The following is a 72,089-nucleotide window of genomic DNA, read 5'->3' on the forward strand; positions in this document are numbered from 1 at the left end:
TAACCTCCAGTCAGTTTTATGAAGTCTTTCCACGAAAATCGCTCCGTACTCGCACTTCTGGGCATTTGTAATGTTACTCCTTCCAGTGATTGTTCTGCAAGAGGATACAATAACGGATTTTTCTGCCTGTTTATACACAAAACGTTACATCTGTTTGTGATGAAGGTCTTTTAAAACTCCCTGCACCAATTGCAGATTTTCTGCACGTCTTCCTGCATCTCTACACAGTTTTCTACCTTCGCAACTTTTCTTTTACGAGCACCGTAAACGAAGAGGCACGTGGATCTTCCGACGCCATCCGCTATGTCATTTATAAGGAGGAGGGCCAGACGTAAGAACGAAAGTAGCTTTCGCTCCATGAGTCACTGCCAACCGACATTTCTCAATGAAACTTTAACCGTCCATAGAAGGAACATGTACAGCACAGCACAGCACAAACGGTAACTAAAAGTATTCGAAATGAGAGGAAAAGAGATTACACCTTTATTGAAAGACTATAAATACAGCGAAGTAACCCTGCTGTATGGTGGTCCCCTGAACGTTACAAAAAGAGGGACACGTTTAATCAGGACGCACGACAACGCATGATCTGCAACTTGCTCCCATGTTGGGCACAAAGTCTGTAAGGAGTTTTTGTGGTGGGGTGTTTCATTCCTCTACCAGGGCGGACCACAACGGCAGCATGGCCTCTGGTTCATGTGGTCGTACTGCAGTACGTCTCCCCAACGTATCTCACACGTGCTCGATGAGGTCTCGGTAGTGGGAATTATTGCTAACTGAACCAGTCTATTCTCCGGATATCCTCTCGTTCCGAGAGCTGCTCCACATGCCCTCTTCGATGCGGTCAGGCATCGTCAACCTCAAAAATGGGGTCAGGAGTGGCTGCTCCTTGAAAAGACGGATTTGGGGAAGGAGTAAGTTATAGAACGGGAACACGTTGCTGAACATGTGTTACCGTCCGGGGGGATCACACACCCTGCTAAGAGGCACGTCCAGCCTTTTGTAACGTCCACGCCACATTCACCATTCGTGGCCACCTGAGTGTAGTTATTGCCTTTGACTATAAGTGGCATTTATATTCGCCTCACTGAGTATTCCTTGTTGTTACCTTATGTACTGTAGTGCAGCTATTCTTTCTACGTACGGTCCAAGTTTCACCGAGAAATGATAGTTGTCTGTGACTCAGCGTGCGTAAGTACATAATTATACACACCAGTTTACGTTCTATGAAAACTAAAGGCATAGTAACACAAGCATGGGGTACGCAAAAAGTTCTGTTCGCTACAAATTCGTCTGTATAATCACACAATGAGTCTGATATTCCATAGATTCATTATTTATTCAATACTCTGCCATGCGGAACTGCATAGAACACTTTTCCGGAAGTCATGGAACACGGCATCAAGTTGGGAGGCGGTGTCTACAGCATTTTGGGCCCGTGGACGAAGAGAGCAAGCCGTGTTTCTCACAATCGTAGTTTTCGGTATTCATGCTGATTCCTACAGGGGAGAACTGCCGTCTTCAGGAATATAACACCACGCGATCATAAAATATGGTTCCAAAGTAATTACGTGAGACTGACGTCAGAAAACGACTTGCATTTTCTTCCAGTCACTAGAAATGCTCCGCTTCTCCAGGACCAACGATACAAAGCTGATAGGAAAGGAGAAAGTAGTTTCGTATCCCACTAGGTCTAGTGTCTTATTCTCTGTTGAGTGATTTCAGATGCTTTTCTATCCCACAGTCGCTTATTGTGGTAGGTGTCATTTCGAGACTCGTGTGACGTGTCAAAGGAGGAACTACAGTGCAGTCTTTCTCGGTGAAACAGTTCTGACGAAAAGACTTTTGGTAATACGGCTTTCCCTCTGTCATCCTCCGTTTCGATATCACTATGATCCGGGAGTATCTGGACTGGTGACTTCAATCGCAAGATCAAAACATTTAAAGGTTTTGTGTCAAGTCGGTAGATGGAATCTTATTTTCCAGTTCGTTGAGCGCTTCACGAGTGCCACTCCTTAAGCTGCTTTTGGCTTCGTTCATGTTTTGTTTGTCTCCGAGACTCCGCGGACGTTTAAATTTGCAATGGGGCTCTCTTTGCTTTCGTTGCAGCTTTTTATAATCATTGTCGAACAACGACGTATCTTTTCCATCCCTCGCAACTTTGTTCCACACATATCAGCTGTAAAAGCGTATTGTACAATTCTTTTGAACTTTGTACATTGATGTCAACATTGTCAGTCCTAGATATGTAATTTTTTCGTTGGCCGATTAGCTAATCCGAACTCTTGTCGCTCTTGCTAAGCGGAGATATATTCCTACGTTTCTCGCTATTGCAATATAGAATCCTACTCAACTGTGCTATAACGGCTATATTACCGGAGGTTCCCTTTTCTACTGAGTCGGAAGTTCTCGCCTGTTGCTGACCAGGATGTCTAATATGTTATCTTCCCGAGTCGGTTCCCCGATTAGGGACTCCAGTTTATTTTCGGATAAGTGATGTAGAAAATTTCACATGTTCCCGGGTTCCTACTTTCAGCCTTAATCACTTGAGTCTCCGAGAACAAATCTGCCTCTGTCTGTTGTTACAGAACTCGATTGCAATGAAGAAATTAGCAGCAGACCCACTTTTATGAGTTATTGTGTCGCTTGACAAGGTCACAAACACGCCTAGCCACCTTGTAGTTTTACTAGCTGGACATCTGAGACATATTTCATGCTAGTGAGATCTCATTTTGCCTGAATGGTTGTTAGATCTTGTTCATTATGTTCCTCATCACCCCGTAGGAGTCTTCCTAAGAGGCGTATACAGCATTTATACCCAGATTGTAGTAGTATTCTGTCCTAATTTATGGATTAAATAACTACGAAACTCCTCACAGTAGATGGAAAAGGAACTGTGGTGTCACCGCCAGACACCACACTTGCTAGGTGGTAGCCTTTAAATCGGCCGCGGTCCGTTAGTATACGTCGGACCCACGTGTCGCCACTATCAGTGATTGCAGACCGAGCGCTGCCACACGGCAGGTCTAGAGAGACTTCCTAGCACTCGTCCCAGTGGTACAGCCGACTTTGCTAGCGATGGTTCGCTGACAAATTACGCTCTCATTTGCCGAGACGATAGCTAGCATAGCCTTCAGCTACGTCATTTGCTACGAACTAGCAAGGCGCCATTACCAGTTACTATTGATGCTGTAAAACATGTACCGTCAAGAGCGATGTTCACCATTTATGGATTAAAGTTAAGTATTCCACCAGCTACATCCTTTTTTTCTAGTCTAACTTCCTTGTCCTGTTCCAGACCTCACACTAGCCTGCGTGAGCTAAAACGCGTGCCTTTCGGCTTCCTCCAAACTCCGTGGGTTGGCTCTCCTGCCAATCCACAACAGGAACTGTAAATCCAATAACAACAGATGAACTCAGTAAAGCTTATAAAGTCTAAGATGGAAGAAGGCATGAGAATGTGGTGATATGAACTCTAAATTTCTTCATTAACATTGTATTAACATTTGTCGTATCGCCAACGCAAAAGGATTTGATTAGGTAACTCCAAAAAAAAAAAAAAAATACCTCAAGTCGTTTTACCCAAAGGCCTTCCACAAAATTAGTTAGAACGATCTTGTGTATGACAAAACATGTATTAAAATTATTGTGCAGTGATGAAAGTTGAACTAATACATTGATTTAGACAAGGAAGGCCTCGGTCGCCAAATTATTCTACTTTCCTTATCATAAACAAATTCCATATATTTCTTGTCAACACATTTTAATGTATATAACTCTACCACAGACTCAGTACTATTTGTGGACTGTCGAGAGGTCCTACAACGTCGGTTGTATGCGCTTGAGAAAGTACTCCAATCCTTATCATAACACCACAGTCGTCTAACGTCTCTAGAGACGTGTGTTAATATGCTTCCCCACATTAAAGCGCTGATAAGACATAGCGCTGTGTCGCCTGTTAAGTGCCGGCGTCAGTGCGCTCGTGGGACATCAAATCACTGTTCGGTGGAAAATTACGCTGCTACGGTTTCAGTCACAAACGTCTAGGGAGCCCCTAAAGACTCGAGCACTCGTGGCATTGCATGTGGCGATCCGTGAGGCTGAGTCAGCACGTCAACGACTAGCTTCACCCCAAGCCACTTTCTGTCACAGCATTGAAGAAGACCTTAAGTCAATGCTAAATGCTCACCACCACGTAGGCAGAAGATTTTCACGTGCAACACAATAGTGACAATTCGCAATGAAAACATGCCTACTAACGGGAATGAGATCCACTGAATTCCATACTAAGCACTTCGGTGGAGACCAGATAGCTGTGCTGCAGAAATAGTGGCCACCTATTCGACAGGAAGAGAACACTTCGGTTCAACTCCACACGGCTCTAAACAGCTGAAACAGCTACCACTTCACAAATGGCTGAATTGGCAGTATCAAGATGAAAGAGTGGTCACGAAGATTATCCTTACGGCATCAACTCGGGAGAATGTCTCGTAGCAATGTAGCAACGCGGAACACCTGAAGAGGAATGTGCGATGCTACTATATAGGCAGCTTTGACCAGTGACGAAATTGTAATGCCTTAGTGTGACGTCACCTATTGTAGCACATTTCGAACTTATTTGCTCTACACTATTGTTCGATTTCATATTTGTGCTCGTTCCGGAATAAATTACATGTCAACCTTTGAAGCGTCTCTGGAACAATAGTATTTTGTAGTAGAAATAAAAATGGGATCCGCTGTAAACCTTTCTTTGAGATACCGATTCGTTCTCTCTCTGTCATACCATTAATCTAAGACTGAGTACCTCATTCGTAACTGATATTATCTTTCACGACATAATACACAGTGCTGACAAGGGACAGTGGACATCTATACGAACATATTCAGCAGGCAGTGTTACCGTGTGCAAAATATAAGAATGGGCAGTCGTTTGACAGAGCTGTCCTTCACTGTCAGGTGATTCATGTGAAGTGCTTTCGGGCGTGATAATGGCTCCACGACGGGAATTAACAAACTCTGAATGGGTAATGGCAGTTCGGAAATCGAGAGGGAATTGAATACTTTAAGACCCAAAGGGTCGAGAGCGGGTCGAGAATACCAAATTTTGGGTATTACTTCCTACCATCTGTAGCCATTCATGGATTTCATTCCTATCGCTGACACTGCGCCTTGCCACCGGGCTACAATTGTTAACGATTGGTTTGCAGAAAATTCGGGATAATTCGAGTGCACGATTTGGCCACCTAGATCGCCCGACATGTACTCCATCGAACATTTGTGGGGCATAATCGAGAGGCCAGTTTACGCACAAAATCCTACTTCAGCAACACTTTGGCAAATATCGACGGCGGTAGAGACGGCAGGGGACATCCGACGACTTGCTGAGCCCATTCCACATCGAGTTGTTGCACGACCCCGTGCAAAAGCATGTCAGGCACGGTGTTAGGAGGCTTTCGTCACCTCAGTGTACAATTCGCGTAATGAAAACTTCCTCTTCATTAAGAGTTCAAAATATTGCCAGAAATGTGATTTAGCGTTCATTACCAAGTGTGACACACAGGCGTCTAGCTCATTTCAGCGCTGTTCGATAAAATTACAATCCCCACTTTAAACTATTAAACGTCTCACTCACTTTGTGAATACTCGAAATAGCGTCACATATTCAGTGAGATTGTTACAAAAATTAAAGCAACAAAGATTTCAGCTGTGTGGAAGTTACCAAGAAGTGCTACAATATAAACACGTGATCATAGTTTTATCTATCATAGGGAATCCAGTAACCAACCAGGTGTCCGAAACACGCTTCAGCATCCGACAGCAAAGTTTTATACGCCAGCACTAACTTCCTATACAGATATTGAGACAGAATAATCTACGTTATGCTGATTGTAATCACATATCTCCTGCTACAAGACGAATAAGGAGTGACACCAAGCCGCTGGATCATACCTGTTATCACTGATGCGTCCCGTGTCCCCAAAGCTGGAGCTAACACTTCTTGCGAAGCTCACAAGCTCGGAATGAGATTTTAACAGCGTCTGTTGTGCTGTAAGAAACTCTCTAACACTTCACAACAGAATATCAATAGTTTCTTTGCGGTTTAAGTAAGCGCACGATTTCGTAACGACACTACGATAGCCTCGGCAGAAATCGCAATGATGCTAGGCAACGGCTCAGGCCCTTCTCCACCGACCGTGCATTGTTGCGAACGTTCCCAGGGATCGTCACTGAACAAAAACGGCCTGAATTACACAGAGAATTCCGCAGTGTTTTATCGGACATGTTATGCGGGCATTTTGTATACACTGTTGTTTAGAAAGGTAACACATATAAGAACCTAAATACAATTATGCATGGATGCCGTGACGCTGGTCCTTAAATTATGAGCTATAGAAAGACCTCGCGTCGTTAAAGGGTATATGTATATGGATTAAAATGAGTTAAAAGTGAATAAAGAAATTATTGAACTAACATGCTACAGGAAATATATAAATTTACTCTCGTACAGAACAGAGAGGCGAAAGTTAATACAAGTTCGAGTGGCTTAAAAATGTCCGTACCGAAGTATACAACTATCACCACCACACCTTAGCGAAAGATGTTGACAATTACCCGAGAAAATTATGGACAAACCCAAAGTCGCTATGTGTGTCTTATGCTTCTATCCAGTCTCTCGTTCACCAGTCTAGTGCGACAGCAAAAGATAGCAGAAGCATAGCCAAATCTTACATTTCGCGTTTAAGAAACCCTTCACGCGCGAGAATCGTGCAAACATCCCGTAGTTCGACCACTGCACAGACTCACGTATGGAGGACACAGTAATATGCATCCCTTTCGTAGACAAGCAGGACAAAACTGAAAATAATTAGTTTGCCGTGTCCGGATGGAATACCGATTAGGTATTACGAACAGTAGTCTTTGGTATTGCCCTCAATTAGCTTGTATTTATAGCGAATCTGTACCCAGTGCCGGGTCAAGGAACGGAAAAAATCGTTGCACAAAGGCAAAAGAACCGACCAGAAAAATTACAGACCAATTGCCTTAATATCGTTTTTTTACAGAGTTCTTGAACTTATTCTCAATTCTAATACAGTAAATTCCGTTGAGAACGAAAGTCTTCTGTCCACGAATCGTATTGTTTTGGAAATCATCTCTCGTGCGAGACTCAGCTTGCCCTTTTCTCATATGACACCCCTCGAACCATGCATGACGAGCAACACGCACATTCCATATTCCTAGTTATCTGAAAAGCATCTGACACAATGCCCCACGGCAGATTCTTAAGGGCGGTACAAGCATACAGATGACGTTACCTAAAGTAACAGAACCCAGTACGTTGTCTTCGACGGGGAGTATTCATCAGAGTGAAGGGCACCGTCAGATGTCCCCTGGAAGTGTGATAGCACAGCTGTTGTTTTCGATATACTTAAGTGATCTGGTGGAGAGAGTAAGCACAGTCTGCGACTGGTTGCTGAAGATGCTGTGATGTAAGGGTAGGTGGCGTCGTTGAGCGACTGTGCGTGTATACAGTATGAGTGAGACAAAATTTCTAGTTGTTATGGTGAATGGTTAGTAGGTGTCAATAAAGAAAAATGTCAGTTAATACATATCAGTAGGGAAAACATATCCATATTATTCGAATACAGTGATGCTAGTGTACTACTTGGCACAGTAACGTCGACTCAATATGAAGGCCTAACATTGCAGAGCGATATAAAATGGAATGGGCACGTGAGGGTGATAGTAGGAAAGACGTAGGGTCGACGGGTGTGTCGACAGGGGGCGGCAGTTTCAAACGTAGCGCCGGCCGCTCGCTCCATGTGACATCACTCGGTTCCGTAACCTCTAGTTGCTGTCCAGCTTGCCTCCTGCATATGCACCACTCCAGTCCTCTCTGGAAGGCTCCGCACGCTGCCGTTACATCTATATAAGTAGAATAGCGATCCTACACAGGCAGTCATTGATTTCAACTCCTGATGTCGATGTCCCAGGAAAATCGAGTGTCTTTTTCGAAATGACGCGGATTGTAAACCGAGTAGATTTTGTAGAAGCATGCTACATGGAAAGACTCCGAGATCACATCTTATGAAGCTCATTGTGGCTCGAAAAATATGTAAGCCACAATAATCTCACCAAAGTCACTCAAAGGTTCTCCACGTGCCTTGTGTAAACTAGCTGTTATTAGTAGATCAAAGGACTGCTGTTGATATGTAAAGTCAAGTTCAACGCCCTCCTTAGGATATGGCTGTCGAATTTCTCTGTCTTCTGCATTATTAATGGTGTGTATTACTATTACACTCTGCATGTGATTGGTAATAAACGGTCTGCGACAATTTTCACTTCTCTGAATTGTGGTGTGAGTAAAATATATCACGGCGTACTTCAACAAAACACAAATTCTGTTTGTGCATTTATTGCAGGAATGCACGTCTTTTTTTCCTGTGGTCTGGTTACAACAATGGACACATAAAAGTCGGTTGAGAAAGCGTTGATCCCAGATTTTTAATTATCTTAATAAAGTTGAAACATAACATTGAAAATCACATTTTCTATACTTGAGGTGTTTCCTACCTCAATTAAAGAAATCAAAATTATTGTTGTACACCCCGTAGAATAATCTTAAGTACTTTGCTCATTCCTGGAGGACGAGAATCCTTTTTCAAGGTTGAAACTGTTTCTTTTAATGTAACGGGACCTTGGGATGTAAAAGGACCATACCCATCAAGCAAGAGTTGCTAGGGTGCTGATATAAACAGATCTGAGCTTACGGTGCCTCTAGCGCCGACTGCCATTGTTCTCTGTACACCAACATATTCGTATGCAGTGATGTCTGGGATGTTCGGCCTGGAATCTCATCAGCCTGACAGTCACCCGCCATACGGCCCGACAACCCGGAGTGCTGCTCTGGGACGCCATTTCATTTCACAGCAGGATCCCTGTAGTTGTCATGCGCGGCAGCACAGCGGTACGATGTCGATATTCAAGCCCCAAGTCGTTGCTCTTCATTGGGAAGCATCCAGACCTACATTTCAGCAAAATAATGTCCGTCCTATTACTGCGAGACTTTCTGCTACTTGTCGTCGTGGTTTCCAAACCCCTGCCTCGCCTCCAAGGTGGATCTCTCCAGAATTGAGAACGTTTGGGTAATTATGGACAGTGGTCTCAACCAGTCCGGGATTCTGACGAAATAACTCTCCAGTTGCTCAGAATTAGGCAACTTACTCCTCAGAAGGACATCCAACAACTCTGTCATCAATGCCAAGTTGCTTGCGTAATGGCCAGAGGTGGATGAAAACCTTATAGACTTCTCCATTTGTGAATGTCTATCTGTTGAATAAATCCCTCAATTTTTCTGGAACTATAATTATTAGTTTCTCTGTACATGTACATTACTTCTTCCGATTTCCGTCCTATTCAGATAATTACTTTCGTGATGCGTCGGTTTTCTTTCTTTCTTTCTCTTTTATTTTATTTTAACTGTTTTTTTCTTTTTTTTTTGGGGGGGGGGGGGTTTGGAATGTATAAAATGTGTTAAATAAGGACATAACAGGTGGTTAGCCGTAAACTTGTTTAAGCAATAAGACCTGCTTTTGCCTGAAGTGAAATCAACGGAATCCATCCTTCCCAACCTGACGCCGGTGTCTCTCACTACCTCAGTCGTTTATACCTGACGTGCTATGGCCGTATGTTTATACATACCTCGAACAAGTTAGCCTAATAGTGTATAAGATTATAGGAAACCATTTGGTCTCTTCATGCTTTTCGTATTTCGGAAGCGGCAGTCTGCGTTCGAATAGTAATGGCGGCTGTTTTGGAGACGTACCGTGTGGCGTCCAGATCGTCTTCCCCCTCCGATGGCTCGAGGGCGCCAAAGACACTGTGGTCTAGAGAACTGACCAGTTTGGCACATTAGATCTTTTTTGGTACGTAACTACGGTTAAAAAATTGTCTCAAAAACCGTATGACCATGACAAAGCTTCTCTGGATGTGGAAGCCACCATTTCTGGTGGAATTTCCTCGTTTTGTCTGAGAGTTCCCTTTGCTGTAACTTTTTCCTGCAATAATTCTTCAAGCAAAAGAACATTTATGAAATATTATGTATTCTAATATTGTTGTGTTTCCTCTCAGTGTCGCTCGTTTGTCACTGGTTTGTTTTGTCTGATCAGGCTCCCAAAAATTGATTTGTTTCCTCCGACACGATACTCCACCTGTTTGTTCTTGTTACTAGCAATGCACCTTCCTTCTATATTAGTACAATATACAACATCCTCTAAAGTTCTTTGTGAGATGAAATTGTTCCGTACTTTCTTTGAGTGGCAGTTGAACTACATGTAATTGGTTCAGGTGGAATTTTCATGGTACTGTATACTCGAATTCTGCTGCATGATGGCAGTGTTTTACTCCACTGAGTTCCATCAGGACCAATAAATAAACCAGCATTTCTGTAGTCTGTCTTCACTTGGAACGATAGAAAACGTGGATTCATTTTTCTTGGGACCGTCATCTTCCTGATCCAAAAGAGCTTTATGTTCAAGTGCTTCAGCAGCTCATGATTGAAATTCTAATCTTATGTATCTATGATGATGTTATTTTGCTTCTGTCACATAATATTGAATTCATGCTGTAAATAAAGGATAAAAGTACCTTGCACAATTATTCTGTTCATGACACTAAACTTACGGTCATCTCAAGTAATATTGGAAAGTGAGAAGCCTTTTCAGGTGCTAGGAAAGACTTAACATTAAGAACCATCACTCAGATAGGTTCTTTTATAGTATGTAGGCCACCAGGAACTGCAGTTGATGAAAGAATCAACATCCACTCGACCAATGGAATGTTTTATTTGTTCAACAACGTCATACACTGTATAGTAACTTTCCTCCGTCCACCAACATGTATCAGACTAGTCCCTGTGTGGAGTAAAATTGCGAGACCCGAGTTATCGTGCTAACAGGTTTGCTTTTTGCTGTGAACAATACACAGATCCACACAGTACCAAAACTGTCAAGAAAAGAAAACGTATAAATTATGGACTAGCTGACTCTTTGCAGTAAGCGATTCATGCGTCTCAAATAGCCACACAGACCAAGCCCCTTCACCTATGGTTTTTGGACTTGCTAGCGCCACACGAATTAGCTTTCAGCGATGCTCTGTCAGAAGCGCCGATGTAGGAGCCTCTCCCCTCCAATTTTCAGACATGCACTTTCCATGAAATGCGTGTAGTGTATTGTGCAAGCGTAGAGTATGATGGATTTTTGAAGCCCCATTCCCATGTCTACACCAAGGACGAGAGGTACAAGGCATAATGATGTTTTAACATAGTGGTTATCAAACAATGTTGATGTGTAGAAGGTTATGAGTTCAAATCTTAACAGGTCCTTCAAATTTAAAAAGGAAAGGAAGGCAGAACCTGGAAATTGGGTTCGATTCCCGCCTGTACTAAGTTTCTTTTCATTTTATTTTATTCCTGACACTCTTAAAATTTTAATCATAAAATTTAAAGTTAGAGCTGTTTAGTCATTGTATGCATGTCGTATGTAGGTGACTCTCTATACAGGGTGAACGTTAATAAAACTGGCAAACTGCAGGGACGGATTGCTGACTGGAAATGGAAGAAAAAATGTCCTACGAACGTGTGTCTAGAAATAGATAGTGTGCGTGCAAAGACAAAAACTCGTCCCGGAACAAGGCACAGAGCTGCATCGCAAAGACGTCACAACAGATGTTCAAAGTGGACTACATGGGATGCAGTGCACGCATTCACAGGTCGCATCACGGATTGCCGCATTTTTTCACACATTCTGGCTTCTCTCCAACTAGCGTCACAGGCATTGTGAACAGACTGTTGAAAGGTCTGCACATCAGGAACTGGTTCAGCATACACAACGCTTTTCAGATGCCCTGAGAGGTAAAAATCCAGGGGATTTAAGTCTTGTGCTCTAGCCGGCCATGCTACAGGGCCTCCATCTCCTAGCCAATGTCCGGAGAAGATGAGGTGTTGGTGAAACGTAAATCGGAAGTAGGGTGGTGCTCTGACATGCAGAAAACAAATAACTTGTCGTATTGCCAAAGGCACATTTCCAAGTATCCCAGGCAGAGTATTCCGAAGGAGGTCCAGGTACGTTGTTCCGTCGAGGCGTCGCGGAGTTCTAGTCTGCGCAATTGTGTGATCGTCAGGATCCCTGCCCACACACTGATGCTGAACCGACGCTGATGAGACGCCTCAACAATTCCTCAAGGATTATCTGTAGCCCACAGATGACGATGATGTAGTTTGAGGATGCGAGTTCTAGTAAAGTTTGCTTAGTCATTAAAGTGGACTGATGAGAGAAGTTCCATAATTGTAATGTTCTGATGTAAGAAGCATCGACAAAATCCTTCCCATAGAGGAAAATCCGCTGTAGATAATCCTAGCCCTCGTTGCAGGTTATAGGGTTAGCAGCAGTTGTCATGCAAGACGACAACAATCGCGCTTTGACTACACCATGTTGATGGGCCACTTGCCTGGAGCTTGTACTACGGTTCGTCTCAATACCATGTAGAACCTGGTGCTCAAAATACGATGTACTCAAGCCCTCCCGCTGCCCACCTGCATGTTCGTCTATCTGAAAGGACATAAAATCACATAAAGGCCGAAAAATGTTGTGATGTAGTTGGTGCCCAGTTATGGTATTTATTTTGGTATGGCTCCCAGTGTGGGGCGATCTCATTGGTAATTTTCATGTTATGATGTCATGCACTAAATTCTTTTCTCACTACAATAGAGATACAGAATATATAACTACGCAGCTTTTGGGATTCAGCTATATTCTCTCTCATCACTTTTCCTGATCATTCACTTTTGCGCAGCTGCAATTTCAGATTTCTCTTAGCTTCCGGACTCACTGTAATTTGAAGTATAAATTGGTATTGGAAACAATCACACAACTAACAAGTGTCGTTTCTAGGTATCTGCAAACAAAACAAACTTAGCATCTGACAAAATAACACACGAGAGGTCACAAATATACACGAGAAAAAGCATCAGACCCAAGATGGAAACTTGAACTCCACATTAATTAATTCCCAATCACACGAAGACTGACTGCTTACTTCACAGGTATTTTGCAACGGTGTTCTCTGTTTCCTGTTAGCCAGGTAAGACTCCAACCGTTTTGTAGCACTGGCAGTGACACTATAATATTCTAATGTACTTAGAGGAGTCTGTGATCACACAGTCAGAGACATTTGACAGATCACAGAGAATGCCAGTAGCCTCTAATTTCCTATCTAATGAATTCAGTATGTTCTCACTGTACGCGTAAATAGGCTTTTGTATATGGAACCCTTAAGGAACCCAAACTTGACTTGCATAATATATTATTTGCAGTCAGATGCTTAACAAGACGCTTGAACACAACAACACAACCTTTTCAAGAGGCTTAACTTCAGCCTTTTTTAGCGTCTGGAAATGTTCCACATATAAGAGATTGATTACACAGGTAACTTAAGATAGGACTCAATTCACATAAATGCCGTGATTAATTTTGTTGACATGTCATCATAACCACTAGAATAATTTGATTTTAGGGATTTTGTGATAGTTGCTACTTCTTTGGGAGAAGTGAGTGTCATTTACATTTTACTGAAGTTATTTGTGGAGACTGTTCTTAGATATTACCATTGCACTGTATTCTGATTCTGATAAACCCAAGCTGTCAGTCACAGAAACAAAATACTTGTTTTAGAGGTTTGCAAACCAACATGCACTTGTTGCCAATGTCTCATTCAATTTTGGAGCTATCTGTTCCTATTTCCTTCTGCTCTCACCTGACGCAGTCTTCGCTGTATCCCATATAGTTTTTATTTTGTTACCTGACGTAACTTTCTTTTTCTCATAATAAAGCTGCTTAGACTTCTGGATTACTTTCTTCATTATTTTGCAGTAGTCGTTGTAATGTATATCATTGCTAGCATCAGAACTGTTCCTACATAGTTGACACGGTTTTCTTTTTGTCACGCTTGATACTTTTATTCCTTGCGTAATCCGTGGCTAATTTTTAGACTTCTGTTTAATTTGAGTTACCTTTAGGGGAAAACAATTTTCATTTGAGAAAATAGTTTTCAATATGTATCCAGTTCTTGTCTTTGAGTAGTCTCCTAAAAGTCTCATTTTTTAATTGATTTATTCCCCTCCTGTACCCGGATTTAATAGATTTTATATCCTCACAAGTTTCAAAGTTTACCATAAGACGATCCATATTAGGAACAGACGAATGACAGTGTTACTGACTGTAATAATTGCTCACTAACAGAGCTTTTGAACTGAATGTGGCCTCTGACAACCCGTCGATCAGGACACATACAATTATTGTCAAGAGAGCTCTTTCTCTCATCTATATATTCTGCACCAGATTGAAAAATTCTCCTATCACAGCACAAAAAGGACGGACGTGTCCTGGGCAGAGTTAGGGATGTTAAAGAAGGGAACTACTTTTTCGACTTATATGGCAAATTTAATGACATTTAAATCAAAATATCTAGACATATTCTCACTTTTTTATTTGCTAATGTTAATATCCATGTCATGTAATATAATGCATTGTGTCACGTAAAATAACATGATGAATGATGTTGAAAGGGTCCTGTAGCCACCTTTCATTGCCAACTCTCGTAGTGGTCAAGACGGCAAAGAGGTTTCCGCTACTTGTGAGAAATCCACCTGCGTTAGGTTGGTGGCGGAAATGGCATCCTGGGGTTTTCCGCTCCACGCGGAGCGTGGAAGAGGCTGGAGAAGCGGGAGGCAGTCTGCCGCCGGTACGGGAAGCGTACACAGCTGTGCTCCAGTCGAAGAAGGGTGAGTCGGACTGACCGCGTGGCGCGTTGTCACATAGAGAGGGGAGCTTTTAGCTTTTGGTCTCGAATTTCGTCTTATAAAGATTTATTTGCTGGGTTGCAGCAGGGAATACAAGGCTTTTGTAGACTTTCAGTTTGATTCCCAATGCAGTCTTGACTTTGATCCGTGAGAGGAACGCAGCACAAAGGAGTAGCATATGTTGAAGTGCCCTCGGTTCAGTGTGAATGTTTATGTGCCTACAACTGTGTGTGTATGCTTCTAATCTTTTCCGGACCTTGGTAATTTTTGTGTATTTGTGAATTTTCTTTGTCTCATGTGATTAAAATTTGGCCACGGTCCATAGAAATTGTCTCCGCGGACTGAGTGGGCACGCGAGTCTGTTATGAAACGTGTAGTATTTCACAAGCAATTGTACATAGTTAGCATGCAATAGCAGTCTATAGACGCACTACATCAATGTTTTAAGGAATAAATAATTTTGCCTTCAATCTTATCTTGTGTACCGATGTTACGTCGCCGTTACCTTCGCCATTTTGCCTTGTAGTTTTCCTTGCTGGCCCACCTATAGCGTTTCCACGTAGACAGGTGTAGTGATTAGTGTCCCTTTTTTTTATCTGAAACAAATGCTCTGGAATAGATCGTGTTTTCACGAATCTTGCTGCAGGCTGCACTTATGCATGGTGTTCACGCCCTATTTACTTTACTCAATATTTGATTCACGGGAAGAATGCCTGGATCATATTAATAACTACATCCCATTCTTTATCAATGACTTTACAATGAATGTTCTTTTGTGAGTTTTTCTTATTAATAAATTAAGTAATTTTCCGACTCAGTGCTACCTCTTCTTTGTCGTGTGGCTAGAGTTGGTGGCGACCCTATCTTTTATATTGATTTCAGTGTCAAATAGCATTTTCTTATTCAAAGTGCGCGTGGCTCTTTTTGTGGTGTCACTGCCGGACACCACACTTGCTAGGTGGTAGCTTAAATCGGCCGCGGTCCATTAGTACATGTCGGACCCGCGTGTCGCCACTGTGTGATCGCAGACCGAGCGCCACCACACGGTAGGTCTCGAGAGACGTACGAGAACTCGTCCCAGTTGTACGACGACGTTGCTAGCGACTATACGGACGAAGCCTTTGCTCTCATTTGCCGAGAGACAGAATAGCCTTCAGCTTAGTCCATGTCTACGACCTAGCAAGGCGCCATTAGCCTTAGATAGCTTGTATCTAAAGAGTCGCACTTGTATCGCCACAATCTCCAGATGTCTCATCAAGAACGATGTATACAAAGGAAGGATTAAAAGTTAAGTAGTCCAGAAGATATGTACTTTTCTTTATAGCATTCATTAAGTCTCCTGTTTCAGACCTCACTCCATCCTTCGTGAGTTAGAGCGTGCATCTTGGCCGCCTATTTCAATTAGTGTGCGTAGTGTTGGCAAGTCTGCCGACACAACAATTTTGGCGACGCGGATCAATCAGGATCTTATTCTTGCTTTGCTTAACTTACTTGTGTCATGGCTTCGCCAGATGTACTGTACGAATTTTATCGCTTGCAGAATCAGCAGACGCAGGCGTTATTGGATGGCCTTGGACAGCTCGTCCAGGGTCAACGTGCGCTGCACCCTGATGCGGCCGCCGCCGCTTCCTCGCTACCGCAGCCAACACACGCGGTTGCACCTCCGTTTCGTAGCTTTGACGCAGCCTACGAGACCTGGCCGGAATGGTCCCGACAATTCGGCTTCCATCTAGCCGCCTACAGAATTCAAGGCAGCCGTTTTTGCTTTCTTGTGTCGGTGTGTCCACCTACCATGTGATAGTGAAATTGTTTCCCCGACGCGACGTAGCAACTCTGTCCTACGAAGAAACTTTGTCTGCTTTAGATGCCTATTTCAAGGAAACAGTTAATGTGGTTGCAAAAAGGTATACGTTCTTTCGTACCAAACGTACGGCCGGTCAGACTAATAGGGAGTGGGTTGCAACATTGCAAGGACTTACTAGGGATTGTGATTTTGCATGTGAATGTGGACTTCCGTATTCAGATACTATGGTGCGTGATGCAATAGCACAGAACGTTTCTGATGTTCGCATACGGGAACAGATTTTGAAACTAGTTAATCCCTCCCTTCAACAAGTGATAGACATATTGCATAGGCAAGACACACTTGACTTTTCTCAGGAATCCTTTGAAACTTCGCCAGCAGTGTGTCACATTGACCGGCCCGCCGGGCGCGCAGCACGGGACGCTAAACGGCCCTTGCGCACGTCAGCGCAGCTGCAGCCTAGCTCGCAAACACGTGTGCCGCGTAAGCATGCCAATGCAGTTCTGAAATCATGCCCGCGGTGTGCCACTAGACATTCGCGTGACAATTGCCCGTCACGCCAAGATATTTGCTTTTACTGTCATAAGAAAGGACGTGTTCAAAGTGTTTGCCAGAAAAAGCTAAGATCAGACAATCAAAACAATTCCAGGCCCTTTGCTTCGCGCCGGAATCGAACCAGGGACAATCAGGCTCGTGAACCTTCGCCCATGGACATTCATGTCCTTAATTCCACCCCGTCCAGTGCCACTTTATCTAACAGTGACTGTGTTCATCCCACAAAAAGTGTGCGTCGACGTCACCGGAAATCCCGTACAGTCGCAAGTGCTTCTGTACCTGTATCCGTTCAAATTGCACAAAACAGTCGCTCTTGTCGTCAGCAGGACAATAAACTTTTTGTAGACTTAGACTTTGGAGGCAAAGTGATACCATTCCAGCTCGATACCGGAGCTGCAGTTGCATTGCTCAATCGAGACACGTACAACCGACTGGGCAAACCTCCGTTGCGTGCCGCAAATGTTCAGCTCAATAGTTATTTAGGACAGCGGATACCTCTGTTAGGACAGTGCAGCTTTCTTGCCACATACAAGGGACAAACAAAACTTGTGTCATTTTACGTTCTTCGTTCTTCTATGGCAGTGAACTTGTTTGGGTCAGATTTATTTCAATTGTTTAACATGTCTGTAGTAAATCAGGTCCTCTCAGTGAATCAGACTGTGCCTTCCGCCAGTGTTTCTAGTCTGTGTGAAGAATTTGCCGACATTTTTACACCGGGCCTTGGTTGCGATAAGAACTATGCAGCACATTTGGAACTGAAAGAAAACGCGCAACCGAAATTTTTCAGAGCGCGCAATGTTCCCCACGCATTGCGTGATGAGGTCGCAAGAACATTACACGGTTTAGAATCTCAAGGTGTAATTGAACGTGTGCAGGCTTCTCTCTGGGCCTCACCCTTAGTAATTTTGCCAAAACCTTCTGGAAAATTGAGACTTTGTGTGGACTTCAAGGCAACTGTGAATCCACAACTTGTGACTGCAACTTTTCCTTTGCCCCGCCCGGAAGATCTTTTTGATAAACTGTGCCCGGGTAAATACTTTTCGAAATTGGACCTAGCAGATGCGTACTTGCAAATACCAGTGGACGAAGAATCCCAGCGCGTCTTGGTGGTTAACACGCATCTTGGATTGTACCGATTCAAAAGACTGCCATTCGGGTGTGCATCCGCCCCTGCATTGTTTCAGCAATATTTACAAACTGTTTGTGCGTCGGTCCCTACTGCTGCGAACTATCTGGACGATAGTGTGATCTTCGGAAAGACAGAAGCCGAACATTTAGAAAATCTACGAACATTATTTCAGGTCTTGCGACAAAATGGTCTTCGATTGAGGGAGGACAAATGTGTGTTTTTTGCTCGTGACTTACCGTATCTGGGACATGTCTTAAATGCACAAGGCATACATCCGAGTCCAGATCACCTCCGTGCCAAACAGGAGTTACCTCCGCCACAGAACTTGAAACAGCTCCAGAGTGTGTTGGGAAAAATTAATTACTATGCCAGGTTTGTGCCGCGCGCTTCTTCCATTTCAGCTCCGCTTCATCGCTTATGCCGTAAAGGTGTTCCGTTCGTCTGGACGACGGAATGCCAACGCGCCTTTCGCCGGTTGTTTTCAAATACTTGCCTTACGCCATTCGATCCCCAGAAACCCCTTTTGTTGATGGTCGATGCATCGGAATTCGGGATCGGTGCTGTGCTTGCGCACAAAGATGGATCGCATGATCGTCCTATTGCCTTTGCTTCAAAATTGCTCTCGTCTGCGCAACGCAATTATTCCCAGATAGAGAAAGAAGCTTTAGCTCTCGTGTTTGGTGTTACTAAGTTCCATGATTTCTTGTATGGTCATCACTTTACCATCATCACAGACCACAAACCTTTGACATCGCTTTTTCATCCGAACAAGCCTGTACCTCCACGTACAGCGCAGAAATTCATTCGCTGGTCTATTTTCCTCTCGCAGTACCGCTATGATATCTTGTATCGGTCCACTGCTAAGCACGGAAACGCTGATGCGTTGTCCCGTTTGCCTGTTGCTGAGGATAAAGCATTCGATTCTTCCGAACTTGCTTGCATGTTCAATGATTCGGAAACCGATGACGTGGTCGATTCGTTTCCGATTGATTTTCGTCGTGTCGCTACAGCCACAGCTGCTGACCCTGTCCTTGCTACTGTTTTGCGTTTTGTTGCTACGCAATGGCCCTTGTCCAAGTCACGGATCGAGGATCCGTTGGTTCGCCGATTTTTTGCTCACAAGGAGAGACTTTTTGTACGACGTGGTGTTTTGTTGTTGCGTTCTGATAATGATCAGTCCAGAGTCGTGGTCCCAAGGACATTGGGGTATAATGCGTACGAAACAACTTGCTCGTCAGCACTGTACTTGGTTCAGAATCGATGCTGCGATTACGAATATGTGCTCTTCTTGCGTGGCGTGTGCCGCACAAAAATCCGCCCCGCCGCAGAAATTCTTTGCATGGCCGAAAGCCACTTCCCCTTGGCAACGCTTGCACATCGATTTTGCTGGTCCATTCTGGAATTCTCGATGGTTGGTTGTGGTGGATTCCTTCAGTAATTTTCCTTTTGTTGTCCGGATGTCTTCCACGACGTCATCTGCCACCATCCAAGCGTTGTCCGCTATTTTTTGCATTGAAGGTCTTCCCCAGACTATGGTTTCCGACAATGGCCCACAATTCATGTCCGCCGAATTTCAGTCATTCTGCAAGGCCAATGGTATTCAACACCTGACATCCGCGCCGTTTTCGCCTCAGTCAAACGGTGCCGCTGAACGGTTGGTCCGGACTTTCAAGTCACAGATGTTGAAGTTGAAAGAGTCGCATTCTAGGGAGGACGCATTGTTGCTCTTTTTGTCTTCGTATCGCTCTCAGCCCCGAGATGGTCGCTCGCCGGCTGAGTTGCTCCATGGTCGTCCTCATCAAACCTTAATGTCTCTGCTGCATCCGCCGCATCAGGTTCCAGTGCAGCGGCAGACTACTGCTTTTGCTCCTGGCGACGTTGTTTTCTATCGCAACTATCGCGGTTCACGGCGTTGGCTCACAGGGCGCATTCTTCGCTGCCTCAGCCGCGCGATGTATTTGGTTTTGGGGACCTCTGGTGAGCTGCGTCGGCATCTCAATCAGCTGCGCCTCTGTCGTCGCCTAGGTTCTGCCGCTCCCCGTCTGCTTTCAGCGGGCCGGCCGCGGTGGTCTCGCGGTTCTAGGCGCGCAGTCCGGAACCGTGGGACTGCTACGGTCGCAGGTTCGAATCCTGCCTCGGGCATGGATGTGTGTGATGTCCTTAGGTTAGTTAGGTTTAAGTAGTTCTAAGTTCTAGGGGACTGATAACCACAGCAGTTGAGTCCCATAGTGCTCAGAGCCATTTGAACCATTTGCTTTCAGCGTCGGTGCCGTCCGGTCAGCGCCCTGGGGACCCATCTACTGTCTCGCCTCATCCCCAGGTGTTACCGACGCTGCCATCCATTTTGCCTCATGGCGACGCGCCGCCGCCGCCGCCTGTGCTCCCGCCGCCACCGCTCGCAGTGGACGCGTCGCTGCAGCCGCCACGCGCCTCCCTGGGTCACGCGCCGCCGCTCGCTTCCCGTGACCGGCTGTCCTCCACCATGGAACTCATGCCCGCTCCGGACCAGATGTCGTCTTCGCCCGTCGGGTGCCCCGACCACATGGAGGTCGACCCTTCGGCCCCTCCTGGCTCTCTACGGGCGCATACACCGCATGTTGACGTGCACCCTGGACTAGGTTTTCAGGCGTTTCCTAGCTCCCCTCGGACCGAATGGCCGGGTGCGGGTGGCACGGCCTCGCCTGTTGTTAGGCTCCCCACCTCATCAGATACGTCAACATGGGGTCCTCCCCACGGCGGGCGGAAGCCTTATAACACGACCGTTCGCCGATTTGCGGGGGAGGAATGTGGTGTCACTGCCAGACACCACACTTGCTAGGTGGTAGCTTAAATCGGCCGCGGTCCATTAGTACATGTCGGACCCGCGTGTCGCCACTGTGTGATCGCAGACCGAGCGCCACCACACGGCAGGTCTCGAGAGACGTACGAGAACTCGTCCCAGTTGTACGACGACGTTGCTAGCGACTATACGGACGAAGCCTTTGCTCTCATTTGCCGAGAGACAGAATAGCCTTCAGCTTAGTCCATGTCTACGACCTAGCAAGGCGCCATTAGCCTTAGATAGCTTGTATCTAAAGAGTCGCACTTGTATCGCCACAATCTCCAGATGTCTCATCAAGAACGATGTATACAAAGGAAGGATTAAAAGTTAAGTAGTCCAGAAGTTACGTATTTTCTTTATAGCATTCATTAAGTCTCCTGTTTCAGACCTCACTCCATCCTTCGTGAGTTAGAGCGTGCATCTTGGCCGCCTCTTTCAATTAGTGTGCGTAGTGTTGGCAAGTCTGCCGACACAACAATTTTAGCTACCAGGATACATTCAAAGGGCGCTTCATGCTTCTTGCACATAGCGTCCTTTTATTCACACTACTTACACATGGCTTACCCTGCTCACGGATTTCGGTAAACCAGAGATCTTCTGATGCGCAGTGAGGATTAGTTATTTTCGCTTGGATGTGCTAATTGGTATATTGTCTTTCTGTGATACAGAATTTACGTGAATTTATGATATAGGTGTGCATTTTCTTACATGTTTTACCTTGTATATGTATTACTGTATAGATATTGTGATTTAGTATTCAATTGTGTTACAAGTGTGGGTTGACTCTTGTCCTGTGGCGTGTATCGGTGTCATATAGTAAATCTTGGGTGCTTTGTGGGGACTGTGAGTCCATTAGGAGACTTTGGCATTATTCTTGTTGTATTTTGGAGCACGGAGTAACTATCCTTACGATGGAGACGCGTAGCTGTTCAGGGAGCCGCGATCGGAAAAACCTGCCAGACAATAACCCTGAACAAGGACGAGGTCAAAACGTCGAGTCCGACCAGGAACGAAACGCGGAAAACGCAAGTACAAGTGTTGTCCATCCTGAGCCCGCCGTAGTGATTTCGAATCATTTGATAGATGCAAATTCATTACAGGCTATGCTACGACAATTACTAGACAGTAATAGGAGACATATCGAGGAAGTGAATAAAAAACAAGCAGAAGAAAATAGGAGGCATATCGAGGAAGCGAATAAAAGATTGACTAGTGAAATAGTACAGGGTGTTGGGGAGAAACTGGCTATCATTGACCAACGCATCTCCGCCTTAGAAGAGGGGCACCAAGTCATTAGCAAGCAGGTGATGGAGCAACAAAAAAGGTTCGCTGGGAATATACGTATACTAGCAGAACAATGCCAGAGTGACCATGCGGCTCTTGTGTCCCGAATAGAGGACACTGCGGCTAAGTGCCCGGTCCACCTTAGCGCGCAGGTAGAAACCCTCAGCCAGGCGATAATAGCTCTCGAGCGAGAGCAAGGGCTTACGCAAACAAAACAAGACACGGCCCACCGAGAGATGCGAGAAGAAATAGCCAGGATCTCAGACGCAGTGGCACGTAAGTCTGACAATAATAGGGAAACGATTACCTCGTCATCAGCGGATGCAGACGAAATACGGTTGATAACGAAATGTCCGCGTGGACAGCGTGAAATAAAAATACAATAAAGAGGGGTTACCGAGGGAATATGTGAGCGCATGGCCCGTTTAGAACTTCACCTAAAAGGGTTAAAGGCCCATGAAGTTGAAAGAAATGAACGAAAGGTCCATTATTCCGACGATGATTCCGGGAACGATGGCGAATTTGATCATCGTCATGATCACGGATCTCGTACCAGGTGGGGACGGCGCGGATCCCCTCAGGAACGTTCGCCAAGGGAAACTCACGAATTTGACTTTAAACATTTTCTGACCGTGAGGAAGTTTGAAGTCTTCCGTAACTCGGCTACGGGGATTCACCCGCGGGCCTGGTTACAGCAGTTCGAGTTCTCCCTCCCTCCTACGTGGCCCAGTGCGCACAAAATAGAGTATATGTGCGGCTACATCGAAGGTGAGCCAGCGGCGCGGATGAGGTCAATTGCACGCAATTGCTACACTGTTGGGGAGTTTCGTCAACACTTCCTGTCGATATATTGGTCAGTGGCAGCGCAAAGTCGTGTAAAACACGGACTCATTATGCTACCAGAGTTAAACAGTTCAAAATTCTCCAGCCCTGTGCAGATGTTCGAGCACATGCTGCAGGCGAATAAACATCTTGACGATCCTTATGGACCTGCGGAAATTATTCGTATTTGCCTGGGAAAGTTTCCAATGCAGTTGCGGCACGTTATCCTTGCAGGACGATGTAAGAATGACGTAGAGAGTTTTCGCAATCTTCTTTTAGAGCTTCAGTGTGATGCGAATGGCACCACGCAGAATTACGGTCAGAGCGCCTACGAGCAGCGGCCACGCAAGCGAAGCCGCAGCCGTAGAGACAGGTGGCAATACAGACGTAATGGGTCGCCTGAGAGTTACAGAGCGCGCGAGCGTTGGCAGCGTCGCGACTCCTCACGGAACGCGGGCAGAACAAACGATGCCAATGGTCATCATTCGCCGAGAGGAAATCAAAGACACCCCAGGGAGTTTAGAAGATATGGTAATGAGCAGATTTAGGCGCAATTATAGCGGACCTAGGAACGGTAGTCGTGATCGACCACAGAATAATTATCGAACAAGCAACAACAGGGGTGCCGTAAACAGTACGGGTGGTCCGCCAGTGGGTGTTGAAATTCGTCCCGCAAACCCGCGGCACAATCCGACAAATGCCTCTAATCAAAGGGATCAATGACTAGCGGCTGGCTCGGTTGGCGTCAAACTTAATGAGGACCGGTGCTATTGATGATACTGATGTGCATATGAAAAAGGAAGACGTTATTGTGGAAGATTTGTTGAGGGAGGGCCACAGTATTGGTGTGCCCGCGGTAAACCCAGTCGCTTCTGTTTCGTAAAATTACAGTGTATATTTTCCAATGTTTTGATTCACTCTAGTGTGATTAAAATTAAAGTGTATATTTTCTATGAATTGTAAAGGGTCCCCCAATATATGTGTAGTCATTTCTTCTCCGCAGCAGAAAAGAGTAGTGTTGTGCAGCTTTATAACGCCGGAATGTGAATGATTATGAAGTTCATATGAAGCGTTTCCTATTACAGTAAGATGGCTTTCGTTTTTTGATGACTAAAAAAGGTATCGGGTGTGTTGGCGTGGCGAGTCTATGGTCGTAAGGTAATTCTTGATGATAAATTACAGTTTTAGTGTTCTTATTCCTCTTAGGTGAGCATGATTCAGTGAGATTTTTCAAATGTACTGCGATGTTAATGAAGCAACTTGGTGACTTGTAGGTGAAGGACTTGTGTATGAAGGGAGATTAATAGTGTTTGATTTTCAGAGTTGCCATCTTATAAGATATTTGGAAAGTGTAACTTGCCGTCACATACTACTAGGCACGGTTGAGGACACCAGGGTGTGAAACCCCAGAAGATGTATATGGAAACAGCTTATAAATTCAAGCAGCTTGATATTTAATAGAGAATCAATGCGACTACCTCCAAGCTAAAATAACATGACGGTAGGTGAGGACCCCTGGGGACATGTGGTGAGTAAGTGTGTAATCATTATGAGTATCTTATGATAGCAGTAAGTTGGGTACTCATGGCCCTGGACAATGGATTTCTTTTGACAGTATTTTTTTATGTACTTATAGGACGAAGTGTTTATGTGTTTGCTAATAGGATAGGATGATTTTTATTTTCATTTTTATGCCCACTGACATTTTGCATTAGTCTGATGAATAGATGTTGAAACATTTACCATTCCAGATGTGACTTGGATGAACCTTCTGTGTCTCATTAATCATAACTTTTATTATGCAATGTCCATAGAAAAGAAGTCTCGGAAATTTTTCACAGATCAGCAAACATGTTCTGCAAACCTTGGAGGAGCAGTCAATGAACAACGATATGGGTATTGGTGTTGAAAGGAATATTTTGTTTATATGTGGGAATTGTAGTCGGGCTATATGGTGATGGTGACTAGTACGAGCTGTGTAGATTGTGTGTGAGAGCGTAGTTAGGAGCAGGTAGAGTTTTGTGTCTGTAGCTAGCAGCGGCGCCAAATCCTATCCAAATCCTGACCAAACCTTGTACAAGATCTACCCTGAATGATTGACAGCAGATGTAATGCTGGAACTATATTTTATAAAAAGGATTTTTTGTTTGTTTGAATATTGGTTATTTAATTTTCTTCATTGTTTTTTTTTATTAGTAATGTTAAGAAAACCCTTTTTGTCAAGTTAATTTTGGGCACTATTCCATGTATTGATCAGGAGTGAGAAACTCCGAAGATTTTGTGGTAATCTGTACACATGATATTTTGTAACGATCCCTGTGAGCACAGTTCTTAAGTGGGTGCAAGGCCACCTAGGGAGCCTCCGCATCAGAAAGCACAGGGCTTGGTCCACCTGGAATCAACGGCGAAGCAGTGATGCGGCGAGCGGTCACAGCTGTTTCCCCGTCAGAGGGGAGGGGATGCTGGTCTTCCCCCAGGCGCAGGCTCACACCGGAGCCCGCAGGCGTGTCACCACGGCAGCGCCAGCTGATGGCCGGCGTTCCACCCCATGCGCTAGTCATCTGACAAGCGAAAGGGAAAGTATGACGCATACCAGGCGAGGCCGCCGATCCCTGAGCGCCGCTAGTCCAGACGGCTGCTGCGGTGAGGTAACGCCCACTGCCCGGAGGGACGCGGGTCCCACCACTGACGCATCAGCTGAGACGGTGCAAAGAGGTGATAAGCGGGTCTCAAGCCCGACACCCGCACGAGTTTACGTCGACCTCGATGCGACGCAGAAGAGCGCGTGTCTCCCCATTGACACGACAGGAGACGGGGGCGTGTGTCGGTAAAACACATTTCTCCACAACACACGGACGACGACCGCCAAGCCGCCTTCTCGATGATGAGGCAGGGCCCACAAGTGGCGATGTCCTGCAAATCTGCAAATCTGCAACGCCGAACCAACCCACAGTATGGAAGCAGAGGGTGGAAACGGGCACGAGGCAACGTCGCGGGGTGCTGTCTAGGATGAACAACCTGGGTTACAACGGACGTTACAATCAACGCCGCTGCGAACTCCCCAGTTCAGTGTTGTGGTCCCCTAGTAGCTTATCCTCCAAGTCGCCTTTAGAAGAGACGCCCACCCCAGCACCTGAAGAGAATACCCAGTGAAACAACCATGTGGCGAAACTGAAAAATGACAGCGTGTCAACGAGTTGATTTCTGGATGTGTTTTTGTACTCATGTCTTATTTTCCATAGGTGATTATTTACCAGCTGTCATACCATTGGGTTCATTAATGATTTTGTATCACTGTATTTGTTGTGAATATTGTATTTTGCACTTTCACTTGCATGTTTTTATATATGTCAGCACCAGATGATACTGCTTTGGTTCGTGATAATGATTTTGCATCATTGTATTTGTTTATATATTTATATATATTATGTACCTGTTCACCTATGTCTCTATGTTAACTTTTGATAGTTGGTTAAAGCAATTTTAAAATAATATCTCATGGTTGTGGTCGTAGTAGGTCAGATGACATGATGTTAGCGTAGTATATCACGCTTAATTTAATTTGTTCTGTTTGCTTTGCGGACCGCATGAGGTCACAATTATTGACTAAGGTCAGATAAAGCTCACTTGGATATAAGAGATTAATCAACTCCTTTGTGCTGCTGTTTACTGTTGCAATTGTTACTCGTTAGGGTATGTTTGTTTCGAAGACTGTTAGCGAATCTCCAAGCATGGCGAGAAAATTCGCGGCACAGTCTTCTCCGGGACGTTTGGGGTGATGAAAGGGTCCTGTAGCCACCTTTCATTGCCAACTCTCGTAGTGGTCAAGTCGGCAAAGAGGTTTCCGCTACTTGTGAGAAATCCACCTGCGTTAGGTTGGTGGCGGAAATGGCATCCTGGGGTTTTCCGCTCCACGCGGAGCGTGGAAGAGGCTGGAGAAGCGGGAGGCAGTCTGCCGCCGGTACGGGAAGCGTCCACAGCTGTGCTCCAGTCGAAGAAGGGTGAGTCGGACTGACCGCGTGGCGCGTTGTCACATAGAGAGGGGAGCTTTTAGCTTTTAGTCTCGAATTTCGTCTTATAAAGATTTATTTGCTGGGTTGCAGCAGGGAATGCAAGGCTTTTGTAGACTTTCAGTTTGATTCCCAATGCAGTCTTGACTTTGATCCGTGAGAGGAACGCAGCACAAAGGAGTAGCATATGTTGAAGTGCCCTCGGTTCAGTGTGAATGTTTATGTGCCTACAACTGTGTGTGTATGCTTCTAATCTTTTCCGGATCTTGGTAATTTTTGTGTATTTGTGAATTTTCTTTGTCTCATGTGATTAAAATTTGGCCGCGGTCCATAGAAATTGTCTCCGCGGACCGAGTGGGCACGCGAGTCTGTTATGAAACGTGTAGAATTTCACAAGCAATTGTACATAGTTAGCATGCAACAGCAGTCTATAGATGCACTACATCAATGTTTTAAGGAATAAATAATTTTGCCTTCAATCTTATCTTGTGTACCGATGTTACGTCGCCGTTACCTTCGCCATTTTGCCTTGTAGTTTTCCTTGTTGGCCCACCTATAGCGTTTCCATGTGCACAGGTGTAGTGTGAAACACGTATGTTGTGCGGCAGCGATGCTGAGACATTGTAGAATCTCTGACCAGAGCAGTTGCGCTCGACTCGCAGTAGCGAGCAGTCAGTAGTCTGCAGTAGTCAGTCTGCAGTAGTGCTTGGAGTCGGTTGCTAGCAGTAGCGGACAGCAGTCGGCGGGCGTCGGCACCGCAATGGTCGAGATTCAGGACGAGGTATAATTTATTTAAATAAATAATCATGCAGCTTTGCGCTTATCAGATAATGTAACGAACACTCATTGTAATTTAACTTTCAAAAATCGCCCCCAATAATAACTTTGATTTCAAAAAGCAATTTTACATAAAACTTTCATTTTTATTGAAGTAACTATTTCGTTCCACTTCCCTTAAACAAAAGTTTCAGTTCTCAATTAGATTACAAAAAAAAAAGGAAATATTATTATTCGCAATGCAGTTGCTCCAAGCGGTGCGCAACAACAAGAGCAGAATTTTGACATGCAGTTTCACTAAGGTAAGAAATTTATTCTCGTTTCGCACAGGGCAAACACCGACTTTTCGGTTGAATTGAGTTTAGGTTATCATTACAGTTTCATTACCATGGGATTAGCGTTCATTATTTAATGGGAACTTGTACTTGAGTCAGATTGCTAAATTTTGTTTAATTGTCTTGGTCATTAATATTTTTCCTCCATTTCCATTAAGTAATGTCTTTCAAAATTTTTGTGGGGAGGTTACAAGTGATTAGTGTCCCTTTTTTTTATCTGAAACAAATGCTCTGGAATAGATCGTGTTTTCACGAATCTTGCTGCAGGCTGCACTTACGCATGGTGTTCACGCCCTATTTACTTTACTCAATATTTGATTCACGGGAAGAATGCCTGGATCATATTAATAACTACATCCCATTCTTTATCAATGACTTTACAATGAATGTTCTTTTGTGAGTTTTTCTTATTAATAAATTAAGTAATTTTCCGACTCAGTGCTACCTCTTCTTTGTCGTGTGGCTAGAGTTGGTGGCGACCCTATCTTTTATATTGATTTCAGTGTCAAATAGCATTTTCTTATTCAACGTGCGCGTGGCTCTTTTAGCTATCAGGATACATTCAAAGGGCGCTTCATGCTTCTTGCACATAGCGTCCTTTTATTCTCCCTACTTACAATGTTGTATCGTATAACATGACGCATGCCATCATGTCATCCATCATGGCGTCATGTCTTACAGTTGTAACTAGGTTCAAATGGTTCAAATGGCTCTGAGCACTATGGGACTCAACTGCTGAGGTCATTAGTCCCCTAGAACTTAGAACTAGTTAAACCTAACTAACCTAAGGACATCACAAACATCCATGCCCGAGGCAGGATTCGAACCTGCGACCGTAGCGGTCTTGCGGTTCCAGACTGCAGCGCCTTTAACCGCACGGCCACTTCGGCCGGCAGTTGTAACTAGGTAACCTCTTTTGATGCTAGTCAACTGTCAGGATGAGCATTTCTACGAAGGGCATTTGATTCTAAAGTATTATTCCGACTCAAAACAACTCCTACTGAATGATCACTTGCGTCGCAGGATAAAATAAATTCTTTATTATAATCTGGGTGGGCTAATACTGAACTATGTGTTAACTTATCTTTAAGGGTTTGAAATGCTGATTCACAATCTTCAGACCAATGAAATTTTGCTCCCTTTTTCAACAATTGGGTTAAGGTTCAGGCAATTTCTGCAAAATTTTGAACATATTTTCGGTAATACGATGCGAGACCAATGAAACTTCGTACTTCCTTAATGCATTGTGGTGTTACCTGCCGAAATTAATCGAGGATCTGCTTTAATTCCTTTTTCACTAATGACATGCCCTAGGTCTGTAACCTCTGTCAATGTAAAACTGTATGTTTCCAAATTTAATGTTAATTAGCTTTTCTAAGATCTTGGAAAAACGTTACACATACGCACAGCATGTTCATTATTGTCTTCTACACCTTCTTGTAATTGTACGCCGTGAATATAGAAAATCAATGATGTACATCCTAATGACTTCACTGTGCCTCCTCCTACCCCACTCAATCTATACCTTGGAGGGTCACATTTCTTTTCTCCAATGCATTCATTACTCACTATCGATACGTTTGCGCCTGTATCCACCAGTATCCTTGCCCCTTTATCCTGTATGGTCGCAGATAACTAGCATTCCGCCTTCACATTCGCCTTAATGGCATGAAATTTTATTGGGAACATTTGGCGGCGGCTCCGACATTCCCGTTTGAGTTTAACTGATTTCTACTTCCAAAAACTTTCTTAGACCTGCATTCCTTGAATGTGTGACCTATTCTTTGACAATTAGTGCATTGAGGTTGTCTGCAGTTTTTTGCTATATGTTTCTGTCGATCGCACCTAAAACATCGTACTCCTGCTGAAAATGCATTTCGCGTCTCTTTGTATCTGGTGGAAACGTCTATTTCTTCGAAATCCGTCGCCACAGATACAGCTTCCACTAAATTTTTAGGAAACTCTGCCCTGACACGACGGGACGTTTCAGGAGGTAACCCACGTAAAAATGTATGCAGAACTCTATCTTCTGCCTCTTGTAAAATAACTTTATTTGCTTCATCGCTAGTTGTGAACTGATAGGTGTTAACAATAACTGTTCTAATCCTATCTACAAAGCTTTCTGACAACTCGTTTTGCCTCTGAGTGATAGTGTTTAATTTTTCCCTATAAAATCTACAGCTGTTCTGTTTTTGAAAACGTTTAAGTAATCCTTTCTACAATTCCACAAATGTTGGAGCATTCCGTAATTCTTCATGGTACAATACGTGTGCTTTAGCCTCTCCTATCAATCTTAACTTTGTCATTTGTAAGAGCTGTTCATCTGACCATGATCCTAACTTTGCAGTTGCTACTATATCATCAAAAAAGGCTGTTACGTCCTCGCCAGCTTTACCTGAAAATGGAGTTACCAAGGCTGCTGCTGAGCAATCTAGGGTGGGAGGGATTGAACCGGTTTGCCTAACCTCACACAACTGTTTAAATAATACATTATTATCATTTTTAAGCTGTGCTAGTTGACTAGCTAAGCTCTGAATAGCTTCCTGAGTAGAAACCGTTTGTGGTGCTGACTCTGACTTTGTACGATTTCGTGTCATCATTTTGCAAACTATTAGTTACACAATCCTACTACACTGAATGAAAAGATGTTTAAATATTTTCGACGAACTCTAACAATTATGAGAGGAAATACACTTCTAAATTAAGAAAATATTACGACTGCTATGCAAACCTCTATCTTTTCACACATTAAACAATACTAACTGTGGACCTTTAGTGACTGTCATTCACACCTCATATTGAGCCAAGGGTTTTTTCTCTGACACCAAATGTAGCTCTTCTGACACTAATTGTAACTGGGTTTTCTCTTATGATGCTAGTCAATTGTCCGCATGAGCATTACTGCAATAGGCATTTGATTCTAAAGCATCATGTCAGGTTTAAACACACTAAATAATTACTTTTTCTCTCTTAACAACATGTGGGCAGGGTGGGTTCTTCCTTGGCTCGGGTATGAGGTAGAATGAAACAGCATTATTACGTGAGATAACTTTTATTGAAAGTTTTGTACAACTGTTTCCTTACTGGATGTTCTAGCTGGGAGAGCGGCAGCTGTGTCGTTTGCGTAACCTTGCTGCGTGAGCGGCGGCGTCTGATTACGCCTGGCGGTGTGTATCTCGCATCGCTGTTTCGCCCAGTTGACTGGAGACGCGCCTCGTGCGGTGGCCCGTTTAATTATTGAGAACGAAGTCGTGAATCGGATGGTGATACCTCGAATGTGGCGTCCCAGTGTTTCCCTTCTCTATGCGGCCGCGTGTGTCTGTGTTGTGCGTCGGCCAGCGGAGAGGCGCGGCGGGGGAAGGAAAGTGTCCCGGACTCGAACAACGGACTCCAGCTTGCCAGTCTTCGGCTGTCAGACCTTCATCAGCAGCTCACAGGTGCCTGCTGATGTGAGGCCGTCTCCTTCCCGTCCTCACGAGTCTCCCGGGTACGTAAAAATCAATACCTTTTAACTTCTGTCTTCTGGAGGCGAGACTGCGGCTTGCTATTCCATCACAGCGGCGGACTTGGTGCTTCTGTGTAGGATGTAGTCTCTTCCTGCATGACGGTCTTCAGCTCCAAAACTGAACTGAAAACTACTACTCGTCTTGGGCCCACTGCGTCACGCGTATTTATTCACTTCAGTTCACTGGAGGTGAACGACTTCACGGTCATTGCCTCTTCTGTCGCATTGAAAAGCTTCTCGAAGAATCTTCTTAACGTCGGTCATTGGCTCTTGGAATGTAGGCGAGGGCCTTTGATCACACGTGACAACTGAGAAACACGTGAGCCGGTCGGGCGATACCCTGACGGCTGAATCGACAGCGTCAACTTATGTGGGGAGAGCGGCTTCTCTTGAACGTGCTGACTTCATGGTCATTTGCTCTTCTGTCACTGCTGCTCTGACCGCTGTTTGACAGTGTGTAATTCTTCTAAACTAAAGTAAGTTTTTCATTTATTGGCTGATTTCTACTTCACTTCACACTGATTTTACTAATTTATTCACCTATCTTAAGTACCACTCAATAATACAACAGGCACCATGCCGACTTCTGACCACTGAGTAACGACTCAAACGGTCTGTGTTTGGAACCTCACCTGAGAGTTCAGTAGTAGGTTTAGTTGCACCACTGCAGTTTTCCTGTAACCCTTGGACGTTCACATTGACTCTGAATCACAGAAATTGCATCGGGATTGAATACAACAGGCTCCATGCCTACATTTCTCCAGGTGAGTAACGTTTCAAATGGTCTGTGTTTGGAACCTTTCCTGGGAGTTCAGTAGTTGTTTTCGATGCACAAATGCAGCTTTACTGCAATTCTTTGACCATCACATTGACGATGAAACACACAAATAGCAACAGAACTGAATACAACAGCCATCATGCCGACTTCGGTCCGAGTGCGTAACGCTTCGAAAAGACTGGGCTTGGACCCGTTCCTGGGAGTTGAGTATTAGTTTCTGATGCACCCTTGCAGATCTACTGTAAACCGTGGACCTTCACATTGACTCTAAACACAGAAATTTCATCGGTATTGAATACAACAGGCACCATGCCGACTTCTGTCCAGGGGAGTAATGCTTCAAACGGTCTGTAACTGGAAGCTCTCCCGGGATTTCAGTAGTAGTTTTCGATGCATCACTGCAGGTTAACTGTAACCCTTGGCCCTCACATTGGCACTGAAACTTAGAAATTGCATCGGGATCGAATACAACATGCACCGTGCCGACTTCTGTCCAAGTGAGTAACGCTTCAAACGGTCTGTGAGTTGAACCTTTCCTAGGAGTTCAGTAGTAGTTTCCGATGCACTAATGCAGGTTTACTGTAATCCTTGTACCTCTACGATGACGATGAAACACATAAACTGCATCGGGATTGAATGCAACATTCACCACGCCAACTTCTGTCCAGGTGAGTAACGCTTTAAACGGTCTGGGTTTGGACACTTTAATGGGTGTTCAGTAGTAGCTTTCCATACACCACTGCAGGTTTTCTGTAACCCTTCAACCTTCACATTGACGAAGAAACTCAGAAATTGCATCGGGATTGAATAGTACAGGATCGTTGCTGACTTCTGTCCATGTGACTAACGCTTCATTCGGTCTGTGTTTGGAACCTCTTCTGGGTGTTCAGTAGTAGTTTCAAATTCACGTATGTATTTTTACCGTAATTCTTGTACCTTCACATTTACGATTAAACACAGATATAGCAACGGGATTGAATACAACAGACACCATGCCGACTACGGCCCGAGGCAGTAACGCTTCGAAAGGACTGGTCTGGATCCTCTCGTAGGAGTTCAGTAGTAGATTGCGATGCATCGTTGCAGGTCTACTGTAAACATTGGACCTTCACATTGAAGATGGAACACAGACATTGCAGCGGAATTGAATACAACATGTACCATGCCGACTTCTGTCCAGGGGAGTAACGCTTCAAACGGTCTGTTCATGGAATCTTTAGTGGGAGGTCAGTAGTAGTTTCCGATTCACTAATGCAGGTTTACTGTAATCCTTGCACCTTCACATCGACGATGAAACACAGGAATAGCAACTGGATTGAGTGCAATAGGCACCATGCCGACTTCTGTCTAGAGGAGTAACGCTTCAAAGGGTCTGTGCTTGAAAACTTTCCTGGGAGTTCAGTAGTAGTTTTCGCTGCACTAATGTAGGTCTACTGAAATCCCTGGTCTTTCACATTCACGATGAAACACAGAATTTGTATCTGAATTGAATACAACATATACCATGTCAACTTCTGTCCAGGTGAATAAAGCTTCTAAAGATCAGTGTTTTGAATCTTTCCTGGGAGTTCAGTAGTACTTTCCGATACACTACTGCAGGTTTTCTGTAGCCATTGGACCTTCACTTTGACGATGAAACACAGAAATTGCATCGGTATTGAATACAAGAGGCACCATGCCGTCTTCTGTCCAGGCGAGTAACGCTTGAAACGGTCTGTGTGTGGAACATTTCCTGGGAGTTCAGTAGTAATTTTGGATGCACCACTGCAGGTTTACTGTAAACCTTGGAGTTTCACATTAACGATTAAAGGCAGAAATTGCATCGGGATTGAATACAACAGGCACCATGCCGAGTTCTGTCCAGGTGAGTAACGCTTCAAACCGTCTGTGTTTGGAACCTTTCCTGGAAGTCCATTAGTAGATTCCGATTTACTAATACAGCATTACTGTAATCATTGTATCTTCACATTGACATTGAAACACAGAAATAGCAACGGAGTTGAATACAACAGCTACCAGCCGAATTATAGCCAGGCAAGAAACGCTTCAACCGGTTTGTGTTTGGATTCTTGTCTGGGAGTTCAGTAGTAGTTTTCGATGCACCAGTGCAGGTTTACTGTAACAAGTGGAGCTTTAAGTTGACGATGAAACACAGAAATTGCGTCGGGATTGAATCCAACAGGCGCCATTCCGACTACTGTCCAGCTGAGTAACGCTGCAAACGGCCTGTGTTTGGAATCTTTCCTGGGAGTGCAGTAGTAGTTTTCGACGCACCACTGCAGGTTTACTGTAACCCTTGGACCTTCACATTGACGATGAAACACAGAAATTGAATCCGGTTTGAATTCTACAGGCACCATGCCGACTTCTGTTCAGGTGAGTAACGCGTCAAGCGAGCTGTGTTTGGAACCTTTTCTGGGAGTTTAGTAGTAGTTTTCCATGCACCACTGCAGTTTTACTGTAACCCTTGGATGTTCACATTGATTATGAAACTCAGAAATTGCATCGGGATTGAATACAACAATCACCATGGCGACTTATGTCCAGGTGAGAAGCACTTCAAACGGTCTGTTTTTCAAACTTTCCTGGAAAATTTCGATTCACTAATGCAGGTTTACTGTAACCCTGGGGCCTTCACATTGACGATGAAACACAGAAATAGCAACGGGTTTGAATACAACAGTTACCGTACCAAATTCGTTCCGAGTGTGTAACGCTTCGAAAGGACTGGGATTGGAACCTATGCTAGGAGTTCAACAGTAGTTTCCGATGCACCCTTGCATGTCTACTGTATACCTTGGACCTTTACATTGAGTATGAAGCATAGAGATTGTATCGAAATTGAATACAACAGGTATCATGCCGGCTTCTGTCCAGGTAAGAAATGCCTCAAACGGTCTGAGTGTGGAACATGTCCAGGGGGTTCAGTAGTAGTTTTCGATGCACCACTGCAGGTTTACTGTAACCCTTTGACCTTCACATTGACGATGAAACAAGGAAATTGCGTCGGGATCGAATACAACAGGCCCCATGGCGACTTCTGTCCAGGTGAGTAACGCTTCAAACGGTCTGTTCATGGAATCTTTAGTGGGAGGTCAGTAGTAGTTTCCGATTCACTAATGCAGGTTTACTGTAATCCTTGCACCTTCACATCGACGATGAAACACAGGAATAGCAACTGGATTGAGTGCAATAGGCACCATGCCGACTTCTGTCTAGAGGAGTAACGCTTCAAAGGTTCTGTGCTTGAAAACTTTCCTGGGAGTTCGGTAGTAGTTTTCGATGCACTAATGTAGGTCTACTGTAACCCCTGGTCTTTCACATTCACGATGAAACACAGAATTTGCATCTGAATTGAATACAACATATACCATGTCAACTTCTGTCCAGGTGAATAAAGCTTCTAAAGATCAGTGTTTTGAATCTTTCCTGGGAGTTCAGTAGTACTTTCCGATACACTACTGCAGGTTTTCTGTAGCCCTTGGACCTTCACTTTGACGATGAAACACAGAAATTGCATCGGTATTGAATACAAGAGGCACCATGCCGTCTTCTGTCCAGGTGAGTAACGCTTGAAACGGTCTGTGTGTGGAACATTTCCTGGGAGTTCAGTAGTAATTTTGGATGCACCACTGCAGGTTTACTGTAAACCTTGGAGTTTCACATTAACGATTAAAGGCAGAAATTGCATCGGGATTGAATACAACAGGCACCATGCCGAGTTCTGTCCAGGTGAGTAACGCTTCAAACCGTCTGTGTTTGGAACCTTTCCTGGAAGTCCATTAGTAGATTCCGATTCACTAATACAGCATTACTGTAATCAATGTATCTTCACATTGACATTGAAACACAGAAATAGCAACGGAGTTGAATACAACAGCCACCAGCCGAATTATAGCCAGGCAAGAAACGCTTCAACCGGTTTGTGTTTGGATTCTTGTCTGGGAGTTCAGTAGTAGTTTTCGAAGCACCACTGCAGTTTTCCTGTAACCCTTGGACGTTCACATTGACTCTGAATCACAGAAATTGCATCGGGATTGAATACAACAGGCTCCATGCCTACATTTGTCCAGGTGAGTAACGTTTCAAATGGTCTCTGTTTGGAACCTTTCCTGGGAGTTCAGTAGTTGTTTTCGATGCACAAATGCAGGTTTACTGCAATTCTTTGACCTTCACATTGACGATGAAACACATAAATAACAACAGAACTGAATACAACAGGCATCATGCCGACTTCGGTCCGAGTGCGTAACGCTTCGAAAAGACTGGGCTTGGACCCGTTCCTGGGAGTTGAGTATTAGTTTCTGATGCACCCTTGCAGATCTACTGTAAACCGTGGACCTTCACATTGACTCTAAACACAGAAATTTCTTCGGTATTGAATACAACAGGCACCATGCCGACTTCTGTCCAGGGGAGTAATGCTTCAAACGGTCTGTAACTGGAAACTCTCCTGGGATTTCAGTAGTAGTTTTCGATGCATCACTGCAGGTTAACTGTAACCCTTGGCCCTCACATTGGCACTGAAACTTAGAAATTGCATCGGGATCGAATACAACATGCACCGTGCCGACTTCTGTCCAAGTGAGTAACGCTTCAAACGGTCTGTGAGTTGAACCTTTCCTAGGAGTTCAGTAGTAGTTTCCGAAGCACTAATGCAGGTTTACTGTAATCCTTGTACCTCTACGATGACGATGAAACACATAAATTGCATCGGGATTGAATGCAACATTCACCACGCCAACTTCTGTCCAGGTGAGTAACGCTTTAAACGGTCTGAGTTTGGACACTTTAATGGGTGTTCAGTAGTAGCTTTCCATACACCACTGCAGGTTTTCTGTAACCCTTCAACCTTCACATTGACGAAGAAACTCAGAAATTGCATCGGGATTGAATAGTACAGGATCGTTGCTGACTTCTGTCCATGTGACTAACGCTTCATTCGGTCTGTGTTTGGAACCTCTTCTGCGTGTTCAGTAGTAGTTTCAAATTCACGTATGTATTTTTACCGTAATTCTTGTACCTTCACATTTACGATTAAACACAGATATAGCAACGGGATTGAATACAACAGACACCATGCCGACTACGGCCCGAGGCAGTAACGCTTCGAATGGACTGGTCTGGATCCTCTCGTAGGAGTTCAGTAGTAGATTGCGATGCATCGTTGCAGGTCTACTGTAAACATTGGACCTTCACATTGAAGATGGAACACAGACATTGCAGCGGAATTGAATACAACATGTACCATGCCGACTTCTGTCCAGGGGAGTAACGCTTCAAAGGGTCTGTGCTTGAAAACTTTCCTGGGAGTTCAGTAGTAGTTTTCGCTGCACTAATGTAGGTCTACTGTAACCCCTGGTCTTTCACATTCACGATGAAACACAGAATTTGCATCTGAATTGAATACAACATATACCATGTCAACTTCTGTCCAGGTGAATAAAGCTTCTAAAGATCAGTGTTTTGAATCTTTCCTGGGAGTTCAGTAGTACTTTCCGATACACTACTGCAGGTTTTCTGTAGCCCTTGGACCTTCACTTTGACGATGAAACACAGAAATTGCATCGGTATTGAATACAAGAGGCACCATGCCGTCTTCTGTCCAGGTGATTAACGCTTCAAACGGTCTGTGTGTGGAACATTTCCTGGGAGTTCAGTAGTAATTTTGGATGCACCACTGCAGGTTTACTGTAAACCTTGGAGTTTCACATTAACGATTAAAGGCAGAAATTGCATCGGGACTGAATACAACAGGCACCATGCCGAGTTCTGTCCAGGTGAGTAACGATTCAAACCGTCTGTGTTTGGAACCTTTCCTGGAAGTCCATTAGTAGATTCCGATTCACTTATACAGCATTACTGTAATCATTGTATCTTCACATTGACATTGAAACACAGAAATAGCAACGGAGTTCAATACAACAGCCACCAGCCGAATTATAGCCAGGCAAGAAACGCTTCAACCGGTTTGTGTTTGGATTCTTGTCTGGGAGTTCAGTAGTAGTTTTCTATGCACCAGTGCAGGTTTACTGTAACAAGTGGAGCTTGACGTTGACGATGAAACACAGAAATTGCGTCGGGATTGAATCCAACAGGCGCCATTCCGACTACCGTCCAGGTGAGTAACGCTGCAAACAGTCTGTGTTTGGAATCTTTCCTGGGAGTTCAGTAGTAGTTTTCGACGCACCACTGCAGGTTTACTGTAACCCTTGGACCTTCACATTGACGATGAAACACAGTAATTGAATCCGGTTTGAATTCTACAGGCACCATGCCGACTTCTGTCCAGGTGAGTAACGCGTCAAACGGTCTGTGTTTGGAACCTTTCCTGGGAGTTTAGTAGTAGCTTTCCATGCACCACTGCAGTTTTACTGTGACCCTTGGACGTTCACATTGATTATGAAACACAGAAATTGCATCGGGATTGAATGCAACAATCACCATGGCGACTTATGTCCAGGTGAGAAACACTTCAAACGGTCTGTTTTTCAAACTTTCCTGGAAAATTTCGATTCACTAATGCAGGTTTACTGTAACCCTGGGGCCTTCACATTGACGATGAAACACAGAAATAGCAACTGGTTTGAATACAACAGTTACCGTACCAAATTCGGTCCGAGTGTGTAACGCTTCGAAAGGACTGGGATTGGAACCTATCCTAGGAGTTCAACAGTAGTTTCCGATGCACCCTTGCATGTCTACTATATACCTTGGACCTTTACATTGAGGATGAAGCAAAGAGATTGTATCGAAATTGAATACAACAGGTAACATGCCGGCTTCTATCCAGGTAAGAAATGCCTCAAACCGTCTGAATGTGGAACATGTCCAGGGGGTTCAGTAGTAGTTTTCGATGCGCCACTGCAGGTTTACTGTAACCCTTGGACCTTCACATTGACGATGAAATATAGAAATTGCATAGGGAATGAACACTACAGGCACCATGTCAACTTCTGACAAGTGAGCAACGATTCAAACGGTATGTGTTTGAAACTTTCCTGGGAGATCAGTAGTAGTTTTCGATGCACCACTGTAGGTTAACTGTAATCCTTGGACCTTCATATTGACGATGAAAGGCAGAAATAGCAACGTGATTGAATGCAACAGACACCCTGCCGACATCGGTCCGAGTGATTAACGCTACGAAAGGACTGGGCTTGGAGCCTCTCCTAGGAGTTAAGTAGAAGTTTCCGATGCACCCGTGCAGGTCTACTGTAACCCATGGACCTTCACATTGACGATGCAACACAGATATTGCATCGTATTTGAATAAAACAGGCACCATGCCGGCTTCCGTCCAGGTGAGTAACGCTACATCGGTCTGTGTTTGGACCCCTTCCTGGGAGTTCTGTAGTACTTTCCGATGCCCTAATGCAGGTTTACTGTAATCCTTGGACGGAACACAGAATGTGCATCTGAACTGAATACAACAGGCACTATGCAGACTTCTGTCCATCTGAGAAACGCTTCTAACCGTCTGTGCTTGAAACCATTCCTAGGAGTTAAACAGGAGTTTCTAATACACCACTGCAATATTACTGTAACAATTTCACCTACACATTGACGATGAGATCACAGAAATAGCATCGTGATTCAATACAACAGTCACCGAATCGACTTCTGCCCAGGCGAGTAACGCTTTAAACAGTCTGTGTTCCGAACATCTTATGGGAGTCCTGTAGTAATTTCTGATGACCACTGCAGGTTTACTGTGACATTTAGAACCTCACATTGACGATGAAACACAGAAATTGTATCGGAATTGAATACAACAGGTACCATGCCGACTTCTCTCCAAGTGAGTAACGCTCCACACGGTCTGTGTTTGGAACCTTTCCTGAGAGTTGAGTAGTAGTCTTCGATGCACCACTGCAGGCGTAATGTAACCCTTGGACCTTTACATTGACGATGAAAATCAGAAATTTCATCGGGACTGAAAACAACAGGCACCATGCCGTCTAATGTCCAGGTTAGTAACGATTCAAACGGACTGTACTTGGAACCTTTCCTTGGAATCCAATAGTTGTTTTTATGGTCCACCGCACGTTTACTTTAACGCTTATACCTTCACATTCGCGATGAATCAAAGAAATTGCATCGGGATGTATTACAACAGGCAGCATGCTGACTTCTGTCCACAAGAGAAACGCATCAAAATGTCTGGGGCTGGAACCGTTTCTGTTAGTCCAGTAGTAGTTTCCGATGCAACACTGCAGTTTTACTGCAACAATTGGACCTACACATTGACGATGAAAGTCAGAAATTGCATCGGGATTGACTACAACAGGCATCATGCCGAGTTCTGTCTAGTCGAGTAACGCTTCAAACGGTCTGTGTTTGGGACCCTTTATGGGAGTCCAGTAATTGTTTCCGATGATGCACCACTGCAGGATTTCTGTAACCCCTCCAGCTTCAAATTGACGATGAAACACCGAATTTGCATCGGAGTTGATTACAACAGGCTCCATGCCGACGTATGTCCTAGGGACTATCGCTACAAACGGTCTGTGCTTGGAACCTTTATTGGGAGTCCAGTTAGTTGCATGAACCTCTCCTTGTGTTAAACGATCAATGTGAGGCTCTGAGGGTTCAACTAACTGGAAGTGGTGCGTCGGTAAAACGTTTCGTGACTCCCAGGAGGATTTCTATACATTGGCCATAGGCTTGTTACTCGCTCATGGAGTAGTCGGCAGGGTTGCATTTGTATTGAATAGCGACGACTTTTCTGTGTTAAATCGTCCATTTGAGGGTGAGAGGGTTACAGGAAACTGGCAGTTTGCATCGGAATGAAGGTACATGAATCCCAGGAGAAATTCCGTACATTGACCATAGGCGCGTTACTCGTTTGGACAGAAGTCGGCATCCCTGTTTTTGTTATTTAATAGCGACGCCATTTCTTTCTTAATTCGTCAATTAGAGGGTGCGAGGTTCATAGTAAATTGGTAGTGGTTATTCATAAAGAAGCAACATGACTCTCAGGAGATGTTCCGTACGTAGTCCGTAGCCGAGCTATTCGCTCGTGGAGTAGTCAGAATTGATGCTTTAGTATTGGAAAGCTTTTTTTGTGTTAAGGTATAAATGTGACGGAGCGAGGCGTACAGTTAACTGGCAGTGGTGCATCGGTAAAAAGCTAGATGACTCTCAGGAGAAGTTCAATACGTTGGCCGTAGTCTTGTTACTCGCTCGTGGAAAAGTCAGCAGCAAAGCTTTTTTATCGAATAGCGACGCAGTTTCAGTGTTAAATCGTCAATTTGAGGGTGCAAGGGATACATCAAATTGGCAGTGGTGAATCATAAAAAAGTTACATGAATCCCCGGACAAGTTCCGTAAGTTGACCGTTGCGCCATTACTCGCTCAGGGAGAAGTAGGCTGGGATGCTTTTGTAGTGAATAGCGATGCAGTTTCTGTGTTGAATCGTCAATTTTAGTGTGCGAGGGCTACAGTAATCTGGCATTTTGCATCTGATTGGAGCTACATGACTCCCAGGAGAAGTAACATACCCTGGCCGTAGGCTCGTTACTCGCTCATGGAGAAGCCTGCAGCGATACATTTGTATGAAATAACGACGCAATTTCTGTGTTAATCCGTCAATGCGATGGTGTGAAACTTGCCGTAAACTGGCAGTTTGCATCGAAATGAAGCTGCATGACTCCCAGGAGAAGTTCTATACATTGGCCATAGGCTCGTTACTCGCTCATGGAGTAGTCGGCAGGGTCGCATTTTGATTGAATAGCGACGACTTTTCTGTGTTAAATCGTCAATTTGAGGGTGAGAGGGTTACAGCAAACTGGCATTTTGCATCGGAATGAAGATAAATGACAGCCCGAAGAGGTTCCATACATTGGCTGTAGGCTAGTTACTCGCTCGTGGAGAAGTCGGCAGCGATGCTTTTGTACTGAATAGCAAAGTAGTTTCTCTGTTAAATCGTCAAATTCACAGTGCCAGGATTACAGTAATCTGGCAGTTAGCATCGGATGAAGCTACATGAATCCCAGGAGAAATTCCATACGTTGACCGTAGGCGCATTACTCGCTCGGAGATAAGTCACCATCGATGTTTTCCTTATTTAATAGCGACGCCATGTCTGTCTTAAGTCGTCAATTAGAGGGTGCGAGGGTTACAGTAAATTGTAAGTGGTTAATCGGAAAGAATCTACATGACTCTCAGGAGATGTTCCATGCGTTGACCGTAATCTCGTTACTTGCTAGTTGGGAAGTCGGTAGTGATGCTTTTGTATTAAATAGCGACACAATTCCTGTGTTAAATCTACAGTTGGATGGTGCGAGGGTTACAGCAAACTAACAGTGGTGCATGGGTAAAAAGTTACATGAATTCCAGGAGAAGTTCCATACGTTAGCCATAAGCTTTTTACTCGCTCGTGGAGAAGTCGGCAGCGATGCTTTTGTATCACATAGCGACGCAGTTTCTGTGATAAATCGTCATTTTGAGGGTGCAATGGATACACCAAACTGGCAGTGGTGCATGGGAGGTAAGTTACATGAATCCCAGGAGAAGTTCCATACGTTGAGCGTAGGCTCATTACTCGCTCATGGAAAAGTTGGTTGGGATGCTTTAGGATTGAATAACGAAGCATTTTCTGTGTTAATCGGTCAATGTGAGGGATGCCATAAACTGGCAGTTTTCATCGGAATGAAGCTACATGAATCTCAGGAGCTGTTCCACACGTTGGCCGTAGACTTGTTACTAGCTAGTTGGGAAGTCGGCAGTGATTATTTTGTATTAAATAACGACGCAATTTGAGGGTGAGAGGGTTACAGCAAACTAACAGTGGTGCATCGCAAGAAAGTGCATGAATTCCAGGAAGAGTTCCATACGTTCGCCGTAGGGTCGCTACTCGCTCGTGGAGAAGTCGGCAGTGATGCAACGACGCAGTTTCTCTGTTAAATCACCATTTTCAGCGTGCGAGGGCTACAGCAAACGGGCAGTGGTCCATCGGAGAAAAGTTCTATACACTGGCCGTAGGCACGTAATTCGCTCGTGGAGTAGTCGGCAGGGATGCTTTTGTCTTGAATAGTGACCCATTTTCTGTGTTAAGTCGTCAATTCGAAGGTGTGAGTGTTACCCAAACTGGAAGTGGTGCGCCAGAAAAAATCCACATGAATTCCAGGAGACGTTCCATACGTTGGCCGTAGGATCATTCCTCCCTCGTAGAGAAGTCGGCAGCAATGCGTTCGCATCGAATATCGGAGCAATTTTTGTGTTAAATCGTTAATGAGAGGGTGTGAGATTTAAAGTAAACTGGCTGTTTGCATCAGATTGAAGCCACATGAGTCCCAGGATAAATTAAAGGAGTTAACCGTAGGCGCGGTACTCGCTTGGAGAGAAGTCGGCATCGATGTTTTTGTTATTGAAGAGCGACAACAATTCTGCCTTTAATCGCCAATCTGAGGGTTACAGTAAACTGGCAGTTCGCATCGGAATTAAGCTACATGACTCCCAGGAGAAGTTCCATACGTTGGCCATAGGCTAGTTACTCGCTCGTGGAGTACTCGGTAGCAATGATTTTGTATTGAATAGCGACGCAGTTTCTGTGTTAAATCGTCAATTTGAGAGTGCGAGGGTTACAGAAATCTGGCAGTTTGCATCGGAATGATCCTACATGACCCCCAGGAAAAGTTCCATACGTTTACCACAGACACGATACTCGCTCTGAGGGAAGTAGGCATCGATGTTTTTGTTATTGAATAGCGACAACATTTCTGTCTGACATCGTCAATTTGAAGGTGCGAGGGTTACAGAAAATTGGAAGTGGTTAATCGGAAATAAGCTACATGACTCTCAGAAGACGTTCCATACGTTGTCTGTGGCCACGTTACTCGCTCGGGGAGTAGTCAGCATCGATGCTTTAGTATTGAAAAGCGACGCAGTTACGTATTAAGTACAGTAAACTGGCAGTGGTGCATCGGAAAAAAAGCTACATGAATCCCAGGAAAAGCTCCATACGTTGCCCGTATTCTCGTTACTCGCTCGTCGAGAAGTCGGGAGCAATGTTTTTGTATTAAATAGCGACGCAATTTCTGTGTTAATTCTTCAATTTGAGGGTGCGCTAAAGGAGAAGTGGGCAGGAATGCTTTTGTATTGAATAGCGACGCAATTTCTGTGTTAAATTGTCTCACCCTCAAGTCGGCAATGTGGGGGTGCGAGGGTTACAGTGAATTGGCGATGATGCTTCGGAAATAAGCTACATGTCTTCCAGGAGAGGTTCCATACGTTGACTGTAAACACGTTACTCACTCGGGGAGAAGTAGGCATGGATCCTTCAGTACAGAATAGCGAGTCAATTTCTGTGTCAAACCGTCAATTAGAATGTGCAAGGCATACAGTAAATTCGAAGTGGTTATTCGGAAAAAACTACATGACTCAAAGCAGGAGTTCCATACGTTTAACTCGTTCGCATTACTCACTCAGGGAGAAGTCGGCATGGATCCTTAGGTATTGAATACCGAATCAATTTCTGTGTTAAAATCGTCACTGTGATGGTCCAAAGGTTACAGTAAACTGGCAGTGGTGTATAGGAAAAGAGCTACTTGAGTCCTAGGATAAGTTCCATACGTTGACCATAGGCGCGCTAATCACTCCGGGACAGGTCGACCTGGATCTTTAAATATTGAATAGCGACTCAATTTCTGTGTTAAGTTGTCTATTTGAGGGTGCGAGGGATTCAGTAAACTGGCAGTGATGCATCGGAAAAAAGCTAAATGACTCCGAGGAGAGTTCCAAACGTTTACCTCAGACATATTACTCACTCCTTGCGAAGCAGACATGGATTCTTAACTATTGAATAGCGATCCAATTACAATGTTAAATCGCCAATATGAGGGTGACAGAGATACAGTAAACTGGATGTGGTGCATCGCAATAAAGCTACATGACTCCCATTAGAAGTTTCATACGTTGAGCGCATTCGCGTTACTCGCTTGGCTAGAAGTCGGCATCGATCCTTTAGTACTGAATAGCGACGCAATTTATGTTTCAAATCATCAATGTGAGGGTGCGAGAGTTACAGGAATGTGACATTGGTGCACCGGAAAAAACCTACATGACTCCCAGGAGAAATTCCATACATTGGACGTAGGCGAAATCCTCTCTCGGCGATAATTCGGCATGGATCCCTTAGTATTGAATAGCAACGCTATTTCAGTGTAAAATCGTTAATGTAGGGGTGCGAGGGTTGCAGGTACCTGACAGTAGAGCATCATAAAAAAAAAAAGCTACATGCCTCCCAGGAGGAGTTCCATACGTTGACCTTAGGCGCGCTATTCGCTCGGGGAGAAGTCGTTATGTATCCTTTAGTATTGAAGAGCGACGCAATTTATGTGTTAAATAGTCAATGTGATGGTGGGTGTGATACAGTAAACTGGAAGTGGTGCAACGAAAAGAAAGCTAAATGACTCTCAGGATGTGTTTCAAAACTTGAAAGTAAGCGCGTTACTCGCTCGGAATGAAGTCAGCATCGATCCTTCAGTTTTGAAGTGTGACGCAATTTCTGCGTCCTATCGTAAATGTGAGGGTAATACTGTTATAGTAAACTGGCACTGATGCATCCGAAAATATCTACATGACTCCCAGGAGGTAGTATGTAAGTTGACAGTTGGCGCATTACTCGCTCCGCTTGAAGTCGCATGGAGCATTTAGTATTGAATAGCGACGCAATTTCTGTATTAATCGTCACTGTGCGGGTGCGAGGGTTACAGTAACCTGTCCGCGGTTCATCGGAATGAAGCTACAGGATTCCCAGGGAAGTACCATACAGTTACCTTAGGCGCGTTATTCGCTCGGGAAGAAGTAGCATGGAACATTCGGTACTAATTAGTTAGGAAATTGCAGTGTTAAATAGTCAGTGTGAGGGTGCAACGGTTACTGTAAAATGGTAGTGCTGCATCGGAAAAAAGCTTCATGACTCCCAGGAAGTTTCCATACGTTGACAGTAGCCGCATTACTCGCTCCGTGAGAAGTCGGCATGGATCTATCAATACTGAAAAGCGACGCAACTTCTGTGTTAAATCGTCAATATGACGTCCGGGGGTTACAATAAACTGGCAGTGGTGCATCGGAGAAAAGCTACATGTCTCTCAGGACAACTTCCATACGTTGACCGTAGGCGTGTTACTCACTCGGGGAGAAGTCAGGATGGATCCTTTAGTATTGAAAAGCGACGGAATTTCTGTGTAAAATCGTCAAATTGAGGGTGCGAGGGTTACAATAAACTGGCAGTGTAGGATCGGAAAAATCTACATGACCCTCAAGAGAAGTTCCATACGTTGACGGTAGTCACTTTGCTCGCTTGCGGAGTAGTTGGCATGGATTCTTTAGTATTGAATTGCGACGCTATTTCTGTGTTAAATCGTCAATGTGATCGTGCAATGGAAGTGGACATGCCCCCTAATCTTCTTTCCTCCTGTCACTGTCCATCTCCTCTGTCCCCTCTCATTGTCTGTCCCCTACTCCTTCCCCCTACCTGACCTTGTATCCCCCTTCTCATCTTGTCCCCCCTCACTCTACATGTCTTCCTGCCTCCCCTCTACTTCCCACTTCCTGAAACTGGCAATTGTTCATCGGAATAAAACTATATGACTCCCTGGAGATGTTCCACCCGTTGACCGTGGGCCCGTTACTCGCTCGGGGATAAGTCGGTATGGATCATTTAGTGTTGAATAGTGACGCAATTTGTGTGTTAAATCGTCAATGTGACTGTGTATTAAGTACAGTAAACTGGCAGTGCTGCATCGGAGAAAGCTTCATGACTCCCAGGAGGTGTTCCATATGTTGACCGTAGGAGCGTTACTCGCTATGTGAGGATCCATGAGTATCGAATAGCAACGCAATTTCTGTGTTAAATCGTCCATCTGAGGGTGGTAGGGTTACAGTAAACTGGCAGTGGTGCATCGGAAAAAGCTACATGACTACCAGGGGGCGTTCCATACGTTGACCGTATTCACGCTACTCCCTCAGGGAGATGTCGGCATGTATCCTCTAGTATTGAATAGCAACGCCATTTCTGTGTTAAATCGTCAACGTGAGAGTCGCGCGGGTTACAGTAACCTGTCATTGGTGCGTTGGAAAAAAGCTATATGACTCCCAGGATGTGTTCCATATGTTGATCGTAGGCACGTTACTCGCTCGATGTGGTGACGGGATGGATCCTCTAGTGATATGTGTGATGTGTCGGCAGCTGGGCCAACACCTTGTAGATAGAGGTGGCTTAAAAGGCACGCTAGACTAACGCAGACGGGCGTGAAGTACTGGAACAGGATACGTAATTAATGCTATGAAGAAAAGTACGTAGCTGGTATAATACTTATCTTTAATCAATCATTGTGGTACATCGCACAAAGGAGACTTTAATTACAATCACTGTAAGGCTAATGGCGCCTTGCTAGTTCGTAGCCATTAACTTAGCTGAAGGCTATTCTGTCTCTCGGCTAATGAGAGAGAAAGGCTTCGTACGTCTAGTCGCTAGCTCTGTCGTCCATACAACTGGGCTGAGTTCGAGTCAGTCTCTCGACACCTGCCTTGTGGTGGCGCTAGGTTTGCGATCACACAGTGGCGACATGCGGGTCCGACATGTACTACAGGACCGCGGCCGATTTAAGCTACCACCTAGCACGTGTGGTGTCTGGCTGTGACACCACATTCCTCCCCCGCAAATCGGCGAACGGTCGTGAGATAAGGCTTCCGCCCGCCGTGGGGAGGACCCCATGTTGACGTATGCGATGAGGTGGGGAGCCTAACAACAGGCGAGGCTGTGCCACCCGCACCCGGCCATTCGGTCCGAGGGGAGCTAGGAAACGCCTGAAAACCTAGTCCAGGGTGCACGTCAACATGTGGTGTATGCGCCCGTAAAGAGACAGGAGGGGCCGAAGGGTCGACCTCCATGTGGTCGGAGAATCCGACGCGCGATGACGACATCTGGTCCGGAGCGGGCAAGAGTTCCATGGCGGAGGACAGCTGGTCACGGGAAGCGATCGGCGGCGCGTGACCCAGGGAGGCGCGTGGCGGCTGCAGCGAAGCGTCCACTGTGGGCGGCGCCGGAGGCGGCTGCGGCGAAGCGGCGGCTGCGGCGGCGGCGCGACGCCATGAGGCAAAATGGAAGGCAGCGTTGGTAACACCTGGGGATGAGGCGAGCCAGTAGATGGGTCCCCAGGGTGCTGACCTGACGGCTCCGTCGCTGAAAGCAGACGGGGAGCGGCAGAACCCGGGCGACGACAGAGGCGCAGCTGATTGAGATGCCGACGCACCTCACCAGAGGCCCCCAAAACCAAATACATCGCGCGGCCGAGGCAGCGAAGAATGCGCCCTGCGAGCCAACGCCGTGAACCGCGATAGGTGCGATAGAAGACAACGTCGCCAGGAGCAAAAGCAGGAGTCTGCCGCTGCACAGGAACCTGATGCGGCGGATGCAGCAAAGACATCAAGGTTCGATGAGAACGACCATGGAGCAACTCAGCCGGCGAGCGACCATCGCGGGGCTGAGAGCGATACGAGGACAAAAAGAGCAATAATGCGTCCTCCCGAGAATGCGACTCTTTCAATTTCAACATCTGTGACTTGAAAGTCCGGACCAATCGTTCCACGGCACCGTTTGACTGAGGCGAAAACGGCGCGGACGTCAGATGTTGAATACCATTGGCCTTGCAGAAGGACTGAAATTCTGCGGACATGAATTGTGGGCCATTGTCGGAAACAATAGTCTGCGGAAGACCTTCAATGCAAAAGATAGCAGACAAGGCTTGGATTGTGGCAGAAGACGTCGTGGAAGACATCCGGACAACAAAAGGAAAATTACTGAAAGCATCGACCACAACCAACCAACGAGCATTCCAGAATGGACCAGCAAAATAGATGTGCAAGCGTTGCCAAGTGGAAGTGGCTTTCGGCCATGCAAAGAATTTCCGCGGCGGTGCGGATTGCTGTTCGGCACACGCCACGCAAGAGGAGCACATATTCGTAATCGCAGCATCGATTCCGAACCAAGTACAGTGCTGACGAGCAAGTTGTTTCGTACGCACTATACCCCAATGTCCGTGGTGAAGAAGCCGTAAGACAGAGGACTGTAACGAACGTGGGACCACGACTCGGGACTGATCATTATCAGAACGCAACAACAAAACACCACGTCGTACAAAAAGTCTCTCCTTGTGAGCAAAAAATCGGCGAACCAGCGGATCCTCGATCCGTGACTTGGACAAGGGCCATTGCGTAGCAACAAAACGCAAAACGGGAGCAAGGACAGGGTCAGCAGCCGTGGCTGTAGCGACACGACGAAAATCAATCGGAAACGATGCGACCACGTCATCGGTTTCCGCATCAATGAACATGCAAGCAAGTTCGGAAGAATCGAATGCTTTATCCACAGCAACAGGCAAACGGGACAACGCATCAGCGTTTCCGTGCTGAGCAGTGGACCGATACAAGATATCGTAGCGGTACTGCGAGAGGAAAAGAGACCAGCGAATGAATTTCTGCGCCGTACGCGAAGGTACCGGCTTGTTCGGATGAAAAAGCGATGTCAAAGGTTTGTGGTCCGTGATGATGGTAAAGTGACGACCATACAAGAAATCGTGAAACTTAGTAACACCAAACACGAGAGCTAAAGCCTCTTTCTCTATCTGTGAAGAATTTCTTTCCGCAGATGAGAGCAATTTTGACGCAAAGGCAATAGGGCGATCATGCGATCCATCTTTGTGCGCAAGCACAGCACCGATCCCGAAATCCGATGCATCTACCATCAACAAAAGGGGTTTCTGGGGATCGAACGGCGTAAGGCAAGTATGTGAAAGCAACGCCGATTTCAACTGGCGAAAGGCGCGTTCGCATTCCGTCGTCCAGACGAATGGAACACCGTTACGGCGTAAGCGATGAAGCGGAGCTGAAATGGAAGAGGCATGGGGAACATATTTATGGTAGTAATTAATTTTCCCCAACACACTTTGCAGCTGTTTCAAGTTCTGCGGTGACGGCAAATCCTGTATGGCACGGAGGTGCTCTGGACTCGGATGTATTCCTTGGACATTGAGGACATGGCCCAGGTAGGGTAAATCCCGAGCAAAAAACACACATTTGTCCTTCCTCAAGCGAAGACCATTTTGTCGCAAGACCTGAAATAATGTTCGGAGATTTTGCAAATGTTCGGCTTCTGTCTTTCCGGAGATCACAATATCGTCCAGATAGTTCGCAGCAGTAGGGACCGACGCACAAATACTTTGTAAATATTGCTGAAACAATGCAGGGGCGCATGCACACCCGAAAGGCAGTCTTTTGAAGCGATACAAGCCAAGATGCGTGTTTACCACCAAGACGCGCTGGGATTCTTCGTCCACAGGTATTTGCAAGTACGCATCTGCTAGGTCCAACTTTGAAAAATATTTTCCCGGGCACAGTTTGTCAAAAAGATCTTCCGGGCGGGGCAAAGGAAAAGTAGCAGTTACTAGTTGTGGATTCACAGTTGCCTTGAAGTCCACACAAAGTCTCAATTTTCCGGAAGGTTTTGGCAAAATTACTAAGGGTGAGGCCCAGAGAGAAGCCTGCACACGTTCAATTACACCTTGAGATTCTAAATCGTTTAATGTTCTTGCGACCTCATCACGCAATGCGTGGGGAACATTGCGCGCTCTGAAAAACTTCGGTTGCGCGTTTGCTTTCAGTTCCAAATGTGCTTCATAGTTCTTAGCGCAACCAAGGCCCGGTGCAAAAATGTCCGCAAATTCTTCACATAGACTAGAAACACTGGCGGAAGGCACAGTCTGAATCACTGAGAGGACCTGATTTACTATAGACAAGTTAAACAACTGAAATAAATCTAAACCAAACAAGTTCACTGCAGTAGAAGAACGAAGAACGTAAAATGACACAAGTTTTGTTTGTCCCTTGTATGTTGCAAGAAGGCTGCACCGTCCTAACACTGGTATTTTCTGGCCTGAGTAACTATTGAGCTGAACATTTGCGGCACGCAACGGAGGTTTGCCCAGTTGGTTGTACGTGTCGTGATTGAGCAATGAAACTGCAGCTCCGGTATCGAGCTGGAATGGTATCACTTTGCCTGCAAAGTCTAAGTCGACAAAAAGTTTATTGTCCTGCTGACGACAAAAGCGACTGTGTTGTGCAACTGGAACAGACACTGGTACAGAATCACGTGCGACGTGACGGGACTTCCGTCGACGTCGACGCACACTTTTTGTGGAATGAACACTGTCACCGGACGGGGTTGAATGAACTACATGAATATCCATGGGCGAAGGTTCACGAGCCTGAGTTTCCTTGGTTCGATTCCGGCGCGAAGCAAAGGGCCTGGAATTGGTGTGAGTGTCTGATCTGAGCTTTTTCTGGCAAACACTTTGGACATGTCCTTTCTTATGACAGTAAAAGCAAATAGCTTGGCGTGACGGGCAATTTTCACGCGAATGTCGAGTTGCACACCGCGGGCATGATTTCACTGCATTAGCTTGCTTACGCGGCGCACGTGTTTGCGAGCTAGGCTGCCGCTGCGCCGACGGGCGCGAGGGCCGCTGAGCGTCCCGTACAGCGGGCCCGGCGGGCCGGTTAATGGGACACACTGCCGGCGAAGTTGCAAATGAGTCCTGAGCAAAATCAAGTGTGTCGCAATCCACTCCCTATTAGTCTGACCGGCCATACGTTTTGTACAAAAGAGCGTATACCTTTTTGCAACGACATTGACTGTTTCCTTGAAATAGGCATCTAAAGCAGACAAAAGTTCTTCGTAGGACAGAGTTGCTACGTCGCGCCGGGGAAACAACTTCACTATCACACGGTAGGTGGACACACCAACACAAGAAAGCAAAAACGGCTGCCGCTCATTACCTTGAATTCTGTAGGCGGCGAGGTGGAAGGCGAATTGACGGGACCACTCTTTCCAGGACTCGTGGGTTGCATCAAAGGGTCTGAATTGAGGTGCAACAGCATGTTGTGGCTGCGGTAGCGATGAAGCGGCGGCGGCCGCATCGGTGTGCAGCGCACGTTGACCCTGGACGAGCTGTCCAAGAGCATCCAATAACGCCTGCGTCTGCTGATTCTGCAAGCGATAAAATTCGGACAGTACATCTGGAGATTGTGGCGAAGCCATGACACAAAGAAATTAGGGCAAAGTAAAACACAAGATCCTTTGTAGACTCGTCGCCATGTGATGTGTCAGCAGCTGGGCCAACACCTTGTAGATAGAGGTGGCTTAAAAGGCACGCTAGACTAACGCAGATGGGCGTGAAGTACTGGAACAGGATACGTAATTAATGCTATGAAGAAAAGTACGTAGCTGGTATAATACTTATCTTTAATCAATCATTGTGGTACATCGCACAAAGGAGACTTTAATTACAATCACTGTAAGGCTAATGGCGCCTTGCTAGTTCGTAGCCATTAACTTAGCTGAAGGCTATTCTGTCTCTCGGCTAATGAGAGAGAAAGGCTTCGTACGTCTAGTCGCTAGCTCTGTCGTCCGTACAACTGGGCTGAGTTCGAGTCAGTCTCTCGAGACCTGCCTTGTGGTGGCGCTAGGTTTGCGATCACACAGTGGCGACACGCGGGTCCGACATGTACTACAGGACCGCGGCCGATTTAAGCTACCACCTAGCACGTGTGGTGTCTGGCTGTGACACCACAATGTGAAGTTCCTGCGAAACTTGACTACATGATCTGCATGGACTTGTTTGTGGGGGACATAGTCAACTTGCTTTTAAGGGACACAACGACCCATTGCATGGCACTTCAGAAAGCTGCCAATTTCCGGAAGCTACCTTGGCCATTCTTTAATCCTCTTGGTGTCTGGTGCCACATTCTTGGAAACAGAATGAATCGGCCTTTTCACCATAACAATGGATTAAACTCCACGTACCAAAGCACGATATGTCCCTTCTCCTCAAATGACACCATTTTCACTTCGACGAACAATGACGAAAGAATGACAAAGCTCCCAACGCTGAAAAAATCAGGCAGAAACCTAATGTCATTATGCACACAAATAATAGACGTGAATCAAAGAATGATACATTATTTATATCAACAATGAATCGGTTATCGAGGAGCTTGTAGATATTGCGCTGACCCCACAATGCTCCTCTACAGATGGCCATCTTGTGCACTTTGGATCCAGTTGTCAGAACCCGTAGCTGGTAAAGGTCTTTCTGTAGTTGATACTCCCATCGCTTTCTGGGTCTTCCGGTTGCACGGATACCATCAAGTCTTCCAATAAGTACTGCTTTTGCCCATTAGGTGTCTGATCTCCTAGGAATGTGGCCTGCCTAGATTATTCTCCACGCTTTCAGTTTTTCAGCGATGTTCGGTTGCCTCATCAGCTAATACAATTCTTGGTTTTTTTCTGTGTCTCCACGAGCTCTCATCCTGGACAGGCCCAAAGTTACTTCTCATAATTTTTCTTTCGAAGACCACCCAGATTCCTTCAATCTTCTTTGTGTTTCTGTCCCGTAGAACAATACTGGCACTATCATGGCATTGTATGCTTTAAGTTTGGTCTTAATTGACAGATTCTTGGATGACATTATCTGCTTTAGACTGAAATAAGTTTTAGACCCATTCACAGTATGTTGGTTTATTTCCTGTTTTAAGTTATTTTGCCTCTCGAACCACGTACCAAGGTATTTAAAATTTTCCACTTTTAGCAAATTTCCATATTGCTACCTGTAATAGAATGTCATTAGGGGTTTCTCTTGATACCTCCATTACCTCAGTCCTTTCTACATTAATCCATAACCCGATCTTACTTGCATTTTACGATAGGTCCTCTACAGTTTCTGCCATTTCTTCCCCTGATTCTGCTAGAAGTGCGATGTCGTCTGTATTACCCAAAAAATCTGTCCTACCATTCGGCATCACCCATTTGTTTTGCCTTTTCATTTCTTGGATTACTTTCTCTAGGACCAGATTAAATAAAAGTGGTGAAATAACATCACCTTGTCTCACACCCGTTCTGATACGGAATTCCTTGGACAGCTCCCCTTGGTGTTTGTTCAAATGTTCAAATGTGTGTGAAATCTTATGGGACTTAACTGCTAAGATCATCAGTCCCTAAGCTTACACACTACTTAACCTAAATTATCCTAAGGATGAACACACACATCCATGCCCGAGGGAAGACTCGAACCTCCACCGGGAGCATCCGCACAGTCCATGAGTGCAGGGCCTTAGACCGCTCGGCTAATCCCGCGCGGCCTTAGGTGTTTGACTTTTGTCTCCGCTGTGCATACCTTGACTATATTTATTAACTTCATTCGTATATGAAGCTCTCTCAGGATGTTGTACATACTTAATCTGTGGATACTGTCATAAGCCTTTGAGAAATCCTCGAACGTCACCGGAAACTGATGGTTGAATTCCCAGAGCTTTGACCAGATTTGCCTCATGGTGAAAATTTGATCGATGGTCGATCGTCCTTTATCGACACCTGCCTGGTACTCTCCCACAATATCTTTTGCAAATGGCTTCAGTTTTTCAAGTATTATTAAAGATAGCACTTTATAAGGTACACTTACGAGAGAAACGCCTCTGTTATTTCTATTACTGTTCTTTTTATGCTGTGGGATAGTTACGCCTGGTTTTCATTCTTCTGGGATTTCCTCTTGTTCCCATGCTTTTTTTTTAGATTGTATAGCTCTTTTTAAAGTGCTTCTCCTCCTGCCTTTAACATATCTGCCGTTATCCTGTATTCTCCTGGTGCGTTGTTATTCTTTTGTTTCCTCATTGCTCTTTCTACATCTTGTTGAGTCACTTGAATGACTGCGGTTTCTCCTTCACTCTCTGTATTATTCTAGTGCGGAAAGACACTCTCTGGATCTTCAGCATTTAATAACTCTTCAAAATATTCTTTCCTTGTCTGTTAACACATTTCATTCTTATCATTAATAATTAAAGCTTCGTTTCCGTGACCGTTCCTCATATGTTTCAAAATCTGAAACATTTTCCTGCTGTCTGATATTGTATTTGCCTTTTCGATTTCATCAATCACATTGTTCATGAACTTTCTTTTTCTATTCTCAGAATTCTATTTGTTCATCTTCTTACGGTCTTGAGTGCTTCCTGTTATTCCGCACATTGTCTGTCCAGCATGGGCACCTCCCTCGCTCTCTTTCTGGCCTCCACACCTTGTTCACAAGTCTCATTGAACAATTTATTCTTAGTTGTTACCTTTTTCGTTTTGTAGCACAGCTGTACCAGTAATTAGGATATGATACTTCTCGTGCCTCTCATCTGCTAGCAGGTGATCTATCTGATTGACGGTGCTGCCATCTCGGGAAATCCAGGTGGCTTTGTGGATCTGTTTGTGGGGGAAAGATGTTGAGCTCACCACAAGATTCTGACTTAACGCAAAACTGGTTAACAACAGGCCATTTTCATTTGCTTTTGCATGTAAACTCTCTTTTCCAGCTGTTGGTCTATACATTTCTTCTCGTCCCACTTTGGCATTAATGTCTTCCAGAAGAATCTTAAGATTTATGTTGCTATTGCTCTCCACTGTTCTTTCCAATTCTTCACATAATTCACTCTTCTCCTCTTCGTCAAATGGGTTCAAATGGCTCTGAGCACTATGGGACTCAACTGCTGTGGTCATCAGTCCCCTAGAACTTAGAACTACTTAAACCTAACTAACCTAAGGACATCACACACATCCATGCCCGAGGCAGGATTCGAACCTGCGACCGTAGCAGTCGCACGGTTCCTGACTGCGCGCCTAGAACCGCGAGACCACCGCGGCCGGCTCCTCTTCGTCATTTACGTTTGTTGATGCATATGGAATTACAAGGGTGAGATCGCCACACCTATGTCTATTAGTTGGACATGACATCCTACTGCTGACTGCATTGAAGTGCCTCAGTAAACGTATCCTCAGCTAACTCACCACAAATCCCATTCCATGTTCATGCTTTCCATTTTCTTCACGACCACCATAAAATATTCCTTATTTATTCTAACCTAATATCCCTTCCCGAAGCCAACTTGTTTCTTGTAATGCAGTAACGTCCATTTTATACTCTTGTAGTTAACAGCTCTTAGTCTATACAAACTTTAAATATTCCACTTGCCACCTCGTAAACGAGTGTACCTACCCATTTTCGACTTATGGTGTTCCATCTTATTCCAAAGCACATTTGTGAGCTTTTTTGTGGGGGTAAAATGTCCCCTGGCTGCGTTACGGGCGATGTGCATGGTTAGCTGAGTAGTGGGGCTGCCACTGTTCTGCCCTGAGCTGGCAGGATTTCTTTTCAGGGTTTACTCCCTTAGGAGAGCTGGCTTCACTCCGCCTGCAGATCCTTCCCTGCCTTCTTCGTTGCAGATAGAAAAGAAATATGAAAGACATCCTCGAGCCCCGAAAGCTAATACCGCTGGGGTCGAAAAAGTAAGAGTTGGTCAAGGGAGGCCGATAGGAAAGAAAACAGAAGAAGCCTGACACAAGTAAGTGGAAATAATGTCAGACTTAGCTAAGGACCCATGGGGTTGCCACTCACAAAGCCCTAAGGTTGGAACCTCCATGGGGGACTACTCTTTGTCTGGAATCTCACCAACTGACGTGTCTGGCTTGGGTGATCCTACCAGGAGCATAGCTCGCGCCAGCATAGCTTAGTGGATCAATCAGACACGCAATCCTCCCCACCAACGTGAAGGTGGTAGTATTTGAGGTCGTCATTGCTTATGCACCGCCTCAAAAATGGAACATTTCGGTGTAGCCAACCTGTGTTACAGAACATTGTTGTTGTTGTGGTCTTCAGTCCTGAGACTGGTTTGATGCAGCTCTCCATGCTACTCTATCCTGTGCAAGCTTCTTCGTCTCCCAGTACCTACTGCAACCTACATCCGTCTGAATCTGCTTAGTGTATTGATCTCTTGGTCTCCCTCTACGATTTTTACCCTCCACGCTGCCCTCCAATGCTAAATTTGTGATCCCTTGATGCCTCAAAACATGTCCTACCAACCGATCCCTTCTTCTAGTCAAGTTGTGCCACAAACTTCTCTTCTCCCCAATCCTATTCAATACCTCCTCATTAGTTATGTGATCTACCCACCTTATCTTCAGCATTCTTCTGTAGCACCACATTTCGAAAGCTTCTATTCTCTTCTTGTCCAAACTGGTTATCGCCCACGTTTCACTTCCATACATGGCTACACTCCATACAAATACTTTCAGAAACGACTTCCTGATACTTAAATCTATACTCGATGTTAACAAATTTCTCTTCTTCAGAAACGATTTCCTTGCCATTGCCAGTCTACATTTTATATCCTCTCTACTTCGACCATCATCAGTTATTTTACTCCCTAAATAGCAAAACTCCTTTACTACTTTAAGTGTCTCATTTCCTAATCTAATCCCCTCAGCATCACCCGATTTAATTTGACTACATTCCATTATCCTCGTTTTGCTTTTGTTGATGTTCATCTTATATCCTCCTTTCAAGACCATTCCGTTCAACTGCTCTTCCAAGTCCTTTGCTGTCTCTGACAGAATTACAATGTCATCGGCGAACCTCAAAGTTTTTACTTCTTCTCCATGAATTTTAATACCTACTCCGAATTTTTCTTTTGTTTCCTTTACTGCTTGCTCAATATACAGATTGAATAACATCGGGGAGAGGCTACAACCCTGTCTCACTCCTTTCCCAACCACTGCTTCCCTTTCATGCCCCTCGACTCTTATAACTGCCATCTGGTTTCTGTACAAATTGTAAATAGCCTTTCGCTCCCTGTATTTTACCCCTGCCACCTTCAGGATTTGAAAGAGAGTATTCCAGTCAACATTGTCAAAAGCTTTCTCTAAGTCTACAAATGCTAGAAACGTAGGTTTGCCTTTTCTTAATCTTTCTTCTAAGATAAGTCGTAAGGTTAGTATTGCCTCACGTGTTCCAGTATTTCTACGGAATCCAAACTGATCTTCCCCGAGGTCCGCTTCTACCCAGAACATTATGATAAATAAATCTCTTCACATCAGCTACTTCAAAGACGACGTGTGTTCTTTGCCAAAACAGTTTACGGTTTTTGAGACACAAATGAGGGTTAATGCGCACTGAGGATACATCTGTATGTGTCAGCTGCATGTTTTTTCGCTGTTTGGTTGTGTCTGGTGTGGTGTATCCTATGTACTTACTTGCTGATATTTCACAAGATGTGATCTGCTCTCAGAGCATACTGAATAAAAAATTAATATTAAAATTAAACAAATAACGCAAGGAATTGTCTAAATGATTTACTGCGTTGTAGTCACCAGAAAGTATTCATTTTCTTAACATACATGTACTTTTAGTGAAATCAAGCTTAATCCTTCCTTGTCCAAGCAGGAATCACCACCTGTCATCAGAGGTACGGTTCTGGGTAGGTGCTTCAATCCGGTACACAGATTTAATCAGCAATGAAGAGCAAGGGCAAGAAGCTTAATATTGCACTGCGTACTTTTGGAAGGCACTACGTACTCTCAGCAGAAGGAATAACAAAAATTGGGGTTTAATAACCTATCGACGACTAGGTTAGTACTGTCTTTTTTAAAGAACAGCACTGATATTCATCTTAATTATCTGAAGGAAACAACAGGTGTGAAATATCGATGGCACATTTTTTCCACCACGAACACCTACTGCTGATCTGACCCTGAAGAAGGGGAATGGTGAAGGGGGGCGGAATACGTAGACAGCGGAAGGGAGCAACAGGCGTACACTGAAATACCATTGAGAACACAAAAGCTACGTGAGTGTAATATCAGATTACGTCGGAAAATTGTATCTGTCACGTCACGTACACTCATGTCCATACACCGAGCGAGGTGGCGCAGTGGTTAGCACACTGGACTCGCATTCGGGAGGACGACGGTTCAATCCCGCGTCCGGCCATCCTGATTTAGGTTTTCCGTGATTTCCCTAAATCGCTTTAGGCAAATGCCGGGATGGTTCCCCTGAAAGGGCACGGCCGACTTCCTTCCCCGTCCTTCCATAATCCGATGAGACTGATGACCTCGCTGTTTGGTCTCTTCCAAAACAACCAACCAACCAACCAATCATGTCCATACGATCGTTACGGAGAAATCTTATGCACTTCAGAGCATGTACATTTACATGTTCGTGACAAATTTGGCAATAACTTTTAAACGAAAACACATGTGACATGTTGACTCACTTCTCATCCTTGGCAGCCATTTGAGTCACGAATTGGACAAGGAACAAAAGAATATGTTTGTTTTTCTTATATGTGTATTATATTTTTCTTCGTGGTTCTCTGGATACTTACCAATTTACACTCACCCACAGAGAAAACAGTTGCAAGGTTTTGTTTGCCTTGACGTGGTATTTCAGGTTCCACAGCTGAAATAGTTGAATAAATCCTTTTACAACCATTGTTACGATTTATGTGTTCGTTAATTCACATAATCGGTTTCGAGAGGTTTATTATAAAATGTTATGTGGTTTCTGGTGAAATTATCCTTGTGACATTTGATTGTGAAATTGAATGTGTCAAATTCTGTTTTGAGAGTAAAGATACCAGAAAAATAATAACTGTGCCTGAGGAAATAGTATACTCAGTGAATCCTTGGACTGGGAACTTTTATCTGAAGGTTGGTGTGGTTGGTTTTGGGGAAGGAGACCAGACAGCGTGGTCATGGGTCTCATCGGATTAGGGAAGGATGGGGAAGGAAGTGGGCCGTGCCCTTTCAGAGGAACCATCCCGGCATTTGCCTGGAGTGATTTAGGGAAATCACGGAAAACCTAAATCAGGATGGCCGGACGCGGGATTGAACCGTCGTCCTCCCGAATGCGAGTCCAGTGTCTTACCACTGCGCCACCTCGCTCGGTTTATCTGAAGTGTAGGCATTTTACAGTGATGGGTGTTTTGGATATGGAAGACTACAATGAAGAGATGCAGATAAGACTAGCATTTTCTGCTATAAGCCAATATTAAAATCATAATAGGACAGCAAGTTATACTGAATGTTAATGAATATGAAACTTCACATGGAAGATGCATAACAGAAGTCAGTTTACGCTTTGTCGTTATTTCTGGGCTGTATAATATCAGCAGCGAAAATATGCTCATGGCGAAGCGCGAAAAGACGAATATGCTCCTCTTGATGAAAAGGCAATGTCTTAAAAGTAGGGAACCAGCTGCCTCACTCTACCTTGCCCTTGCTCAGCACCTTCCAAAATTTTTCCTAAAGTTTTGGCATCTGAATATGTGCATGCTCTTTTTAACGTGCAACTCACCTCCGACTCCGACAAGCTCCGTAACTGGATCACATCCATTGTAAGTCTCTCACGCCCAGCCACCCCGAAGTGCCCGTTCTTACTCACTCATTCAGCCCAACTCTTTGCCATTATGTCCTTGTGTCTCTCTGGCACTGTCTCATATCTCAGAGCCACTGTTTCCTTCGTTCTTTCCCACTTATACTGTCTCCTCTCACTCTCATTGTCTCCCCTTTACTCTTACTTCATCTATCTCATTCGTTCCTTTCCACTGCTGCTGCCACCTCTGTCACTATCTTTCTCCTCCTAATTGTCATTGTCATAGACTCTGTCTCTCATTATCAATGGTTCTCAGCCACATCCACTTTCTCCTTCTCTTTATTCGTCTCCCATTGCCACTGTCACCTTCACTGTTTTCCTGTTACTGCTCTGTCACTGTCAGCTTTGTTCAACTGCCACTGTGTCCCTACCTTTCTCCAACACTGCCATTGTCTCCTTCGCTCTTCCTATACTATAACCAATGTCTATCATCTTTTGGAAATCGCTACTTTTCGGTCTCTTTCCTTCTACCACTGGCTTCCTTTCTCTCGGCATGAAAAAGCACGAGTATGTTCACAAGTCAAAATTTTAGCGAAATTTTGTATAGATGCTGAGGACGGCACAATCAGGCAGCTGGAACTCCATTTTTCTGAGACTGTTAAAGGACAGCAGTGTGTTCGCCTCTTTCGTGGTCCGATAGGAACGTTTTTCCGCTGTTTCCCTTCTTTTCCTTGCTACGTCAAGGTTTCTCAGTCATTTTAAACAATCACGAATCAGTAAAATTGATAGTTTACTTATGTGAAATTAAAGAAAAGAAAAGCTGTGTAATTTTACACCTCAGGTCGGATTTGGTGTGCACAAAAATTGTGCATTTGCTTCAGTACTACAACAACGTGGGGTTCCCAGAACCATTTTTATGGTAAGTGAGACACTTTGCAGCACATTTCTCTGTGCTACGTCACTTTATAAACTATGTTCTCACCTTACGTGCATATTTTATATGTAAAACTAGGGTAATTTTGAACCTCCGTTTTTCGGGAAAACATAGATATCATGAAAATTTTCAAGGTTATTCGAGGTTGGGATTTTAGGAATATATCATAAAAACTATAGCAATTTGCTGTATATAGCCGTCTTGAAATCCGCGGCTCGCTTTTGGTACCCGAAAACCATGTTTCTTGAGTTTTCGTATGAACCGCCCCACGAGATGCACCGTAGAGCACATCTAACGCAAGAAGACCCAAACGATTTGCTCCATCTGATTAAGCTATACTGAGACGATACTTCTGCTGGATATTCAAATGGCCCGTAGCCCATGAGCTGTCCAAAACACTTGACCCAATATTTCTATCGCTAACAGAACCCGAGATATGAGACACGGAAAAAGCCTATTTTCATACGCGGTGTTTTGGAACATACTGGCTAGCGTACGCTGTCGCATGTTGGCCGATTATGAAGACGAAAGGTTTCCCACGTAAGAGGTATGATTACGAGAAGATGATTCAAATGGAACAAAATAACAGAGGGAAATCTAGGAGAGGGCTAATTGATGCTGTACCATTACCTGCTGCAAGATATCACTTTGAAAACTTGGAAATACAAATTTCTCGTCAGAGGGAGGTTCGACTAGTATCCTCGTTTGAAGACAGATGGCACTAAAAACGCAGCTTGGCGTTACCATCATAGCCGTCAACTGTTAGACGACGCTAAAACTGAAATGACTCCGATCCATTTCGGTAATTTGTGCTACGTGGTTTTCACTGAGATGGAAGAAAATGCATTATCATTCAGTAATTCGCTTTTTGAATTTTGTTTAAAGCACAATTAACAAAGAAAAAAAGAAAATTTGGGTACATTTTACGTAATCAATGGTGACAGTTATTGTTGTTGGTGTTGTGGTCTTCAGTCATGAGACTGGTTTGATGCAGCTCTCCATGCAACTCTATCCCGTGCAAGCTTCTTCATCTCCCAGTACCTACTGCAGCCTACATCCTTCTTAATCTGCTTAATTTATTCATATCTTGGTCTCCCTCTACGATTTTTACCCTCCACGCTGCCCTCCAGTACTAAATTGGTGATACCTTGATGCCTCAGAACATGTTCTACCAACCGATCCCTTCTTCTGGTCAAGTTGTACCACAAACTCCTCCCCGTCTTTTGAATACCTGCTCATTATGTGATCTACCCATCTAATCTTCAGCATTCGTCTGTATTTTACCCAAGAGGACCCCATCATCATACAGTAAAGCTTCATGCCCTCGGGAAAAATTACGGCTGTAGTTTCCCCTTCCTTTCAGCCGTTCGCAGTACCAGCACAGCAAGGTCGTTTTGGTTAGTGTTACAAGGCCAGGTCAGTCAATCATCCAGACTGTTGCCCCTGCAACTACTGAAAAGGCTGCTGCCCCTCTTCAGGAACCACACGTTTGTCTGGCCTCTCAATAGATACCCCTCCATTGTGGTTGCACGTACGGTACGGCTATCTGTATCGTTGAGGCACGCAAGCCTCCCCACCAACGGCAAGGTCCATGGTTCACGGGGGGTTACAGTTATGTATTGGATGAAAGTGATCGAGAATCTGTCTTCCATGACGATTACTCCATTAGTTCGCAAATGTTGTTACCAAAGAAGTAACTGAAAAGTTGATAGGATTTTCTCTGTCGTAGAACGAACGTTTGAGAGGTAGGAGTCTGTTAACTATGTTGATGGAAACGACAAATAATATTTCACATGACAACTTTATGATAAAACTGTTGGCAGGTCTATGGCTGCCGTGGTTTCTGACAAGAACTGGGTGTGATTTTCGACTTAAAAGTAATTGGGAGCAATGAAACGAGATCCGAAGAACTTTCTGTGTCGAGTTGTCACCATCGATGAGATCATAATAAAAGCCAAGGAAATCAGACCGTAATAAAAATAATCGATTGTCTCCACTGAATCTCCACCAAAGATAAGTGCCAGAAATTTGTGGGAACGATTTTTTGTGATGCGACGTGTGTCAGACTTCTTACAAAAGGAAAAACAATCGCTGTAAACTACTACAGTTAGATATTTCTCAGCTCCCGCATGAATCTGAACGAAACGTGGCGCATTTGACGAAGGATAAAGTTCTGTTTCAGTACGGCACTGCACCAACATATTCATATCGAACTATCACTGCAAAACTGCATGAAATGAATTGTAGGCTGCTACATACCGCTTTGTTCACCAAATATAACTCCCTAAGATGCCTTCTTGTTCCCAAAATGAAATGGTTTCAGATTACGAATTCCCTTCAAATGAGGAAGTCATCGTCCTGTCAATGGAGCGTTTTGAAGAACTTGACAATTACTGTTTTGTGGGAGAAGTGTGTATCCCAAAAATGCGACGATGCTTTTGTTAGTGAACGTAATTTACAACTAATCACCTGCTCCAAAGAACTTTATTTATTTGAGCCACTGAAAATTTTAAACATTAATACATCAAATTGTGGAACAAATGTGAGGCACGAATGAGGCCGACTCTGGCATAGAGAACTGACCAAAATTTTTCAGAGCATATCATACGTTGGTCCGATGCTCATTGCACGAAGGTGTGTGTTACTCAGGCGGGTAGCGCCATTATGGTCACTGTTATGGCACACACAAGTCTGTCCTATTAGTTTTTGTCTTTTTAAAACACGTATAACACTCCTCGAAGTGTTTTTTACCTCTCTCTTGACTATTTTGACTGTTTTCCAAAACCGTCGCAGAGTCCTAACATTTTTTACTGCATCCAGGTATTGTCGTTATCAGTTTCTCATGGCTCTGAACATGCAAAAACACATACAATCATAACGACTTTAAGAACAGTTCAAAATGGTTCAAATGGCTCTGAGCACTATGGGACTCAACTGCTGAGGTCATTAGTCCGCTAGAACTTAGAACTACTTAAACCTAACTAACCTAAGGACATCACAAACATCCATGCCCGAGGCAGGATTCGAACCTGCGACCGTAGCGGTCTTGCGGTTCCAGACTGCAGCGCCTTTAACCGCACGGCCACTTCGCCGGCTTAAGAACAGTGTAGTGGTCATATTTCTATGTATACTCTTACAGGGTGTTTCAAAAATGACCGGTATATTTGAAACGGCAATAAAAACTAAACGAGCAGCGATAGAAATACACCGTTTGTTGCAATATGCTTGGGACAACAGTACATTTTCAGGCGGACAAACTTTCGAAATTACAGTAGTTACAATTTTCAACAACAGATGGCGCTGCAAGTGATGTGAAAGATATAGAAGACAACGCAGTCTGTGGGTGCGCCATTCTGTACGTCGTCTTTCTGCTGTAAGCGTGTGCTGTTCACAACATGCAAGTGTGCTGTAGACAACATGGTTTATTCCTTAGAACAGAGGATTTTTCTGGTGTTGGAATTCCACCGCCTAGAACTCAGTGTTGTTGCAACAAGACGAAGTTTTCAACGGAGGTTCAATGTAACCAAAGGACCGAAAAGCGATACAATAAAGGATCTGTTTGAAAAATTTCAACGGACTGGGAACGTGACGGATGAACGTGCGGGAAAGGTAGGGCGACCGCGTACGGCAACCACAGAGGGCAACGCGCAGCTAGTGCAGCAGGTGATCCAACAGCGGCCTCGGGTTTCCGTTCGCCGTGTTGCAGCTGCGGTCCAAATGACGCCAACGTCCACGTATCGTCTCATGCGCCAGAGTTTACACCTCTATCCATACAAAATTCAAACGCGGCAACCCCTCAGCGCCGCTACCATTGCTGCACGAGAGATATTCGCTAACGATATAGTGCGCAGGATTGATGACGGCGATATGCATGTGGGCAGCATTTGGTTTACTGACGAAGCTTATTTTTACCTGGACGGCTTCGTCAATAAACAGAACTGGCGCATATGGGGAACCGAAAAGCCCCATGTTGCAGTCCCATCGTCCCTGCATCCTCAAAAAGTACTGGTCAGGGCCGCCATTTCTTCCAAAGGAATCATTGGCCCATTTTTCAGATCCGAAACGATTACTGCATCACGCTATCTGGACATTCTTCGTGAATTTGTGGCGATACAAACTGCCTTAGACGACACTGCGAACACCTCGTGGTTTATGCAAGATGGTGCCCGGCCACATCGCATGGCCGACGTCTTTAATTTCCTGAATGAATATTTCGATGATCGTGTGATTGCTTTGGGCTATCCGAAACATACAGGAGGCGGCGTGGAGTGGCCTCCCTATTCGCCAGACATGAACCCCTGTGACTTCTTTCTGTGGGGACACTTGAAAGACCAGGTGTACCGCCAGAATCCAGAAACAATTGAACAGCTGAAGCAGCACACCTCATCTGCATGTGAAGCCATTCCGCCAGACACGTTGTCAAAGGTTTCGGGTAATTTCATTCAGAGACTACGCCATATTATTGCTACGCATGGTGGATATGTGGAAAATACCGTACTATAGTGTTTCCCAGACCACAGCGCCATCTGTTGTTGAAAATTGTAACTACTGTATTTTCGAAAGTTTGTCTGCCTGAAAATGTACTGTTGTCCCAAGCATATTGCAACAAACGGTGTATTTCTATCGCTGCTCGTTTAGTTTTTATTGCCGTTTCAAATGTACCGGTCATTTTTGAAACACCCTGTACCTAGCCTGTGTATACATCTGATTGTAAATCATGCAGCCTTTTAATGGGGAATTTGGCCTTTCTTTAAGAATTTTATCTCACGAGATTAGATGGAGTTCGGCCATGGGAAAATCCCTTGCGGGAGCGAGAGAAGTGTGTAATCTCTCTTTTTTTCTTTTTTTTTCGTTATGCTGGCTTCTGATGTGGGTTACGTGGGTCTGCGTTACCGTACTGTCGCATATTTTGCTACTATGCTGCTATTCTCCTCAAGGTCTTGTGCACTATGCTGTTGAAGAGCTGCGTCATTTTGACGTTAGGGTGGCTTGTCTACAGCGTATTCAGTTCTAGCTATAATTTCAGAGGACAGCTTACTGGAACCGCAGCTACATAAATTTTACACTTTCCATTGGTAGAGCAAGTGCACCTCTAATCCTGCATTGACGGTGAGATGCTTTACTCGCCCATCACCTGTACCGCTGCCTCCAGGCGGAGTGTGAAACTCCGAATTTTTAGACGACAAATAGGGCACCTTTAATTCAGTGCAACAATATACAGGTGATTACCGTGTGTAGGCGACTGCTACCAGCCGATATCCAACGAATGACTCCTGTTTGCTGGACGAAATTGCCGTTATATCTGAGAGTGAGGTTGGTCTGGCATCCGACACAGACACGTATGACCAGCTGAAGCCGAAGGCCACAAGATGGTCAGGGATACGTGTCCCCTCCTGAACCCGTCGTCCACGAACTGCAGTGTCCAACATTGCAGTGGGTGGCGGTGGTATGAGGTAATGCCACCTCTAGCCACTATCAGAGACTCTTTCACGTCAAAAACTGCAGTCTGAAGCGGGACCTGGGACTGCGAGCGAACTTTTGAGCGACTGTTTTACGCGATCTGAACTATTCCTGTAGGAAAGCTTTCACAGACTGGCCTCAACCAGAATGGCCTGACGGTGTGCGCACCTGACATGAAAGTTGGACGCAGGAGAACAACACATTAATTCATTTAAGCTTAGCAGGAAAAGAGGAGAAAATGAGAAAAACATTATGTGACGAGACACAAATAAAACTTAAAGTGTTTGAAATTATTTAAAATTATAATAATCCAGGTTGTCTAAAAGTAAAAAATAGCCAAAGCAGGAGAGCGAAGACAGTCGTGAAGCCAGTATTATTTATATTTTTCAATTTTAATGTAGGCAAGGCGGAAGGCCTATAAGGAATTCAATCTTTTAAACACAGCATCCAGACTGCCTTCATGTCTCCAGGAAACAGTAACCGCATCTCATGACGTCAGCTCCGTGGTCAAACTATGACGCATGTTTACCACAAGCTTCTCGTAGTACACCAGAGAGCCTTTCATTCATTCCTCATTGAGATTTCCACTGTAAAGTGTTGCTTCTCTTACAGGCTGCAAGAGCGGACTACAGCAGCTTCATCCTCGATACGTATAAGCCGAATGAACCACTACGACTTAATCGAACACAGCTGACAATTGTGCGATATATAACCAGAACTGTAGATACATATTCGGAAAGAAAGTTACTGGTACCATATCGTGCTGTGGGTTCTTGTTTCTTGAGGGCTGGCAACAGTGTGTGCTAAAGGGAGGTTCCCTGACCAGAGCCAGCATCACAGAAGCAAGGTTGTACGTAAACCAACGTTGTAGTGTCGTGTTGCGTGAAATACTTTAAGAAATCACACCACGAATTGCGAGCCATGTGCTGTGATTCGCTTTCTAATATCGAAAAGAATAACAAAAAAAAAAAAAAATGGTTCAAATGGCTCTGAGCACTATGGGACTTAACAGCTGTGGTCATCAGTCCCCTAGAACTTAGAACTACTTAAATCTAACCAACCTAAGGACATCACGCACATCCATGCCCGAGGCAGGATTCGAACCTGCGACCGTAGCAGTCGCGCGGTTCCGGACTGCGCGCCTAGAACTTCGAGACCACTGCGGCCGGCAAAGAATAACACTTATCGAAATTTCTTCACGAATGAAAATTATTTACGGCGCAGTTGTTATGAACAGAAGAAGTGTTTTCATTTGGTGAAGGGAGTTTAGTGGACGCAGAACAAATTTTCATGACAAATAGAGGAGTGGCAGACCTTCCATTTTGACTGATGAGTTGGTGCAACAAATCGAGGAATCTGTTCTTGAAGACCGCCAGTTGGCAATGGATGACATTTCAGCGATGTTTCCATAACTCTCCAGAATTCTCTTGTGTGAGATATTCATAGATACCTCGGGACACCAGAAATGGTGCACAAGGTGTGTCCGAAAAGAACTGACAGAGTAGCACAAGCAAAAGGGGGTCGGTAGTATAAGAGATTTTCTTCAGCCACTTGAATGCCACAATGATATTGTGGGACCTTAAAGAAAACAGAAGGAGCATTTAAAACAAAAGGAAGTGAATGCTGGCGAAAAGAGTGTACTTGCTGCATGACAACGCCCGATCTAACACTGCTTCAGCCACTAAGGCGCTACTGAACCCAGTTGGTAGAAATGTTTTGAGCACATACCAATGGAATTAAATTCCAAACCGATGAGCAGGTGCACATGAAAGTTCTGAAGTGGAGGAAGGAGATGGCGGGAGGGTTCTCCGAGGAGAGCATAAGGAAGCTTGTGCCACTGCCCACCACGTGTATTCCCAAATACCATGCCTTGAAACATGTAGATTTACTCTTCATTATGTTCCTGTATCGGTTCCACTTTGATAGGCACTACCGTAATTTCACCCCAGAAATCTAGGATCAGTGACCTTTAGTCAAACAGTGCAATATGTGGGGCACTGGAGTCGAGTCACTCAAAACATATCTGGTATGAGTGCTTTGTAGACCTGCTGTTTTTGCTGAACTACGGCGGAAAATGTAGACAACTTTTTAACATTTTTTAACGTTTATAGTCGTCGAATTATCACACTGACTTCTTTTAAAGGAAGTTATATACCTTTCTCCTGTAGCATTAGCAAGGGACTGCGAAGAGGACTTTAGCGACATAACATGTACGAAACTTGATGAAACAGTAAGAAGACAGCAGCACCGCAAACCATCCGCCTTCAGGAATAGAGGTCCCTTGGACATCACCCTATTGTATCAAATTGTAACCAACTATTTAACTCAGGATCACTTCGTGTATTTGCCTGTCCACCGAAACTCACCAGTCTGTGATCCGATCTTGAAGGTACTCAGACTTTTATAATGCGTCCAACAGTTGAAAAAGTGGGTATGGTTTTTGTTTACAGTGAGTGTCGCCAAACGTCCAGAGGAGCTGTGCAGCTGTAAGCGAGAAGATGGCCCGCTCGTGCCAAGCCCTCATAACCTGGCTTTGCAAACTCTACCAAAAAATTAAAGAAAATGAGTGTGTGGAAAATGAAATACTCCCACAAGAAGAAACATCAGGTGATGAAACAAATGCAACTAAATGTTTAGTGGAGGTATCACAACATCTAGAGCTCGTTTCGAAGCTATGTGAATGTGTGAGAGGGGTAAGTCACTGTGGTGTCCTGCAAACACCATAATTCAGTGCATTTCGTTCTTTCCATATTTTGCTTCATTTATAGATTCCTGGAGAAGACTTTCAGAATCGGTTACAGTCTATGTGTCTGCAGAGACTGGAGGTGAGTTGATATTTGCGCGCTAGATTTTGTTTAGAGTTGAAGCATCTTTTACAAACCATGCACATCAATTTTCGCGGCTGTGCACTACTGGCAACTTACAAATCCATGCTGGCATAGAGAAGTGGATAGAAAACAACCTTAATTTGTCTATGTGCAGAACGGGCTTTCCAAGAACCTCATCCGTGATTCCTATTTTAAGGATGGAACTCTAAATATTCACTACTATATACAGATACAAAGAGATCTGCTGCTGTAATTATTGGAAGGCATTCTGCTGGACATAATTCAGCCTACATGGTACCAACACGACTGATGTTCTGATCATTCAGCGTAGATAATGACAGACATTCTTAGCAAAACGTTTGGAGATCGTTCGATCAGTCATTTGAGAAACACAAAATGACCAGCAGTTTCACCAGGTCAATAGCTCTGCATTTTTATGTGCGGAGAAAATTAAAACGAGTTTTTGAAGCACCCTTGATTAAAATTTTTATTGTTAGAGATTGAATAATGTAGGGGCCTAACCTTTTATTTTAATGACTGTTACCTAATGGATAAGAGTTGATCAGTTTCAACTGCTACGGGAGCTGTTTCAGTCGGATTTAGTCTGGTCAGTAATATTGTATTCAAGGAATGCAGGTTTGCCATAACCAAGTTCATGTAAGTTTGCAGTAAGTAAGGTAACATTTTATCATCAAACACAATACGAGACAGTCAGTATCTTTATCATACATATATGTTCATGTCTAATCTCAGTATAACAAATACATCGAAATACTGACAAACGCTGTTACAATAATCTGCAAAGATGATGCAGCCCAGTGGGCGATGTGATAGATGGCAATGCATAATATCAGCAATCCATCTTTATAATCACTTTCTCTCTCGTAATAATTTGAACTTTATTATTAGTCGGTGAAGTTCTTAGGTTTTACTGAGGCGATGGTGATGGTAGAGAGAGAGAGGGAGAGAGAGAGAGAGTTAGCAGAGACTCACGCTCGCTCGCGATACTCAGCAATACGATATGCCTCATCGTGCTACGCCTTTGCAGTAACCGATCTACTCTTCAACTGATTCCGACAACAATATCACTCTCTGGGTGCTGTGACTTCGACTTGTATGAGCGAAGTATGACTATGTCTGAGTAAGGGGCTGCGCATCCTTTACCTCTAGAAGCAAACACATATCTCCTGAAGTCATTAAATTCTGTATAACAGAGATTTGTGCTGTGCTACACCAAAATAAATCCAGTGTGTAGCATTGTCTGAGCAGAACCGCTTCATATTATGTACTAATGCTCATACTCAAGGTTTTGAGAACTTTATATGACAAATATGCCACCATGACATATCGAAAGCTGTGTTTTACTGAGATACTATCGAAAGACACCGATGAAACGATGACAGGGCAGAACGATACCATTAGATTACGTCGTGCCGTTATGTAGACAGGAGTGACACCACCAGCAGTCGACCAATGGTGTAAACGCCCAGAAGATGACCCCTACGTCGGGTTCAAACCGGTTGGCGGTATTATAACAATAATAAATGCGATTAAGACTGTTCTTGAATTATTGATTTATCATACTAATCGCTGCTTCTCTCCACAACCATATTGTCCAAAAATCCATCAAAATTCTGTCGCACAACGTTACTAACTGTAATATTTTCACATATTTGTGTGTATTGCGCGAAATATCTGTAACTATTGCAGTAAAAGTTAAGATAGGATATTGTAAAGCACCGATAACTACAACAGAATTTACTGGAGATAATATGTTTATAAAACGACAAAAAGAGTTTAAAAATATGAAACCAGATATCAGCTGGAGGGTACTAGCAAGTATTAGGATGACAACATCTGGACTGCTTGAGTGGCGTGGTCATTACATCTATAGTTAACGGCGTGAGCCCACAGAGCTTGCACGTGAAGTGGAATGGTTTGCACAC

The sequence above is a fragment of the Schistocerca nitens genome, chromosome 10, assembly GCF_023898315.1.
Source record: "Schistocerca nitens isolate TAMUIC-IGC-003100 chromosome 10, iqSchNite1.1, whole genome shotgun sequence".
NCBI lineage: Eukaryota > Metazoa > Arthropoda > Insecta > Orthoptera > Acrididae > Schistocerca > Schistocerca nitens.